Raw genomic sequence first — 72,089 nt, 5'->3', positions numbered from 1 at the left:
TTTTGAGGTTTTCTTTTTGTTTTTTCTTTATGTAAACAAGTTACAACTTTGTAAATATTGATAGAAGATGTTATATATTAAAAATACAAATTCTAGGACTTACATTAGGAAATAAATGAGCCTGCTTGTAATTTAAATTGAACCAATGAAGCTGCCCCCTTTCAAGTGAAAATAAAATAATATCACTTTGTAAATAATATAAAGAAAAATGAAAAAAAGAATGGTTATATCTTCTTAGTCCTCTCCATAAAATTATCAGACATTTTTGCTTAAAGTAGAACTATAGGCAACACATTTTGGAGGGTTATAGCCTCTGTCAATTTTTTTTTTTTACCATCCCTGTCCCATTTCTGAGATTTATCTTCACTTCCTGCCCCATAGTCAAACAGGAAGTGAGAGGAAATCTATGCAAATTAAGGGAATTCACTGCCCCTCCCCCCAAGCCCTCAGCACTAGTGTCCCCACTTAAACATTTTAGGGCAGGTCTTAAACAGAAAGGGGTGTGGCCTTGACAGGAAGGATGGGTCATATTTAAATTAGGGGGTACACGAGTTTAATCAGGCCTAGGGCAGCACAAAACCTAAATACACTACTGGATCCACCCCCATACATTTAGATCTTCTGTGTGCCCTTAAATGATCTTCCAACTTTGCCACCATAAATCACCAGACACTGTGTAAAATGCACACTCACCATCAATTCAGCGACCTTTAACAAGCACATTGGGATAAATCCTCCATATTGATCACACCATACATCAGTAGATCTTCAAATGCCCCCTACTTCGTCAATATTTAAGACACAACAACATCAAACCAGAGAAGTATTCATAGTGTAGCATAGTGTAGTATTTATTGAACCAGGTGTACATAAAAGCAGAATATTGCACTCACTTGTTATTGTGCCCAGACTTGGCACCAATGTAAACAGCCTTTCTGTTAGCACCGCCATACCGCTTGATAACTGGCATTCGTTCCAACAGCCGTAAGTTTGAGCCGGACGTGACATCACACCGGAACAGGATGTGACGACATCCATGGAGCCTCGACTAGTTTCGCTGATCACGGCTTCAGAAAGCTTCAGGAAGTGCAATATTCTGCTTTTATATACACCTCATTAAATAAATATTACACTATGAGTACTACTCTGTTTTGATATTGTGGTGTCTTTGGAGTAAATATTGAAGTCAGGGGCTTTTGAATATCTACTGATGTATGGTGTAATCGATATGGAGGATTTATCCCAATGCGCTTGTTGATCTTAAGTAACATAAAGGTCGCTGAAGTGATGGTGAGTGTGCATTTTACACATTGGGGCTGATTTGCGAAACTATTGCGCCTTGTTTAATGGCGCATCGGCCGTTTCGGTATTTACTAAATGAATGCGCCGGTAACACAGCGCTATTCCCTATTTACTATTATGCTCAATGCGCACGGGAGGAGGCTCACAGTGCGCCACTATGGACACGGCGCACGGCATCTACACATCGAAATTAAAAGAAGCTGGAAGTGAGAATATTATGGGGTGATGTGGGATGATGTGAGGAAGTGTAGTGACAACTGCCCGTGTAACATATATGGCCTAAATAGAAAGTAAAGCGGGCGGCATTTGCAGCCATTCCGGTGCGCCTCTTCACTAAGCCAGCAAAATCTTGATAAATATCAAGTAGCGTAGCTGAATTTGCGTAGGTTGAAGAGGCGCACCTGTAAACCTGCCTTTATTTTACGCTGATCACGAAGGGAAACTCTGCGCCAAATTTTAAATATAAAACCGGCATGGGTCCCCCTTCAGGAGCATACCAGGCCCTTAGGTCTGGTATGGATTTTAAGGGGAACACCTATGCCGAAAAAACAATGTGGGGGTTCCCCCAAAATCCATACCAAACCCTTATCTGAACAGGCAGCCCAGCCGGTCAGGAATGGGAGTGGGGACGAGCGAGAGCCCCCCCCACCGTTCCAGGCCGCATGCCCTCAACATGGGGGGGTGGATGCTTTGGGGCAGGGGGGGCACTGCGCCCCCCCACCCCAAAGCACCTTGTCCCCATGTTGATGGGGACAAGGGCCTCATCCCCACAACCCTTGCCCGGTGGTTGTGGGGGTCTGCGGGTGGGGGGCTTATAGGAATCTGGAAGACTCCTTTAACAAAGGGGACCCCCAAATCCTGCCCCCCCTGTGTGAAATGGTAATGGGGTACAGATGTACCCCTACCATTTCACAAAAAAAGTGTCATAATGGGGACATGGTGCTTTGAGGGGTCACAGACCCCCAAAGCATCCTCCCCATGTTGAGAGCATGTGGCCTGGTGCGGTTCAGGAGGGGGGATGTTCTCTCGTCCCTCCTCTTTTCCAGCGGCCTGCCAGGTTGCGTGCTCAGATAAAGGGTCTGGTATGGATTTTTGGGGGGAATTCCACGCCATTTTTTTTTCATTTGAGGTGGAGTTCCCCTTAAAATACATACCTGACCTGAAGGGCCTGGTATGTATATTTGTGGGGAATCCTACGTCTTTTTGTTTTTATTTGACACGGGTTCCCCTTAATATCCATACCAGACCTGAAGGGCCTGGTAATTGAATTTGGGGGGACCCCCACACATTTTTATTTTTTTTATCAATGACTTTTCTCTGTATTGCCGGGAGCCCACAATTCATTATAGCCGCGAGTGGTTTTAAATGATTTTTTCCTTCAGAAATGTCCCGTTCTAAGCACGGGAAACAAGCTCTAATTTACAGGCATACTATATACCCCCCATGGTACGAAATTTAAAGGAATATTTCACTTTTATTGTTTTACTTTAAGCATTATTAAATTCACTTTTCATTTTATTTTATTTATTTTTTCATTTCATTTTTTTGCATTGATACATGTCCCATGGGGCAGGACCCGGGTCCCCAAACACTTTTTATGACAAAAACTTGCATATTAAACTTTAAAATGAACCCTTTTGATTTCTCCCATAGACTTCTAAAGGGTGTTCCGCGGCTTCTATCGTTTACATATTTATTATTGCATTGTGTCCGTCTGCTGCGTCAGTTCACACGCTCAATTAATGATTTATCCGGCGCACCAATTAATGCATGAACCGGCGCAGCGCATTGTTCATAGTAAATCAGCCCCATTGTCTGGTGAGTTATGGTGACAATGTTGGAAGATAATTTAAAAGGGCACACAGAAGATCAAAAATTATTACAGACAGCATCATTCTGCAAAATACCAGGGTCCAAGATATTGTGGAATTCGTCAGCAACATTTGACTTTGAGGTTTGTGACTGTTTTTTTTAATTCTTCAAGGAGGCAATCAAAATATTCTTCAATATGAGGCTCTTGCTGAGGACAGTGTGTTCGACGGGTGGTGGAACTTGACTGGACCCACTTATCAACTTTTGACTGTAAATAGAATGAGAATACGCAAAATGTTTATCTACAAATAAGGCACAAACACCAACACACCAGCTGCCATTTTTTAAAAGGCAAACATGATAGCAATAGAATTTTGAGGACCACAATTCCTGGAAATGTTTTTTTCAAAGCATACGTACGTTTGGGACTTTTTTTTCCTCTGAGAAAAAGGTGCAGGAACTCACCCCCCTCCCCTAGGTCACGCCTGTCTCTGCCCCCTACCCACCCCCAGGGCCACCCCTACACACTTAGCACCGCCCCCTTTAGAGAACAGGGAACCAAATATGTTTTGGGGGGATATATATGGTATTTTTGTATCGCATTTGGTATTAACCACTTCAATACTGGGCACTTTCGCCCCCTTCCTTCCCAGACCAATATTCAGCTTTCAGTGCTTTTGCAATTTCAATGACAATTGCGCAATCATACTACGCTGTACCCAAATACATTTTTTATCATTTTGTTCACACCAATAGAGCTTTCTTTTGGTGGTATTTATTCATGACGTGTTTTTTATTTCTTGCATATAAGCGGAAAAAGAGCAGAAATTTGGAAAAAAAAACAATATTTTCTTCTTTCTATTTTAAAAGAAATCCAATAAAATCGAATTTTGTCATAAATTGAAGCCAAAATGAATTCTGCTACATGTCTTTGGTAAAAAAAATTCTGTTAAGTGTATAATAATTGGTTTGTGTGATCACGGACAGATGTACACAGATGATCATGTACAGATGTGCGCAGGTGATCACGGACATATGTGTGCAGATGCCCAGGATGCATTAGGAGAAAAAAAACGAGGGTTTACAAGGTATAGCTTAAAGGTATAGCTTTATAGTAAAATCATACGGCTGTATGTTGTGAGATGTCAGTAATTCACTTATGTTTGATAGGTTAGAGAACGTTCACTTTAAACCCAATAGTTCTATCTGCTATATGTTTTGTAAATACAAATTCAGTGGACATATAATACAAATTTTAAAGCTGTATTTAACACAAATCAAACATTATATTGCAGCTTACCAATGCTTAAATGTGATGGCTGCCTTCGTTTTATTTTTTAGGCTTTTTTCTTCTATTTTCATTTGGTGCTCCAGTCAGTAAGTCTGTTGTTTTTCAAAAGAGCAGGCTCTCTTCCAGATTTGGTAGTGCAGAAAAATAAAGTGCAGCGCTAGATATAAAATACACATTTGACGAAACGATCGTCGGGACGCCACGCACACACGCACTGCGCATGCGTGATGTGATACGGACGGATCTGTATGTTTTTTCTTCCTTCCAGGAACATTGCTGTATTTGCATTTTTATTTGAGATTTCATGCATTCGGAAGCCCCCCCCTTTTTTTAATAAAATAAACGTTTTAAAAGACTTTCTGCACTATCGGAGTTCTTTTTTTCTTTTTAATCATCGCTCCATGCTGCTTACGCTATCGAGCCACCATCTGATGCATGTGGATCTTCTGGGAGAGGAACACTACAGCAGCGCCTGCCAGCGGACTCCTGACTCCTCTATTATTATTATTATTTAGGTAATTATATAGCGCTGTCAATTTACACAGCGCTTCACATATACAATGTACATTCACATCTATAAGCTTGGTTTGACCCCCCCTGAATAACGGCGGTCACAGGCTTTCTGGTAAGCCTCCATCTACATGTGGTGATGGGTATCACAGCTGTCATGCACTTTTACCTTACGTTCTACACTGCACTGGGAGTGTTTCTCTGGATTTCATCAAATTAAGGACTCTCATTTGTTGTTTTTTATTTTGTTTCACAGTATTATTATAAATTTCTATATGGTTTCTGCATGCCATTTTTATAGCAGTATTACACATTTTTCAGCACTATCGCATAGAATCGCATGGTATCACTTAACTATGTGTTTTTTACACTTGATTGATGTTGTTTTTTACAGCGAGATCACTGTTGTTGTATAGTGATATTCAATAACAAGTCTTTACCTAAGTGCCGAATTTTATTATTCTCACTTGTTTGCATAGAATGATACTTATGCACAAACTTAATGTATATTATATCTAGTGCTGCACTTTATTTTTCTGCACTACCACTTTGTGCCCAATATCTGGGTTATGGTGTTCAGCTGCTGATTACCTAATTTCATTATTATCACGTTCGTAGTTTAATTATACATTTTTGACATCACTATATTTAATTTAAAATACAGAGCACAGATATTTACTTTTTACCTATCTCTTCCAGATTTATCAGTATATAGGGACGAGGCAATCCATTTAATATTGTCAGGGGTGCTTACAATGATCAGCTTTTTATTTATTCATGCAAAATGTTTTCTGTTACTACTTAAAAATGTGAGCTGGAGTTTGGCTTCAATTTGTAAGTGTATACCCTAGTACATCTAACACTCCCCTCCCCCCAGACTGACAATGCTGATGTGCAAAGGTGCCCCCTGTGCTCATTCATTCAGAGTGGGGGGCACTCTAATACAGGAGGTGTGTTACTGGGCAGTTCGCCAGGTAAAAAAAGAGGGGGAAAATGCATAAAAAAAAAAAAACTAATGCAGCCACTACATCTAATGATCTGTAAGCTGGAACATTTAAAACAATGTTTTATTGTATTCCATTGCAATACTGCTGCTGCTGCTGTTGTATCCCATCTGAAATGTCACCTTACACACACATTACATCTCTGCATGCAAGGTTCATACTGTGATCATTGCACAGCCACATGATGTACATGTAAGCCATGTAAAGCTGTTAGAAGGTTTCCTAACAGAACAGCATATTTTTTAACTGTAAGTCAAGCCTTGATGTGAGACAATTTGATTTAACACACCTAATATTTTACATCATGCCACTAATGTAATCTGACTTTGCAGAGTGATTCATACATCAATGCATTCCCTGTGCAAAGTGATCATATTTACCACTTCAGATCCATAATGTAGTTGCTAGCACTTCAAAATGGTGTACAAAATCAATCTGCGATCCTTGTTGAGTTAGCACACCATTACCATGTCTCGGAGCGCTGGGAGAAGGAGACTGTCTATACGAAGACTGCTTTTCCCTCACATAATAGTGCCTGGACTATTAGTATAAAACTGCTTAGGTATCTCTCAGTAAGCTCTTTTATTCTGCGTAATGAATATTCTTTGCACAATTGTATACATCAGTTTCAGAATGTTTCAACTCCAATTAAAATGGTACTTTGTATTGAAAACATTCTTCTATCATAAACTAATGAATAATTTAATGAGCATCATTTTATTGCATTTATAGTTGTTAAATAAAGAAGAGTGATCCAAATATGAAAAGTAAAATTTGACATAGATTGGACCGCTCTTTTATATTCCATCTTCAGCTGTTTGTCTGTCTGTTCCCGGCAATGGGTACAGAAGTATGCATAGAAAAAAGCTACCTTCAGCCAGGGGCGGCCGCTCCATATGGGACGCAGGGGCGTCGCCCTCCTAATCCATATGCCCAATCCCTAATCCACATGCAGGGTGCCGCACACATGGATTCCAATGTTTTTTTTTTTGCAGCACTTGATTGGAGCCTGAGACTCTAATTGGTTTAAAAAAATGGTGGGCTTGGGGCGCAGAGCACTGTGCCCCTATCCTACCCAGTTGTGTGACAATAGCAAATTAATATTGTCTTCCTGCTTCCCCTCCCAGACAATCAGGGAGCGGGAGGCGCGTGGTTGGCCGAGAGGAGAAGCGATCATATTGGCCGGGCAGGGAGGAGGATGTACAGGAAGATCCGGGACACTGAAGATGGCCGCCCAGAGCGATCTCTCTCTGCATTTGGGGGGAGGGGTGTTGGGTGGTTTGTTTGTCCTGCTGCATCCCCTTCAGCTGGAGCACCAGCTGCCACTGCCTACAGCAAATAACATGACCAGGAAGTTCAAAACAAGATACTGAAAGATATTAGATGACACATGATGGCTCTTCTTTTGTCAATCAATCCCATACTAATAAAACTCCTAGTCGAGCCTGATGCCCATTCATTATTTTAACGTATTTAAAATGAAGTAGGGTTGTGTGCCAAATAAAAATCTGGTTAGATTGGAATAGTTTAGTGGAAGGGGGTGGGGGTCTTTTTTTTTTTTTTACTTATACAAGCACAGCAGCATGTTTGGGGAATGTGACTACTTACATATTACTGATATTTGCATAATGTGTTAATTATTTGTGTACATGTCACTGGCAGGGAAGGGGTTAACAGTAGGGGGCTATCAAATCGTTAACTGTGTGATTCTAACAGGCATGCGCATCAGCCACCTAGTGGTCAAAGGCGAACCGGCGTACAGCTACGACAGTTCGCCCAGGGGAGCATAACTGCAGTGGCTGGTTGGGAAGGGGTTAAACTAAAACAACAACTAATACTTTTCAAGTGGTTACATCAAAAGTTTTTTTTTTTTTTCAGCTTTTGTTATAAAGATTTTACATTGTACAAAAATGGATGAAAGATGACCATTGTAGGCACCCCCTGGGGTGAGCAGGTGTTCAACTTATCTTGTGGGTTTTTAATAGACATGAGATGGCCAGTTTATCTGCTAGAGACGCTACATTGCTTCCATCCACCAGGTAGAGCTGACAAGCAGGAGGAGCTCAAGAGACTTGATCGCGGTCAGCATTGAGAGGAAGATGAAGATTGGGAATTTTTTTTTACTATGGCAGTCTATGGACCATTGAACTACAATTCCTAATGCAAGCTGGTATAAGTGGAGGGAGAGTTGTTCTTCCTCAGGCTGAATGAGGAACTTTTTTCTTGGCTGAGAGGAGACTGAGTTGTGCACATTGCTGTTCCTGTGTGCACATCAACCTGCCACAAGCCTGTGAGTGTGTACTGAGGGCCAGAGTCACTACAGGCAGATCCAGAAGTGAGCTGACATCTGAACAGTTGGACCCCTGTTGCTGTATCGCTGTGACTGGTGAGAGGATGCTGTTGTCATTGCCCTGTTGCTGATAGCAGAGATTGAGCGCATTGGGATTGGCCATCTAACTAGCAGCATTATTTACTGCATGCAGAATTTACTGTGCACCACCGTAAAGACTGGGCCCCAATGAGGAACAAGGACTAAAGACTGCTCACAAGAACTTTTCCTATTGTCCATAGTAAGACTGGTACCTCTTTAGGGAGTCTAAATCATTTTAGCTCTTAGATTGTAAGTTCTAACTAGCAGAGCCCCTTGATTCTTCCTGTATTTAATGTATTTGAACTGTACTATCTGTACAGTTGTGGTAAAGCCTGCACAACTGTTGGCGCTTTATAAATCCTTTATAATAATAATAGCTGTCATTCATATAGAGTGCACTCTAAAGTGGTTATAGCCTACTGTTTACAGAGGAGTTATCAAAGTATTGAGTATCATTGCTATTACTGTTTGCTGCCATTTCTTAGTGCTGATTTTGTGGATTACCAGGGTTACTCTAATTTAGCTGCTCCATTCTATGCTGCTATAGTCTAGTGAACATATTGTCTAGTGAACTGTGATTGACCTAATTCTTTATCTACTCATTTATGTGCATGCTGCCATTTACTGCAACCTGTGACAATATATTGGGTTCATCCACCACAAACCAGTCTAATGTTTGCTTTTTGGTACTGAACCTTGGTTATGGGCAGGATTTCTATATTTGTGCTCCCAGTAGCAGTGCAGTATCCATTTGCTTAACCACTTAAGCCCCAAACCATTTTGCTGGTCAAAGACCAGGTCACTTTTTGCAATTCGGCACTGCGTCGCTTTAACTGACAATTGCGTGGTCGTGCGACGTGGCTCCCAAACAAAATTGACGTCCTTTTTTCCCCACACATAGAGTTTTCTTTTGGTTGTATTTGATCACCTCTGTGTTTTTTTTTTTTTTGCGCTATAAACAAAAATAGAGCGACAATTTAAAAAAAAACTTTTTGCTATAATAAATATCCCCAAGAAATATATAAAAAACATATTTTCCTCAGTTTAGGCCGATACGTATTCTTCTACATATTTTTAGTAAAAAAAAAAAAAAATTGCAATAAGCGTTTATTGATCGGTTTGCGCAAAAGTTATAGCATCTACAAAATAGGGGATAGTTTATGACATTTTTATTAATTTTTTTTTTTACTAGTAATGGCGGCAATCAGTGATTTTTATCGAGACTGCGACATTATGGCAGACACATCGGACACTTTTGACACATTTTTTGGGAGCAATGTCATTTTTACAGTGATCAGTGCTATACAAATGCACTGCTTACTGTGAAAATGACACTGGCAGTGAAGGGGTTAACCACTAGGTGGCGCTGTAGGGGTTAAGTGTGCCCTAGGGAGTGCTTCTAACTGTAGGGTGGATGGGCTGTGTGCGACACGACAGTGATCACCGCTTCCGATTACAGGAAGCTGTGCTCACTGTCCTGTCACTAGGAAGACTGGGGAAATGCTTGTTTACATAAGCATTTCCCCCTTCTTCCTCACTGTGAAACGATCGCCGGCGGCGCGCGCACATGCACAATGCCGGCTTCTTAAAGGGGGCGTATACGTCCTTTTGCCTGCCCGTGCCATGTTGCAGACGTATATCTGCGTGCAGCGGGCGGCAAGCGGTTAAATTGGTGTGCCAGTGGTGCCGAGATTGTTCTAAGTGTCAAGGCAAAAAAACAGAGAGCATAATGTTCCAAGTGGCTCCTGAAGAGGAAGCACTAAACAACCATTGTAGCTGAACAATCTCATGTCTGAACATGAAGCTATACACTGCACAACGATCAGCATGTAAGCAGTTGCTTGTGGGGTATCATTGAATGTATTTTTTGCTGTTGCAATAATTGCACTAGTAGTTATGCAGAGAGTTCAGGATGATCAGGATGGGATGGGGTTAACTGTGTCTCAGAGTCTTTCCCAGGTTTTCTGGGTCGTTCCCCCTGGACTAGAAACTTACCATCACAGGATGTTTGCTGAATGGATTTTGCTTCCCTGGAAGGTTTGAACCTGGCAACTTGCATTAGTTAGTAAGGGCTGGATTCTGTTTCAAGCGCTGCGCACAGCGGAACTGTGCTGATTAATGCTTAGTAAAATTTTATTAACAGTTTGATGCCTGGTCTGAAGTCATTGAAAGGGGTGCATGAAGGTATATTGCATATAAGAAAAATAGGGCCTGTAAAGCGCATACGGGGTACCAAAAGGGGTTAACTTGGCAGGAGAGTCAGAGCAGGAAAGTAGTTGCCACTGATAACCATGGATAAGCAAGGAGTGGTACCAGGCTCAGGTGACAGGTCCTCCGGTAGCAAGGAGGGGGATTGGTATATCGCTTCCCTCCCTAGTGGTTGGTTCTGCCAGAGTATCTGGGACCGAACCCATGGTACGGAGACCTCATGTACCTGGCCGCAAGGTACAGAAGAGTGGAAGGAGTTAAGCAAGTGCAGGCATGAGGTCCACGTTCGGTGCATTGCAGGACCTCATTCTGTCACTGGGAGTGAGGTGGCAGAGTTATGCTGGACTGGTGGAGAGGGTGCTGCCTCAGCAGTGTCCCTCCTAAATGCAACATACATTGAGTAAGGTGTGTAGTGACTTTTGATGAGTGCGTACAGAAGAAGAAAGGAGAGGTACCCATATGTGTGCATGGGCAAGGAGGCCCCGTCCACAAGCAAGTGGACAGCCTTGCCTGATGTCACATGTACTTTTATAAGCAGAAGATGTTGAAGGTCTCCTATTTTGCCACATTAATTACAGAGATTTTCTTAGGGCCCTTTCACACGGGGGGGATCAGTAATGATCCGCCCCGTGAACCTCCGCTTGCTCAGCGGGGATCGCTCCGTTGATCCCAGCTGAGCCGGCGGTTGACAGGGCGGTCCCCGCACACTGTGAAGGGACCGCCTTGTCTTTTCTCCGCTCTTGCCTATGGGGGGATCGGATGAACACGGACCGTCTGTCCGCGTTCACCCGATCCGATCCACCAGACGGAAGGAAAAATAGGGTTTTCCTCCGTCTGCAGAATCGGAGGAATGCGGAAGCGGGTGAGATCAGGTGTCAGCGGATGTTCAAAGCGTTTTCCCTTTGATCTACACACTGAGAAGATGCACATATCTGCTAATTGTCTAATCATTTAATATTTACAAAATAATGTTCAATGAGGGTTTGTTCCTTCCAGATTCAACTGCCAGATTATTGTTTTTTCCATCACAGGCTAAATGAACGCACACATTTTTCAACTTTTCAATAGAGTCTGCTCCCACCAATGCACTGTGTTGTTATGTGTTGTGTTTTCTATTTTATTCAAATACATGTGTTCTGCTGAAAAAAAGCCCATAAAAAAATAACTGGCATGAAACTATTTTTATATAGCTCCCAGTGAAGGGAGTACAGTAAAACCTTGGTTTGAGAGTAACTTGGTTTGAGAGCGTTTTGCAGGACAAGCAAAATGTATAAAAAAGAAGAGAGGAGCCTCTAAGTGTAGCAATATGGTTACATTTAATAAAGGTACAACATTTAGCAACTTATTGCTACACATAGAGGTGCCTCTCTTCTCATTTATACCCTGTAAAAAAATGCTTTGATATACAAGTGCTTTGGATTACAAGCAAGTTTCTGGAACGAATTATGCTTGCAAACCAAGGTATTATTGTATTCAGCAAGACTGGAGTGCTTTGCATGAGGCCCCGTACACACGACCAGTTTCCTCGGCAGAATTCAGCTTCCGACCGAGTTTCTGGCTGAATTCTGCCGAGAAACCCGGCCGTGTGTACAATTTCGCCGAGGAAGCCGACGAGGAGCTCGACGAGGAAATAGAGAACATGTTCTCTATTTCCTCGTTGTTCTATGGGAGCTCTCGGCCCTCCGAGCTCCTCGACGGCTTCAGGGCTGAACTGGCCGAGGAACTCGATGTGTTTGGCACGTCGAGTTCCTCGGCCGTGCGTACGGGGCCTCACCCTGGCCTCCTTTTGAATGGCACTTAAAGTGGAGGGTTACCTGGAAATGACACTGTTTAAGATTAGATTCATGCTCATTTTATCTAGGGGAATCGGGTAGTTTTTTTTAAATCTAAGCCGTACTTACCGTTTTAGAGATACATCCTCTCCGCCGCTTCCGGGTATGGGCTGCGGGACTGGGCGTTCCTTCTTGATTGACAGTCTTCCGTCAGGCTTCCGACGGTCGCATCTATCGCGTCACGATTTTCCGAAAGTAGCCGAACGTCGGTGCGCAGGCGCCGTATAGAGCCGCACCGACGTTCGGCTTCTTTCGGCTACTCGTGACGCGATGGATGCGACCGTCGGAAGCCTGTCAGAAGACTGTCAATCAAGAAGGAACGCCCAGTCCCGAAGACCATACCCGTACTGCTTCGTTTTTAAAAAAACTACCCGATTCCCCTAGACAAAATGAGCATGAATCTAATCTTACAAATTTTTTTTAGGGTGAACTCCCGCTTTAAGGCACATACATAATGCACCACAACTGACCTGCATTTTAGAGTATCACAAGGCAGAGTTGTGAATCATCTGTATGTTGTGGTACACTGAAAAAAAAATGTTGATCTGTTAAAACAATGGGCTGCCCTAATGCATGTGAAAATAATAAGTTCCCTAAGTGGGAACATAGGGCCACAAAACAGCTCAAAGTATTAATGTAAGAAGGTAACCGTAGTAGCCAAACAAATAGCATTTGCAGGATATGCCAGGTATGGTAGCTTCCATGTTTCTTTCTTTATTTTAAAAGTGGCAAATAATCTGCTTTACAAATTACTCTGAGCAGCATATGTACTGTGCCAATCAACATTTGGGTGATGTGCCGGACTGTGCATTGTTTTTCCACCTTTTATAATATGTCACTTTTGTGTACATTACTCTGTAAAATAAAAAAAAAGGTTTTACTGTTTTATGATACACTAAGGTACATCATAAGGGATAGTAAATTTATGGCCACAATAAACAGAGCTTATTATAGCCACTAAAATAACCTTCCCTAACAACTATTGAGATAAAACTTAAAGAGAACACAGTCATTTACAAAAGACGCCAGCCCTGTAAAAGAAGAGTTTTAAGTTTTTTACGTTTTTTTTAATGTCATTAAAAACTATCGTGTGTGGGCTCCAGAGCATTTTTCACGACATAAAAAATGGCCATTAAAAATTTAGGGCCAAATCCACAAAAGAGATACGCAGGCGGAACTGCTGTTCCGCCTGCGTATCTCTGTGCCTAACTTTGGGAGCGATCCTCAAAAGGATTTTTCCCAAGTTAGGCAGAAGATCCGACATCCGTAATTTAGTTACGCTGTTGAATCTTCGGATGCAGTACCGCATCCGCCGCTGGGGGCATTTCGAGTCGAAATCCCTCCTTGCGTATGCAAATTAGTACTTACGGAGATCCACAAAGCTTTAGGCATTGTGTGATTTGCGTAAGTTACGAATTTGCTTGCGCAAAACTAAGGTTGGTTTTATATGGACTAACTTTAGTAGACCATGCAAAACCATACCTTTTTTTCGATCGCCGCGTTTTTTTTTAAAATTTGATTTTTTTTTTTCGTCGCGTAACTTTTTTTTTTCCCGTCGCAACTTTACGAACCCGTCGCTATCCACAAAGCCCGACGTAAACTACGTATGCGCGATGCACGTTGGGAAAAATGACGTCACACGCATGCGCAGTCCGTCCGGCGCGGGAGCGCGCCCTAATTTAAATGGGAATCGCCCATTTTAATTAGGGATCGCTTAAGATGCAAGTAGATCAGCTACACTGGCGCAATTTTAGAGGTAAGTGCTCTGTGGATCGCTACCTAAAATACTAAAATTGCGCCAGTGTAACTTTTCTGCCTAAAACTAAGATCCGCAATTTCTTTGTGGATTTGGCCCTTAGAACATACTCAAAATTTTCACGTCGTTTTTAAACGTTGTCGTTTTTAACGTCGTAAATGGTTGTGTGTGTAGGCTTTAACGACGTGAAAAAAACACACATGTTCAGAAGCAAGTTATGAGACGGGAGCGCTTGTTCTGGTAAAACTAGCGTTCGTAATGGAGATAGCACATTCGTCACGCTGTAACAGACTGAAAAGCACGAAGACTGAAAAGCGCGAATCGTCTCTCACCAAACTTTTACTAACACAAAATCAGCAAAAGCTGCCCCAAGGGTGGCGCCATCCGAATGGAACTTCCCCTTTATAGTGCCGTTGTACGTGTTGTACGTCACTGCGCTTTGCTAGAGAATTTGTTTTCCATGATCATGTGTAGGCAAGGCCGGCTTAACAATAATCGCGTTGAAAAAAACTTTTTTTTTTCTAGACCATTAAAAATGGTCGTGTGTACGCGGCATTATTCTCCATTCTGGTGGCCCTTTTATTGAACAGCAAGGTCCATAAAGACATTAATGAGCGAGTTTGGGGTGGTGGAACTTGACTGGCTTGCACTTGAGTCCTGACCTCAACCTGATAGAATACCTTTGGGATGAATTAAAGCAGAGACTGCGAGCCAAGCCTTCTCTTCCACATCAGTGCCTGACCTTACAGATGCGCTTCTGAAAAAATGGTCAATGAGTCTAATAGACACACTCCTAATCCATGCGGACAGCCTTCCTAGAAGAGTTGAAGCTGTTATAGCTGCAAAGTCTGTGCCAACTAAATATTGAACCCTACAGACTAAAGCCTTGTACACTCGGTTGGATTTTCCGCAGACAAAGCGTAGGACTTTTGTCCGAAGGGCGTTGGCCCGGGAATTTGTCGTGCATACAATTGTTGGTCAACAAACACAATACTACGTGTTTTTTTGGCTTTTTAGTGCCACTCTTTGGGCACCTTCTGCTAAAGTCATGTTTGGTGAGCATTGATTCCGAACATGTGTGTTTGTACTTTGGACTTTTGTCTGTTACTCGGAAAATCAGACAACAGACAATTGTCCACGGAAAATTTTAAAGCCTGCCATCCAACATTTGTCTGCGGAAAATCCTACAACAATTGTCTGATGGAGCGTACAAACGGTCGGATTTTCCGCCAACAGCCTGCCATCACATAATTCACGTTGGAAAATCCAATTGTGTGTACGAGGCTTAAGACTGGAATGCCATTAAAGTTCATGTGCGTGTAAAGGCAGGCATCCCAATACTTTTGGTAATATAGTGTATATTTACAACCCATATATATAGATATATAGAAACATTTTTACAACATATGCACATATTGATAAGATTATTTACAGCAAGCTAATCTTTTTCATGTATATCTAAGCATATTGTAACAACCATAAATTCCTTTTAAAGTGTCCTAGGGAGTCCAGATTATCTGGCGCATGTTGATAAAATAGCAGCGTATTATGCACATGTTTTTGTAAAATGTATGAAAAGTTCCCGTCCACCATTCTTTGTGTCCTTGGTATCTACCAACACAATGTACATTTAATATAACGCAGTCATGCTGGAAGCAGATGTCTGAATTTGCAGTTGCAGCACTGAAGTGTTGAGCTGACATTTCGGAGTTGCCTGTCCCGCTGGGTTACCTGCATCAGGGAGTCTTTGTATTGTGCACAATATTAAGCGCCAGGATCATATTAGCTGCAAGAGTCTTTAACAAGCGAATAAAAAGGGCTACATTCTTTTGCGTTGGGCATGCGCCAAAATAAATAAGAAATTGATGAAACTCTGTGGGTATGTTTTCTTCTTATCCATTGTATTAGATGTACAATGTCTGCTCCTGGAGAAGGAAATCACTTCAACAAACTCTATTGAAATAACACCTTTACAATTGCTATTGTGCTTTTAAACAGAAATCGTTCAATTCCTTAAGATTCTGAGTGAGCAAATAAGCATTTATGATGACTGTAGAGTGTTAACAGCCTCTCCATGGGGAGTGAAATGAAATACCGATGGATGGGAATGCTAACATGCCTACAAGTTTATGTCCCTCCTAAAGCCTCATACACATGATCGCATTTTCTGCGTACAAAGTGTAGGACTTTTGTATGAAGGTGTTGGTCAGGAACTTGTCTTGCATACAAACGGCCAAAAAATTGTCGGCCAACAAACACGAAATTACATGTTTTTTCAGCTCTTTAGCGCCGCCCTTTGGGCAACTTCTGCTAATGTTGTGTTATGGTAAACATTGCTTCTGAGCATGCGTGTTTGTAAATTGGAGTTATATCCGGCGGACTTGTGTACACACGATAGGAAAATCCGACAACACACAATTGTTGGCAGGCAATTTTAAAGCACGCTATCCCACATTTGTCCGTGGAAACAATTGTCAGATGGAGCGTACAAACGGTCGGATTTTCCGCCAACAGCCTGTCATCGCACACAGAGGCGGCTCTCTAATTAGGCAAATTAGGCGGTCGCCTTAGGCCTCGCCCCCACAAGGGCCCCGCAGCCGCCTAATTTGCTCATACCGCAACCTCGATGATTCGCCGGGACCATCCTGCTATGATCGATCGAGTCCCGGCAAATCAGAGTCCAGCAATGCCCGCGGCTTGTGCAGGGTGTCTCCGTTCCCGCACGTGGCCCCGCGAGCTCCACTCCTCTGTGCGTTCCACGACCCGCCCAGCATCTCTCTCTCTCTCTCTCCAGCTGCCTGAGACACACACAGTGCAGTGAGTGCACTGCGGAACGGAGCAAACTGAACCCGCCCCTCCTCCTCCTCCTGTGCTCTAATGTTTTCATGTGCACAAAGGTCAGAGGAGGAGGGAAGGAGGCACACCGCCTGTACCGAAAGGCGAGCGCGCTGGTCTGAGTACTGTAATCTAAAAGTGAGTCTTACAGAGGAGGGGAGGAGATGAGGGGAGGGGGGCATGAAGAAGAGGGTGAGGAATGGGGAAAAGCACAGTAAAGTACACTTGGAGTGATTTGGGGGAGAGGATATCCATCCACCCCCCATCCAATCCCAGCTCCATCTATCCGACATACCATCCCAGCACTATCCACACCACCCCAATACCATCACAGCTCCATTCACCCCCCATCACATCCTAGCTCCATCCACCCCACCCCAATACCATCACAGCTTCATTCACCCCCATCACATCCTAGCTCCATCCACCCCACCCCACCCCAATACCATTACAGCTCCATTCACCCCCATCACATCCTAGCTCCATTCACCCCACCCCAATACAATCACAGCTCCATTCACCCCCATCACATCCCAGCTCCATCCACCCCACCCCACCCCAATACCATTACAGCTCCATTCACCCCCATCACATCCCAGCTCCATCCACCCCACCCCAATACCATCCCAGCTCCATCCACCCCCCATCAAATCCTGGCTCCATCCACCTCCCCCCAATCCCATCCCAGCTCCATCCATCCCCCATACCATCCCAGCTCCATCCACCCCCATTCAATCCCGGCTCCATCCACCTCACCCCAATCCCATCCCAGCTTCATCCACCCCCCCCCATACCATCCCAGTTCCATACACCCCCCATCCAATCCCGGCTCCATCCACCTCACCCCAATCCCATCCCAGCTCCATCCATCCCCCCATACCATCCCAGCTCCATCCACCCCACCCCAACCCCATCACGGCTCAATCCATTCCACCGATCCCATCCCAGCTCCATCCATCCCAAACTCATCCTGGCTCCATCCATCCCCTCATCCCATCACAGCTCCATCCACCCAGCCATCCCATCCCAGCTCCATCCACCCCACCCCAATACCATCCCAGCTCCATCCACCCCACCCCAATCCCATCCTGTCTCAATCCATTCCCCCGATCCAATCCCAGCTCCATCCATTTCCCCCGATCCCATCCCAACTTCATCCACCTCACCTCAATACCATCCCAGCTCCATTCCCCCCTCATCCAATCCCGGCTCCATCTACCTGACCCCAATCCCATCCTGGCTCCATCCACCCCCCATCCCATCCTGGCTCCATCCACCTCCCATCCCATCCCAGCTCCATCCACCCCAATACCATCCCAGCTCCATCCACCCCCCATTCCATCCTGGCTCCATCCACCCCACCCCAATACCATCCCAGCTCCATCCAACCCCATCCCATCTCCATCCACCTCACCCCAATCCCAACCTTGATGGTACAGTGGCTGCTATTGAGGGCACAGTGGCTGCATTTGATGGGCACAGTGGCTGCATTTGATGGGCACAGTGGCTGCATTTGATGGGCACAGTGGCTGCATTTGATAGGCACAGTGGCTGCATTTGATAGGCACAGTGGCTGCTATTGATGGCACAGTGGCACTGGCTGCTATTGATGGCACAATGGCTGCAATTGATGTTTTTTTTAAGAATTTTTCAGTTTGTTTGCACCCCATCCCCCCCAAGAATTGTGAGCACCAGCCACCACTGATCTCTTGTATCATGTCTGCAGCTGCTGACAAACTTTAGTATCATCTCTGCAGTCTCTGATCATCTCTTGTACTATGTTTGCAGTCTCTGATCATCTCCTGTATCATGTCTGCAGTGTCTGATCATCTCCTGTATCATGTCTGCAGTCTCTGATCATCTCCTGTATTATGTCTGCAGTCTCTGATCATCTCCTGTATCATGTCTGCAGTCTCTGATCCTCTCTTGTGTCATGCCTTCAGTCTCTGATCTTCTCTTGTATCATGTCTGCAGTCTCTAATCATCTCTTGTATCACGTCTGCAGTCTCTGACCATCTCTTGTATCATGCCTGCAGTCTCTGACCATCTCTTGTATCATGCCTGCAGTCTCTGACCATCTCTTTTACCATGTCTGCAGTCTCTGATCATCTCCTGTATTATGTCTGCAGTCTCTGACCATCTCTTGTACCATGTCTGCAGTCTCTGATCATCTCCTGTATCATGTCTGCAGTCTTGGATCATCTCTTGTACTTATGTCTGCAGTCTCTGATCATCTCCTGTATTATGTCTGCAGTCTCTGACCATCTACTGTATCATGTCTGCCACTCACTCTCTCTGCAGAAGGTGCTCCAGAGCCCCCTCTACATTAGAGTTCCCATTTTAAATGCAAGTTGGAACTCTGTGACGTAAAGGGGAATGCAGTGAACTCTAATATAAAGGAAATCTTTGGTCACCAAAGCTCCCCCACCCTTACATTAGAGTTCCCCTTTACACCAAAGTCTGCAGGTTCCCCCTTAAATTATTATCCGCAGCATTCCCCTTTATATCAGAGTTCCCTTGCACTGTAAGGGGTTATCCTGCAGACTCTGATATATGGGGCAACTCTGTGCGGGCTGGGTTAAATTAATATGACCTTCATGTAAATGGAGAAATATGCATGTAATATATAATATAATATATATAATATATATATTTGATTAAAGAAGAATTGGTTAGAGAAAATTCTATAAACTGTGAATTCATAGAATTTAAAACTCTTAATATATGCACCTTATACAGTTCATTTTCATTGCTTGAATTATTTTTCTCATTATGGGCGTGAATGGGGCTTCATATCTCAGATTTTCCTAAGGCCTCACAAAACCTAGAGCCGCCTCTGATCGCACAATTCCCATCGGATAATCCGATTGTGTGTATGAGGCTTTAATGGCTAATCACGGCATCAATAATTCTAGATTGTGGCCTATTCCATCAATGCTTCTGTTTGATTTGACAATCCCAAATATTATTATGTCATTATTCAACAACAGGTTTTTTTTTTTGGACATCATTATATAATCAAAGAACCACAGTGCAAATTCATGATTTAAATATACCGTATTTATCGGCGTATACCGCGCACTTTTTTGCCCTGAAAATCAGGGCAAAATCGTGGGTGCGCGATATACGCCGATACCCGCTTTCCCGCGCAGAGTTTGAACACTGCGCCAGCATATACCGAGCGCAGTACACTCGTGTATAGTCGGGCAGGCTCGGCTCCTCTCGCGCTCATGTCCTGGACGTACAGGACGTGAGCGCGAGAGTAGCTGAGCCTGCCCGACTATACATGAGTGTACTGCGCTCGGTATATGCCGGCGCAGTATTCAAACTCTGCGCGGGAAAGCGGGGATTGAGCGGGGAGGACACCGCAAAAGGACGCCGGACCCGACGAAGAGGACACCCGAAGCCGCAGACGGACGCCGGACCCGACGAGGCCGCCGATGGACGCCGCGCAAGACACCAAAAATGTAAGTACTAAAATGTTTTTTTTTACAGGAATGTCGGGTTCACTTTAGGGGTGCGTGCAATACGCCAGAGCGCGCAATACCCCGATAAATACGGTAATTGGTAGCAATGTATACTATGAATGAAGTCATTGCAAATACTGCAGGGCTGTCCAACTTGAGGAATGGCGTTTATTAAATATATATAATAAGGAGATAGGAGAAAAATAAATGACAGAGATACCGTATTTTCCAGCGTATAAGACGACTTTTTGGATGCAAAAAAATGCATCCAAAGTCGGGGGTCGTCTTATACGCCGGGTACGGTCTCCGTGCAGCTGCGATCGTCATAATTTCAAAGCTGCGCGCCGTCTTCTCAGCGCGTCCTCGCTGTCCTGTGATAGGCGGAACAGAAATCTTCCCAGCAGCGCCTCTGTTCTGTTTTCCGCCTATCACGGATGCCTTCTCATCCTCGGACGAGATGAGAAGGCATCCGTGATTGGCAGAACATAGAACAGAGGCGCTACTGGGAAAATTTGTGTTCTGCCAATCACAGGACACGCTGAGAAGACGGCGCGCGGCTTTGAAATCATGGACGCTCGCAGCAGACGGAGACTGTCACCGGCCTGCAAAACGTGAGTGATGGCACAGTGGGGGGGGGGAAGTGGGGGCATGCAATGTGATGGCACTGTGGGGGCATGCAATGTGATGGCACTGTGGGGGAAAGTAATGTGATGGCACTGTGGGGGAAAGTAATGTGATGGCACTGTGGTGGCATTTAATGTGATGGCACTGTGGTGGCATTTAATGTGATGGCACTGTGGGGGCATGTAATGTGATGGCACTGTGGGGGCATGTAATGTGATGGCACTGTAGGGGCAAGTAATGGCACAGTGGGGGCATGTAATGGCAAAGTGGGGGCATGTAATGGCACAGTGGGGGCATGTAATGGCACAGTGGGGGAATGTAATGGCACAGTGGGGGCATGTAATGGCACAGTGGGGCTTGGAAAAAAGGGGGTAGTCTTATACAGTGAGTATATCCCAAAACCAAAATTTTTCCTTGAAAATTAGGGGGTCGTCTTATACGCCGAGTCGTCTTATACGCCGGAAAATACGGTATATGATGTGAAGCTGGTAATAATAAACAAGAGAACCCATTGGGAGTGATGAGCCCCCTGCGTAATTGAAAATTCCATTGCAATGATCAACACATCCCAATAATTGGTTGTATAGGAAGCTACCTTATTCTAATCAGAAAGAATTGTTCTGTGTTTAACGTGATCAAATAAAGATGAATTTTAATTCTAAATGGGATGTGCTGATTGTTAATGGAATCTTCTGTCTGTTTACTGTGCACTTCAGAGAAGATGCTGGAGAATTTATGGTGGGTAGAGCTGACTGTTTGTCTGGCCCCTGCATGATCCCCTGTTTATCTGACATCCATTATTCAGTGCATGTCAGAGGATTTCCCATTACTGCTTACAAGGCGAATATTGTGCAGCACTTGTTCATGTCTATTCATCTCTGCAGAGGTGAGCTGCAAACTGGACAAAATACATCAGATATCTTGTGAGATGTCATTTTCTGGATGCAGTCATGGGTCATATTAGTGTACTTATTTTTTAGCTTCCGTTTCCACAGCACATTTATTATAGATTATAGCTCTTGATTTAAACTCTGCTTCTCCAAGATTTTTACTGCGAGGGCCGATTCACACCACAATTTCTGCATTCTATGATTTTCTGCATGCATGTGTAGCGGTGCACTGTTTTAAAAGATCCATCCTGCTGCCTGACCCCCATTCATCCATCTTGAGACAGTGAACAGTCATTTGCGTTGCTTTGTTGTTTTTTATTTTTGGGACACAACTTGGATAGGATAGGGATGATATGAGATGTGAGATGCCCATAGCACTTAGCACATTGATAGAACTTGAATTGAAAGATACAGTCCTGATAATAAGGTACAGCTACCATTCACCGTCTATTAGGGGTGCAACGGATCAAAAAACTCACGGTTCGGATCGTTCCTCAGATCGGATCATTTTTCGGATCACTTCCATATATAGTCCACACTGTAATATCCACATCATCTCCCCCACTGTAATATCCAAATCATCTCCCTCACTGTAATGTCCACGTCTCCCCCACTGTAATATCCACATCATAACCCCCACTGTAATATCTACGTCATAACCCCCACTGTAATATCTACTTCATAACCCCCACTGTAATATCTACTTCATAACCCCCACTGTAATATCCACATCTCCCCCCACTGTAATATCCACATCTCCCTCCATTGTAATATCCACATCATAACCAGGGCCGGATTTGCTCTCCCTGCTGCCCCAAGGCCAGGTTCCACAATGCACCCCCTCCCAAATCAACGGAGAATGGCAACTGGTTAGTTCAAATATTTTTTGTTTCTTTCTTTTTTAATTTTTTATCACTTTTTTTTATTTTGTAGCTTGTCATTTACTTTTTTTTATTTTTGTATATTTTCTTATTATAATATTATTTTTCTTATTCTTCACTTTTTAATTAATTTTTTATTTTTATAATTTAATTATTATTTCTTATTTTTATTTTTTTATCAATTTTTTTCACTTCACTTAATTGCTATCACACAGGAGAAAGCAATTCCCTGTGTGATGGCAATTGGAGGTGACAGGTTCTCTTTATTGACCCTGTCACCTCCAAAACAGGAGTCCTAGCACTGTGCTAGAACTCCTGTCACAGCTGAGATGGGAAGAGCACAGCTCACCCCTCTCACTGTGTACATCGGCGGCAGGGACAGTCACAGGAGACAAACTCGGTGGCCTGGGGGAGGACAGATTTCCGAAGACAGAGCCAGTAGAGAGAGGTATGTGGGGGGGGGGGGGAGGGGAGGACAGATGGACGCACACATTTTACAAGTGATTGTGGCGACATCGCCGAAAACACTTGTTAACGAGCGAGCGGATTCCAGAAAGCAACTTACCGCCCTTAACTAGCCGTCGGGGGATTCCATGCCACTGCCGCCCCTCTGCACCCTGCCGCCCCGAGGCCCGGCCTTGTGGGAAATCCGGGCCTGGTCATAACCCCCACTGTAATGTCCACGTCTCCCCCACTATAATGTCCACGTCATAACCACCACTGTAATATCCACGTCATAACTCCCACTGTCATGTTCACGTCTCCCCCACTGTAATGTCCATGTCATAACCTCCACTGTAATATCCACGTCATAATTCCCGCTGTAATGTCTACGTCATAACCCCCACTGTAATGTCCACATCATAACCCCCACTGTAATGTCCACGTCATAACCCCCACTGAAATGTCCACGTCATAACCCCCACTGTAATGTCTACGTCTCCCCCACTGTAATGTCCACATCATAACCACCACTGTAATATCCACATCTCCCCCACTGTAATATCCACATCTCCCCCCACTGTAATATCCACATCTTTGCCCACTGTAATATCCACATCTTCCCCCGCTGTAATATCCACATCTCCCCCCACTGTAATATCCACATCTCCCCCCACTGTACCTGCCACTCCAGCACGAGACCAAGCCCCTTTTTCAGAACATACTGACTGAAAGCAGGGGAGGCGTCTCTGAGCCTGAGCACAAGTGGTCAAACCCACAGCTACTCTAAACACTCCAGTCCCAGCCCCAAATCAAAACAAGCAGGCCTAGCATAGAGCACAGGCCTGCCCAAATGTACCTGCATTGATACCTTAACCACTTAAGACCCGGACCAAAATGCAGCTAAAGGACCCGGCCAGGTTTTGCGATTCGGCACTGCGTCGCTTTAACAGACAATTGCGCGGTCATGCGACATGGCTCCCAAACAAAATTGGCGTCCTTTTTCCCCCCACAAATAGAGCTTTCTTTTGGTCGTATTTGATCACCTCTGCGGTTTTTATTTTTTGCGCTATAAACAAAAATAGAGCGACAATTTTGAAAAAAAATCAATATTTGTAACTTTTTGCTACAATAAATATCCCCCAAAAATATATAAAAAAAACGTATTCTTCTACCTATTTTTGGTAAAAAAAATCGCAATAAGCGTTTATCGGTTGGTTTGCGCAAAATTTATAGTGTTTACAAAATAGGGGATAGTTTTATTGCATTTTTATAAAAAAACATTTTTTACTACTACAGCGATTTTTTTTCGTGCCTGCGACATTATGGCGGACACTTCGAACAATTTTGACACATTTTTGGGACCATTGTCATTTTCACAGCAAAAAATACATTTGAAAAGTATCGTTTACTGTGAAAATGACAGTTGCAGTTTGGGAGTTAACCACAGTGGGCGCTGATGGGGTTATGTGTGACCTCATGTGTGTTTACAACTGTAGGGGGGTGTGGCTGTGGGTGTGACGTCATTGATTGTGTATCCCTATAAAAGGGATCACACGATCAATGCCGCCGTCACAGTGAAGAACGGGGAAGCTGTGTTTACACACAGCTCTCCCCGTTCTTCAGCTCCGGGGACCGATCGCGGGACTCCATCGGCGATAGGGTCCGCGGTCCCGGAGCTTCGGACCGGGTCGCGGGTGCGCGCCCGCGACCCACTGCTGGGTACTAGCACAGGACATACCTGTACGTGCATGTGCCCAGCCGTGCCATTCTGCCGACGTAAATGTGCAGGAGGCGGTCCTTAAGTGGTTAACATACAAAAACCTCATTCTAGCACCTACCAAAAGGTAGTGGGTGCTACACATGTTTTTTATGCGTTTTGAGGCACCCCCCCCCTTTCCTCTTTTTTTAATCACAATTGAGGACATGTCCATTGTAGTGCATTTTTGATACATTTTGTCATGTTCCAGATGCATTTAGGGTTGCCACCTAAATCCAAACACAGGTTCTGTAGCTGATTTAAGTGGTAAGTAAACTCACTTGGTTCCTTATCTGCATTAGCCACAGAGCCCATGTAATTCATATGTGTTTGGGTTTAAAGGGATGAGGTTGCAACCCTAGATGCATTCCATAGAGAAAAACATGTTCTACTTTTGTTGACTGTGCTGGCATATACAGCACTGGTTTGAACTAGGGCCATTGGAATACACGTTAAAAGGCTGTTTTTGATGCAGATTAAAAATGCACTGGACTGCAGCTGATTTGAACTAGCCCTGATGTCTGCCCAGTGCCCCTGCTGAAAATCTTTACATTTGCACCTGCTGCTTATACATGCCACAATCACAATTTATTGAGTGCAAAATGCATCTGCCAATCTGTTTGTAGGCTGTGTTGCACATTCCCAGGTACGACAGAAGTTACACAATTAAGTTCTGGGAGGAAAAAAGTTTTAGGTAAAGTATAATCCACTCTGCAAGAGTTGAAGAGGGGGCAGAAAGGGGTTAGTGTTCTTATCCTTTAGTGCTGGTTCACACTGTTGCGCTGTGAATTTGTTCAGTTTTTTCAGTCCATTCTGAGGTGCGAATTTACTGCAAATTGACCACGTTTTTACCGCAATTTGAATGCAAATTTCAGGAGTGGGACATAGCTGCGATTAATGTTCTAGCCAATGAAATCATAATGTAAAAAAAAAAAAGTATTAACGTCCGGGTTCTTGTGGAGAATAGTGTGGTGGAATTCGCACATATGTGAACCATCAAATTCGATTCCAGAACGATTTACATTCATGTCTATGGAGACTAAATCCGCAATGCAACGCTCTAAATTCGCACAAGACCCTTTTTTTTTCATCGCATCGCATTCGGAGAGGAATTGCAACGCATAGATGTGAACCACCAGCATTGAAAACAATTACTTTTTGGATGACATGTGAATCTAGTTTGTGTTTAACGCAACGCATTCGGTATCAACTCACACAACTGTGAACCGGCACTGAGGCCTCGTACACACGACAGGTTAAAGCAGGAGTTCACCCGAAAAACAATTTTTAACATTAGATTGAGGCTCATTTTGTCAATCGGGTAGTTTTTTTAAAATCAAAGCAGTACTTACCGTTTTAGAGAGCGATCCTCTCCGCCGCTTCCGGGTATGGTCTTCGGGACTGGGCGTTCCTATTTGATTGACAGGCTTCCGACGGTCGCATACATCGCATCACGAGTAGCTGAAAGAAGCCGAACGTCGGTGCGGCTCTATACGGCGCCTGCGCACCGACGTTCGGCTACTTTCGGAAAATCATGACGCGATGTATGTGACCGTCGGAAGCCTGTCAATCAAGTAGGAACGCCCAGTCCCGCAGCCCATACCCAGAAGCGGCGGAGAAGATGCATCTCAAAAAAGGTAAGTACTGCTTCGATTGTAAAAAAAACTACCCGATTCCCCTGGACAAAACGAGCCTCAATCTAATGTTAAAAAAAAAAGGTTTTTGGGTGAACCTCCACTTTAAACAGAGGACAATGGTCTGATGGACCGTTTTCATCGGTCAAAACCGATCGTGTGGGGGCGCCATCGGTTATTTAACCATCGGTTAAAAAAAAGCCAACTTGCTTTAAATTTAACCGATGGATTCCTAACCGATAGGTCAAAACCGATCGTTAGTAGGCACAACAAAAAAGAAAAAGGGAGTTTGGGACTTTAAATGAAGCAGCTGACCGATTGGGGTTAGGTAAAGTAAACATATTTTATTTGCATGGGTGCATAACAATATCACATGTATAAAGGTGACATGTGCACCTGCATGTAGTGTCACATATTTGTGGGTAGCATAAATACCGCACATGATGAGAAAGAACATTAAAACATCAACATGGTAACAAATAATTGGCACAAAAAAATGCAATAAAATTGTCAAACAATATGTATAATAACATTCACATATAGACTGGGCAGCACAGAGCAAACTATTGTGGAATGGATATAAAGATTATATGGGTCAAAAAATGATTGGATATATCTGGATGGAATCCTAATTAGCGCAAAGCTACATCCTTAATGCCCGACGCGTTTCGTGTGAAAACACTCTTCAGGGGCGGATGACATAGGATATCTGTAATAGCAGAATAGTATGCAGTCAGATAGTTGACTAAGTATAATCAAAAAAAGAGAAAGGACAAAAATGCCAATTCTCTGTACTCACGAACATATATGAACAGGGGTATACGTGGGGACTCGGGATCTGCGATGCACCATGTGTGTCCTCCCCTTCCCCCTTCCTTGCCCATTGTGGGCGGGAGGACCCGGGTGATTGGGCGGGTGATCTTGGCGCATCGACGCTATGCTATGCTCCTCCCATTGACGTCACTGGTGGCCGCCATTATGGGAGTGAGACTTTTCCATCCCATCCGACTTAGTGGGGCTGGCTGGCACCAGTTCTGGGTGTGTTCCTCACGGCCGAGTCTGGAGCCCCGCCCCACACACTGTCAGTTGGTGATTGCCTGGTGGATGTGCTGGGCGCATATAAGGTGTCTCCCCATACACAGAGCTTTTGCATTTGCATTTCGTAATTAACCCCCAGTGACTCTATTGCTATTTTAGCAATAGAAAAGTAATGTAAAAAAAGTAAAGTGAAAATTAGTCTCTGCAAAGCAAACAATTAATACTTACCTGTCCTCCTTTCCTCACTTCCCTGGGTTAAAGAAAGAAGCTTTTGCAACAATCTTTTGCACTCAACACTTCTGGGTGTGTCAAATGATGTTTCCCACTGTGTTAGGTGGTTTTCCCCCTATGTAGCTACAGGACACAGCAGTTATTTAAAGAGGAACAGCAGGCTGTTCACATAATTTGTAATAAAAACATCTTTGCTATTCTGAAGCTTCCCTCCAACCACTTTGCATATTATTTTATATATACTGTGATTCTGTTCTTGCCAAATACACTGCAGAAATCTCCCTTCACTAAGCCTGGCTGTGTCCATTTTAACTGTGGGCAGCTGAAGCTGCTGCCTGTTCACTTCCTGGATTTACACAGACACACCTCCAGCTCTGCAGCTCCCATTGGCCCTCTTATGACTCACCCGCTCCCTTCTTGGCAAGCTCTCACAAGAGTGAGAGAGCTGTGCACGATGTCATAAGCCTAGGCTTTTTACCAGACAAGAAACAGGAAGTAAGCTGTATAAGGTATTTACTGGCAGAAAAAAAAATGTACTATCCAAAGTTAAAACAAGGGCAGAAGATTTAATAGATGGAAAGAAGGGGAACACAGTGAGTAGAAACTGCTGCACATCTACATAAAAGGGGACAATTGGTAATCGTGAAAGAAGGATAAGTGGCAATCAAGGGGGTCATTTATCAAAAACACACCAAAATGGCTGGAACTCCGCTTTAAAATGTTCCTAAACCCACAACAGTAAAATCCGTCTGTATATGCAGTAAAGCATGCTTGTTATACTCACTGTGGAACCTAAGGTGTTAATCATCTTGTGTAAAAAAGGCTGTTTGATCCTGTCTTATCTTAACCTCCCCTTCTTCCACTGTCCCTACTCTATCTGCTGATAGAACAGAGCCTTGGAGGCAAGCTGCACATGTTTGATGTGTATTGCTAGAGAGTTTTTTTTTTCTTAGGAGAGTGCATGTGATCAGCACAGGGCCAATCAGCACTGTCCAAACAGAGTGTCAGGGGTCCTGCAGTCTCATATGACAATCAGGAGAGAATGAAAATTCCTGTTACAAGCTTTAACCAGACACCGATAGAAGTCACAAGACTGCTATATACTACTGATGAAAAAAGGTATTTAGCAGTTTATATTTACTAAAACTATTGCATTTCCATGTGGAAAAGCTATACTGGATGCAGGGTCCTGGGCTTAGTAACACTCTAAAGCAGTGATGGCGAACCTTGGCACCCCAGATGTTTTGGAACTAAATTTCCCATGATGCTCGACTACACTGCAGAGTGCATGAGCAGCATGGGAAATGTAGTTCCAAAACATCTGGGGTGCCAAGGTTCGCCATCACTGCTCTAAAGTGACACTAAACAACATCCTTGTTCTCCAAAAATAATCCATACACATGCACTACGCTGCTGCACATTACTGTAAATGGGCCCTGACTGGGCTGTGAAAACATAGTAACAAACCAAATAATGGCCATGCAGCATTTTTTATGTTTTTATGTTTTATTGCGCTGCAACACATGTATATCAGAGCTATTTTGCCTTAGTGCATTCGGATGCCATTGAAAATGAATGGCACCACAACACACTAATGTATGCAATGTACTGCAGAGCAAAAGTGTGTTACAGCTCTAATGGCATCCATTGACAGTTTGAACTATGTATGGGCAGGCTGAATGTACACAAGATGATCGACCGATCAACTTGGGTAAATCCAGCCTGTCGGATTTTACATCTAATGCAGCTATTATAGCTGCTAGGAGTAGTCACTGTGTTCTCCCAGCGGGGACGGCTCCCCCTGGCCCACCCTGCTGGGAGAACACAATGGCCCGGATTCTCAAAGCACTTACGCCGACGTATCTTTATATGCGCCGCGTAAGTGCACAGATGCGCCGTCGTATCTATGCGCCTGATTCCTAATGCTAGATACGCCTGAAATGTGGCTCCATCCGACCGACGTAAGTTTCCTACGTCGTCGGAGCCTGTGCGCATATTTACGCTGGCCGCAAGGGGCGCTTCCATTGATTTACGCGTTGAATATGCAAATGACCGAGATACGCCGATTCACAAACGTACTTGCGCCCGTCGCAGTAGTATACGCCGTTTACGTAAGGGGTACGTCTGGCGTAAAGTTATTCCACCTATAGGAGGCGCATCCCATGCAAAGGTATGGACGACGGAACAGCCGTCATATTTTACATCGTTTACGTAAGTCGTAAGTGAATGGGGCTGGGCGTAGGTTACGTTCACGTCGTAGGCATTGAGCCGTCGTATCTTAGGGAGTAAATTTGACGTGATCGTGAGCATGCGCGCGCATGCGCCGTTCGTTCGGCCCATCATTTGCATGGGGTCAAGCTTCATTTAAATGGATCACGCCCACTTCCTTCCTACTTTGAATTAGGCGGGTTTACGCCGGAAAAATTTACGTTACGCCAGCACAACGTTGGGAGCGAGTGCTTTGCGAATACTGTTCTTGCCTCTCAATGTTACGTCGCCGTAGTGCATATGAGATGCGCTACGCCAGCACAAATGTACGCCGCTCTACGTGAATCCGTGAATCCGGGCCAATGACTCTACGGGAGGGATTTGAATCAATCAATTGATTTTCTTTCCTGCAACCATCTACTTCCAGCTTTTAAAAGGACAATGCTGTGGAAATTTCATGAACAGTCTGTTTTAGGCTAAAATTATATGAACGTTTTTCCACTTTTTCTTGATCTGAAAATCACAGCATGAAAAACTTCATGCTGTTTAAGTCAGTGGGAAGCACTCTTTACATAAAAGCATTTTCTAAATGTGAACTCTTGAATAGCTGTCCGAAGCAGGGTATACTGGATCTTTGTGGTAACCTAGTAGTGTCTCTGGCATGAGGAAAATAAACTGCTACATATGACACATACATAACCTGTTAGTTATGGTGTGACAGGCAGGACCTGTCAGCAGTGTACAGACTCCTGCTGGATATGCAGCTGTTTGGTAATTAAGAATCAGGCATAGTTAAACTCAGCAGGAGTCCAAGTAAGACAGAAAGCAGACTGGTGGCACAGCACTGCTGACATGCTGTTAAAGGAGAATGTTGCCTTCCAGTTGTACATGTCTGGTCTAATGAGGTCACCCTCGCATGGAATGGCTGACATATTTGAGGAATAGCCAGACTATGGGATTGATTTACTAAAGGAAAATACACTTTGCACTACAAGTGCAGTCGCTGTAGATCTGAGGGGAAGCACGGAAATGAGGGGAAGCTCTGCTAATTTTATCATCCAATCATGTACAAGCAAAAATTCTGTTTTTTATTTTCCTTGCATGTCCCCCTCAGATCTACAGCGACTGCACTTCCAAGTGCACTTGTAGTGCAAAGTGGATTTGCCTTTAGTAAATAACCCCCATTGTATATGTCCCCTTCTGGTACCTCTAAGCTCTAAAACATGGGTCTTCAAACTACTGCCTCCAGTTGTTCAGGAACTACAATTCCCATCATGCCTAGTCATGTCTGTGAATGTCATTGTGTTGCAATGCCTCATGGGATGTGTAGTTCTACAACAGCTGGAGGGCCGTAGTTTGAGGATCCCTGCTCTAAAATAAATTGATATCTTAGAAATTGACCTCTGTTTATCCACTTAAGGTAAAAATGTAAAGAAAATAAATCAGCGCAAGATGCAAAAACCCAAATTAAAGCAGCTGAACACCAGGGTCAAATTTCAAATCCCTCAGATAAAATATACAAAAGCAGGTGCAGCGCTAGGGAAACAGTCCATATGTAAATGTAATTTTTTTTTTCCAAAAGCTGCGATAAAGGCATTTGCAAAGTCCCACTCTAACTGACTGAACCCTAACCCCTCCCAAGAGTTCTTCACACGAACGTCTATGTGGATCTGGAGGAGCAGGGAGGAAAAGGGAAACCGGGAGAAAAGTTCAAAATTCAGTGGGGAACTTCCTTCAGATGAGCGCCTAGGCCAGGCAAAATAGGTTCCTTTAAGCTAGTGCATTGTTGGTTCACGTACCTTTTCCTTCGATTTCCCTTCTAAATGTTTTTTTACTTTGTCTGAATAGCTCACTTCCTGTTTCTCCTCAGTAAGCTTGCCCCCATGTTCTGGCTGGCGGATAGTCAGCCACAACAGCTTACTGAGGAGGAACAGGAAGTGAGAAATTCAGACAAAGAAAACAAAGAAAACATTTTTTTAGACGGGAAATTGAAGGCAAAGGTTAGTGAATCAACAATGTACTAGCTTAAAGGAACCAATTTAGAAAATAAAAAACAAACCATTACAACCCCTTTAAGTGAATCTCTAGCCCAACTCCGAAGCCAGGCTTTTTTTTTTCATCCAATGAGATGCAGTCCATCTCATAACAGCTCTGCAGCCACTTTTTCCCCCCTTTTTCTTGAGCTGCAGGGTGGCAATGACCAACCTGCTGTTATTTGAATGAAAAAAAAAAAACACAGAGTTCAAAGTTCAGAGTTTGAATAGAGATGTTCAGAGGACGCCTAGCTTAAGGTGACCAGATTTTTAAAATGAAATCCGGGGACATATTTTTTTACTAGTAATGGCGGCAATCAGCCCGTCACCGCCTCCACCCACCTGACAGCCTGTCAAGTCTCACTCTCTGGGCCCCGGCTACTACTGGGTGGGGAGCAGAGGAAGATCACTCCACCAGTGTAGGCAAGGAGATAAAACAGGCATCTGGCTGGGACTTGAGCCAAGGCAGAAGAACATGCGAGGGGAACTAAATGGGCACCCGAAACTGAAGAAATATTCCCTCCACTCCGACCAGCACATGATCATCAGAAAGGGGCACAGATAATGGAAAAAATACACCCCCCTAATCTAGTAGGAGCAGCGGAGTGTGGGGGGGGGGTGTAATTCAGATTTTTTTTATTTATTCTGCACTGACTGTCTTTGAAATTGCCTCAGCCCCTGTTCAAATCCAATCTGGGGACAAAACTGGGGACACACTTGGTCTGGGGACAGTGTCCTCAATCTGGGGACTGTCCCCTGAAACCGGGGATGTCTGGTCACCCTAGCCTAGCTCATCTTTAAGCTTAGGTGTTTATTGAAAGTACTGCCCTCCTGAACCTTGTTTACACCCATCTGAAGTTCTTGTAGTCTCTCAAAAATGTTTCCCTCAGATATTTTACAATTTTTGTTGCCTGCCTCTGAACCTGTTCTATCGATACAACATTTTTTTATGTGAGGTCTCCAGAACAGGACACAATATTATACATGAGCTCTACATATGGGAATTATTTTCTACCTCTTGCTGATGATCCCCCTAGCAATGCACCTGAGAATTCTATATGCTTTCCCAACTGGTAGGTCAACATTTTCTGAAATAAGGACCCCCAACTCTTTTTTCCTCTGTCGTTCTTGCCAAAACTTTACCCTCAATATTATACTCTATCAGAGGATTCTTTTTCTCTAGGTGCATTAATTTGCACTTTGATACATTGAACTGCAGTTTCCACTATTTTGATCGATCTTAAAGCAATGCCAAATCGTGTTTCATTTTACAGACACATCCAGGAATATCAACCCTCACCCTTATGTTATCTGCAAATAGACATACAAGACAGAGATTGGTTAAAAGGATCAGTTAATGGTTCAACAGCTATACCTCAAAGTTCTCTTAGAACTCTGAAATGAATACCATCAGCAAAACCATTGCTTTATGAACCATTGCTCTATCAAGCTCAACCCCTTTATGCCGACGTAACGGTAATACGTGGCCTTCGGCCTAAAGTGGTTGTACTAGGGTGAAACATGCAGCTGCAGGCATCACACTGGTACCGTTTTTTAGAGCAGACGTTCGGCTTTCTTGTGATAACAACCGATGTGGCTAAGCAGATACTCAATTGCTATTACCGGGAGGCCCGAGCGGGCACGTCCACCGGCTGGCTGTAGACCTGAACGAAGCCGGATCTAGTAACCCGGCAGCGATGTCATGATATCACTTCCTGTTTACTGGAGCCTTAAAGGCACGACATTTAAAAAAATGTCAACATTTAAAACTGCCAAACTTGGCGTTTTGAATGCTTTTAAGTGCAAAGGAGGGATTTGGGGTCTTGTAGAATACCTGTCACTGCCTATTACTGTCACAAGGGATGTTTTCATCCCTTGCAACATCGCATCACTGCGATCATTTGAGCAAAAGCAATAATTCTAGCCAGGGCTTTTTTTCAACGGGAACGCGGGGGAACGCAGTTCCGGCACCTTCTGGACTGACTGCATGTAATGTCAAGGGGTGCTGGGGTGTGCTGCAGGGTATTGATGCTCACTGCTGACAGATCTTCTCTAGCTGGAGGGCATCTATTTTTGCATGGGGTCTATTGTTGCTGAGGAGGCCTGGTGTTGCTGGTGGGGGACCTATTGTTGCTGGGGGGTCAGTTGTTTCTGAAGGAAATCTACTGTTGGGAGAGGGGTCTATTGTTGATGGCTGCCAGAGAGTCTATTAATGCTGGCTGTGCGGAGATCTGTTGATGGGGAATTTTGTTGTGGGTGGTACATTGTTAGGGGGATCTATTGTTGCTGGCTGAAGGGGAAACCAAATTCCATACAATTGACTTAGCACAACAAAATTGTACTTGGTTCTGTATTGTCTAAAAGGGGTGGTACTGGGAGGTGGGTAAGGGATGGAACCAAGGGACGTTGCTCAGAGGTGGGTAGGAGCAGAGAAAAACTCGGAAAAGGGGAGTTCCTGCACCTATTGTCTGAGAAAAAAAGCCCTGATTCTAGCACAAGACCTCCTTTGTAACTCTAAACTGGTAACCTGTAGAAATGTTTAAAGCGTCGCCTATAGAGATTTATAAGTACCGTAGTTTGTGGCCATTCTACGAGTTTGCGCAGTTTTAAAGCATGACATGTTAAGTGTCCATTTATTACGTAACATTATTTTTCACATTATACAAAAAAATTGGGCTAACTTTACTGTTTTTTTTTATTTTTATTCATAAAAGTGTATTTCTTCCAAACAAATTGCATTTGAAAGACCGCTGAGCAAATAGAGTGTGACATAAAATACTGCAATAATCGCCATTTTATTCTCTAGGGTCTCTGCTACAAAAATATATAAAATGTTTGGGGGTTGTAAATAATTTTCTAGCAAAAAAATACAGATTTTAACTTGTAAGCAGCAAGTGTCCGAAAAAAGGCTTAGGCATGAAGGGGTTAAAGCAAGCCAGTTAAAATACTACCTCTGCATCTAGCAACCCTGAAATTGAACCTTCAGCCCCCATTCACACTAAATGCGGCTTTGAAACCACGCTACTTCAACAGCAATGCATGAGGCACCATTTACAAGGTAAATCGGGAGGTGAGAAGGCGACACAATGCAGAGCTCTCTGCAGAAGGTCCTGCACGTGTGCATAAACCCTAGTGTCATTTACTTCTGAGAAGACAGAGGTACCGGTAATTGTTTACATGGTTGGCTGCATCCAGGTCTTCCTCAACAAAGTATTCATTTTGTGATTATCTTTGCTTAGGCCGCGTACACACGATAGAATCGCCAGAGGAGAACGGTCTGAAGGACCGTTTTCATCAGTCCAAACCGATCGTGTGTAGGCCCCATAGGTTATTTAACCTTTGGTCCAAAAAATTAGAACTTGCTTTAAAATTTAACCGATGGACTGGTAACCGATAGGTCAAAACCAATCGTTAGTATGCAAAAGCATTGGTTAAAACCTGTGCATGCTCAGAATCAAGTCGAGGCATGCTTGGAAGCATTGAACTTCGTTTTTTGCAGCACGTCGTTGTGTTTTACGTCACCGCGTTCTGACACGATCATTTTTTTAACTGATGGTGTGTACACACAACGGACCATCAGTCAGCTTTATCGGTTAACTTAAGACAACTGTCCTTTAGTCCTTTTTCAACTGTCCTTTAGTCCGTAGCTTCAGAGGGATGATTGGGTGTGTTGTATTGCCCTCCAAAATTACCCTAACACCTCCATCGGCAACCACCATTGTCCTTAATTTTATTGAAGAACTGTGTGCTACTGTACTCTCCCCTAGATCCTCCTCCTGTCATAATGATTGCGAGCAGACCTAGGTTCTTCTTGTGAGCAAGCACATGGAGCACTTACTGGTAATATGAAGAAGCACACCGAGCACTGACCGCCACTGACTGACAATGATTACTGGTTCAAAATGTAGGGGGAACACTGACCACCAATAAAAATGGGGCACACTGACCACAAATGAAAAGGGGCACACTGAGCTCTGACCACCATTGTAATACCGTGTACACACGATCGGTCCATCCGATGAAAACGGTCTGATGGATTTTTCCATCGGTTAATCGATGAAGCTGACTGATGGTCAGTCGTGCCTACACACCATCAGCTAAAAAAACGATCGTATCGGTACGCAGTGACGTAAAACACAACGACGTGCTAAAAAAACGAAGTTCAATGCTTCCAAGCATGCATCGACTGGATTCTGAGCATGCATGGATTTTTAAAACGATGGATAAATAACCGATGGGGCCTACACACGATCGGTTTGGTCTGATGAAAACGGTCCATCAGACCGTTCTCATCGGTTTGACCGATCGTGTGTACGCGGCATAAGGAAACACACCACCAATGAAGATGGGCGCATTGACCACCAGTGCAAGGAAACACACCAAACACCAATGTAAGGGGTACGTTGAGCAACTAATGTTGTAGTCCTGACCTTTACACTCTAAATGCTATGCAGTGTTGACCATTAGGTTATGCTGGCCAGTTAGTTAGTAAACTACTACAGTATACTTATATTACCCTTCTAAGGCCTCGTACACACGACCGAGAAACTCGTCGTAAAAGAAACATCGTTTTCCCCGACGAGTTCCTTGTCAGGCTTGTCGAGAATCTTGTCAAGCTTTCTTAGCGTACACACTGTCAAGACAAAATCTCGTCGTTCTCAAACGCAGTGACATACAACACGTACGACGGCACTATAAAGGGGAGGTTCTAATCCATTGGCGCCACCCTTGGGGCTGCTTTTGCTAATCTCGTGTTGCCGCATGTTAGTAAAAGTTTGGTGAGTGACGATTCGCGCTTTTCATTCTTCGTGCTTTCAGATAATTTTCTGCGGTTCAGTTTGTGCTTGTGGGTTTGTATCTTGTCTTTCAGGGCGTGTGGTCAGGTCGCATTTGTTTTACAGTGCGTTCCTGTCCGCTCGTTTCTGGTTTTCAGGTCGTTCTTCATAGGACTTGCTGTTCTTCAGTGCTGCCTTCTAATTATTTTATTTCTATTCTTTACCAGAATAAATGGTCATTTTGTTTTACAGTTCATACTTGCCTATGTGTTTTTAATCAACCCAAAAATTTAGTTTGTGAGTAGGCAGGTTAACTTTAAAAAAAATTCAAAAGGTCTAATTATAAAGGGACAGATCAGATAAGATCAAACAATAATGTTACAATGGTGGTAACTTGACACAACACAATTAAAAAATAAATCATGGAGATGACTAGAAATTAAATAATAATTAAAAATCAAGATCTGTATTTACAAAAAAAAAAAAAATCTGGCTGTATAAATTATTTCAAAAATATTCATGAGATCAGCATGAAAAATGTTACAAAAAGTTAGTCAGAACTCTGCGTGAATATCAGCAGCAAAAGAAGATAATTTTTGTTCATTTTTGTACCATTCTAATGCCGCGTACACACCGTCGTTTTTCGGCATGAAAAAAAACGTTGTTTTTAAAAAAGTCCTTTAAAATGATCGTGTGTGGGCTTCACATCGTTTTTCGGCTTCTGAAAAACAAAAAAAACAAAAATTCGAACATGCTGCATTTTTTAATGTCGTTTTTTAAAATGTTGTTTTTCGGGTTGTAAAAAATGATCGTGTGTGGGCTAAAACAACGTTTTAAACCCGCGCATGCCCAGAAGCGAGTTATGAGACGGCAACGCTCGTTCTGGTAAAACTACCATTCATAATGGAGTAAGCACATTCATCACGCTGTAAAAGACAAAAAAGCGCGAATCGTCTTTTACTAACAAGGAATCAGCTAAAAGCAGCCCAAAGGCGAATAGAACTTCCCCTTCAGAGTACGTGTTGTACGTCACCACGCTTTGTTCATCATTTTTCAAAAAACAATGGTGTGTGGGCAACATCGTTTTTAATGATGAAGTTGGAAAAACGTCATTTTTTTTAATGCCGAAAAACGACTGTGTGTACACGGCATAAAGATGATTTAAATGCGCAGCATTTAAACGATGCAATAATTTTTGCAGCGTGACGAAATGTGCTATCTCCATTAGGAACGCTACTTTTACCGAAGCTGCGCTCCCGTCTCATACTTTATTCTGAGCATGCGCGGGTTTCTAAGCATACACACGAACGTGTTTCTCATCGTAAACCAGCCCATCGAGAAACACAACAAGGAAATTGAAAACACGACGAGGAAATTGAGACTCCCGACGAGAAAAAAGAGAACTTGTTCTCCTTTTTTCTCGTCGAGATCCACAACAGTTTTCTCAACTAAAAACATACACACAACCGTTTTCCTCTGCAAAAAAGCTATGCCACCAAGTTTCTTGATGAAGGAAAACGGTCGTGTGTACGAGGCCTGACACCAATGATTGTTACCGTTGGCTAGGAGTTTTTTGCTGGCTGGGGGCATTGCTTGCCCTGACATTTCCTGGGGGTATTGCTGGTAGTTAATGCTGTGGGTTATCATCACTGACCCCTGAAACTTGCTGGGAATTACTGCTGGGTGTTATTATTGCTGACCCTGACATGTGCAGGGGTTAATTGCTAGGGGTTATCATTTCTGGCACTGACAACTTTACTGAACAGTATTATTGCTGTCATGAATATGAACAATGGGGCTTTTACTCTCTCAATCTCTTCAGTGTACCCCCAGGCCCTAGAAAAACCCACTTTATTAATCACACCCTTGCTCACAAGCCCACAGCAGGAGGTGCAATATTTTTTTCAATCCCTTTAATGTGGGAAGCAGTTGGTCTATGTAGTGCACCACATTTTTCTTCCTAATGCCTGTTCTTATACACTTCTACACTTTCTGTTTCCCTTTATCTCATATAAGCTAATTTTATTCCTATACTATGATTTTTTCCCCCATACTATGAATTCTATAAGAAAACAATTTTCATTTAAAATAAGTATTCAAAAGCACAACTGTATAGCCAACAACAATTATTTAAAGGAATTAGAATAATTTAGGTCAAATGGTCAACTCTATCGTTATTGTTCTGAGATATAAAAGGCGTAAAGAGTGTCTGAGCAGTGTGAGATCTGAAAAGGAAAATTGTATACTAATCCTGATAAAAATAATATTTGCAGACTTATACATAATTCTACTTAGTGTGCAAAATATATTTATATGTTATAAGAAATGTGTTTAAAAAATATATAATTTTCCAAGCCAGGTAAAAAGGATTGTAGAGATCTTGGGCCAGATCCACAGCCAGCGCCGCAAATTAAGTTACTCAAAACGTATGTCATTTAAGTTACGGCGCCCTAAGTTGGTGTCGTAATTGCCGTATCCACAGCGCATTTGCGCACAAAATTGCGCTTGCGTAACTTAAATTCCGAGGCGTAAGGCGGGGTTATTGCAAGTGGGAAGGAAGTGGGCGTGCTTCATTGTAATGAGCCGTGACCCCATGCAAATGAAGGGCCGGCCGTACTGCGCATGCGCGCACGAATCTGCTTCTCACTGGGCATGTGCAGAACTTTGCTCGGCGCAATCAGTGAGATAGGTAAAAGGCCAAGTGTACTTAGTTTGAGGATCGCCCTGTGTATAAATAGCCCCAGTCGAACACACTTCCCTTGCAAAAGTATTTCCCTGTGTTACCCTTCCTAGAGCAAGTTGCTTCTGCTCTGAATGTTTGTCGGTGTTTGTTGGTGAGTTGTGTATCACCAGAAGTTTTGGAGGAGTATTAGATAGTAGTTGGTATTTGTTTCTGCTTAGTGTATTTTCTGTTTGTTTTTTTCTGAGTGTATTTTTTTTTTTTGATTGTATATTGTGTTTGTTTTTTTCTGATTGTATTTTGTGTTTGTTTTTTGCGTGTTTGTTTTTGAATTTGTAGTAGCTGTCTGCTTGTGTGTTTTGCTTTTTGTGTGTTTCTTCTGTGAGTGTTTTTGTTTGTTTGTTGTGTGTGTATTTTTGTTTGTTTGTCCTGTGAGTTTCTTCTTGTTGCTGAGTGGTGTCTGTGGTGTCTGTGATGGCACCCAAGCGCAGGAAGCTCAATTTTAATCAGGTTGAGAAGCAAATCCTTGCTAGGTCCATCGTCCTATATGGGCGCTATTTACATGGGCCTGATAGCCGGAACACCCCCCCGGCCCAAAGGAAGAAGATTCTAAAGAAGATAACGGATCAGATCAATGCAGCGGGGGGGAGGAGACGAGGACCCCCGCTGGCATCCAAAAAAAATCAATGATCTAAAGAGCGTGGTCCGTAATAAGGTGGCAAAGATCAATGCCCATACCACGGGCACTGGAGGAGGCCCAGCCTGCCCCATCCGTCTGAGTGAGGAGGAATGGGCAGTGGCCCGGTGTTTCCAGCCAGAGCAGGTGGTGGGCCTGCGGGGATATCAGACAGGTGTTCCTGTGGGGCCAGGTAAGTTTTTGGTTTTTCTATCTGGTGATTAGCATGTGTGGGTGGGGGAAGGGAAGAGGTGCCAAGTGTGTGGATCCTCAAACCTGTGATTGTTTTGTGTCCTCCACAGATGACCAGGAGATTGCAGGCCCATCAGACCAGGAGGTTGCTGGCCCATCAGGCCAGGCTGCTGCACCACCCCAAGGACAAGAGGCTGCTGAGGATTCCCCAGGGGAGGGGAGTGGCCAAACCTCCCCTCATGAGGAGGATGAGGGGGAGGAGGATGAGGGGGAGGAGGATGAGGGGGTGGAGGAAGAAGATCTTCAAATTGGCCGGGAAGTCCTTTTGGCCTCTGATATGATGACCTTTGAGGATACCCTTGAGGCTACCCCTGAGGCTACCCCAGAACCTACCCCAGAGGCTGGCAGCAGTCAGGCCACCATCAGGGGTAGCCCCTCCCACTCCTCCCCCAACAGGCCGCAACCCACAAGGGTCACTCTCCCCCCTCCTCCCAGGCCACAAGCCTCACCTTGGAGGGCAGGCCAGCAGGAGGACAGACACCAGGGGAGGCTCCTCCTTACCGTGCTCACCCACCCCCCCATGAAGATACTCCCTCCCCTGCTAACATCCCCCCCATGAAGATACTCCCTCCCCTGCTAACACCCCCCCCATGAAGATTCTCCAGTTGGCCGTGGCCGTGGCCGTGCCCGTGGGCAGCCCAGATGGAGCAATCGCCGCAGAAATTAATTTGCAGGGGTACTTTTGATTTTTTTTTTTTTTTTTTATATTTTTATGATTTTGTTTTGTATACTGTACTTATGATTTGGTTTATGTGTGTGAATGATGGATGAATGTGGGGGGTGGCATTCCTGATTAAATAAGGGTGTCACCCTCAGTTTTGGTGGAGAAGGGATCCCCAGGACCAGGGAGAAGTGATCCCAGGTTCCTGAATGGTGTATGAATGCACAGTAACAGAATTGGAGCCGTGGCGTGGCGTTACTGCTCCCAAGTACCAATGGGGGGGTACTTGGATCTAATCCAATTAGATGTGCATGTGATATGTCTGTGCTAGGGACCACAGTGGTGTGCATTCATGCATTCTCATTGTGACATAATTAATGTGTGTGTTTACTGTGCAAAGATGCATTCTGCGAGGCGTCTTCTGACTGCTGTTCCCTCAGAAGAGGGGGTACCCTCGGTCACTGAAGTCACTAGTCTAGCTATGCGCATGGATGCCCCTGGCATGTTGGCATACAGATTGTAGTCCAGCAAGTGTGTGTGCTCAGCTCTTCCTTAATGGTGTTGCTTTAGCTGACCTTTACACGGCGTGTGTAAAATTAGGGCTGCTTTTATAAAGTGTAACTTTACACATTGAAACTAACAGAAGCGCACAGGGCGTAATCTACGGCGCACACACTTAATTTTGTGGATCGCCCTATCTCCCTCATTTGCATCTTTGCCTATCAAAACAGCGGCGTTTCTAGCGTAATTTACGCACAGAAAAGCGCCTGTGTAATTATTTTAGGTAGGATGGAAAAACAGGATTTTAAGGCGTATCTCGTTTTGAGGATCAGGCGCAAATATACGCGCCATGTAAATTTCAATTACGCCGCGTATCTCGAGTTAAGTCGGCGCATTTGCTTTGTGGATCTGGCCCCTTGAACCTACAATTGTTTTGGAAGTCATAATTATTAAAACTTATGGGTTTCCTAAACACTATGTTTTAATGGTTTTCCAGATAAGCTGTATAAATCCAGTGCACATCTTCTAACTAGAGATGGGATCTGGTGTGTTCAAAACCCCACGTGGCCGATTCCGCCAGGAAGCCAACACTGCACACGGCTGATCACAGGCAGTGAGACATTCCCCGATCTGTGCAGCTGCAAACCAGGAAATGTATCACTACGTATGATTAGCCGTGTGCAGTGTAGGCTTCCTGGCAGAATCGAGCATGTGGGATTTCGAACACGCCTGAGCCCATCTCTACTTCTAACCCTAGCATATACTGCCTTTGTTAGGTACTCCATGAGTTTGTGGGGCCTCCTATCCATGATGGAAGGACTTCATATTGTTTGTATTCTAAAGAAAGGGTTAAGGCAAAACTGGTGGTTTTGGGTTAATTTAAAAAAATGTTTTTACTATATACTGTATATATTTATTGTAAGAGGTACATGCTTAACTGCAAGGGTTGCCCCTAACTGATTCCTTTAACCAAACAGGCAGCTCTTGCACCTATTTTAGACTGGGTTCACACCTATGTGAATTGGATGTCGGTTTCCCTGCATCCAATTCACATGGCAGGAGATTTTGACCTGCTCTCTATGGAGTCGGTTCACATATCTCCGTTGCGGCTGCGGAGCGGCTTGCACAGGAACGCTATGCGTCTTTGGCTCAGTTTCGGGGCTGAATTAAAAAACGTGGCCCTGATTCGTCCCTGAAACAGAAAAAACAGGGACGCCTGGACCCCTTCTGCGGGCCTCATCCGCCAGAAGTGTGAACCCAGCCTTAATGTTTTGTGCTCCTGCCCAATCACAGAAGCTATTTTATTATGTGAACTCATTGAATGTGAATGGGTAGCAGGTATAATATAGAGAAGTCTAGGAGAACATTGTCATGCACCTATTTGGACTTAAAGGGGTTGTAAAGGTTTGTTTTTTATTTTCTAAATAGGTTCCTTTAAGCTAGTGCATTGTTGGTTCACTTACCGTTTCCTTTAATTTCTCTTCTAAATGTTTTTTTTCTTTGTCTGAATTTCTCACTTCCTGTTCCTTCTCAGTAAGCTTGCCCCCATCACCCCAGCCGTGAACACAGTTTCTCCCTGCAGGGATGTAGTCCTAAGGTGGGGGCGCACACGCTGACTAACCCCCAGCCAGAACGGCTCGGATGATGGGGGCAAGCTTACCGAGGAGGAACAAGAAGTGAGAAATTCAGACAAAGAAAAAAAAATTTAGACGGGAAATTAAAGGAAATGGTAAGTGAACCAACAATGCACTAGCTTAAAGGAACCTATTTAGAAAATAAAAAACAAACCTTTACAACCCTTTTAACTCACAGGGGTTGATTTACTAAAACGGGGGAGTGCAAAATCTGGTGCAGCCCTGCATGGTAGCCAATCAGCTTCTAACTTCAAAAACAACATAAAATGTCTGGCGCCAAATGAAAGTAATAACTGTAGCAATGGGAGAGACGCTAAAAAAAGTCCTGCCAGACCCCAATCAGCAGCTATATGGGAGAACACATCAGGAGAGATGTGATAACAACATATGCAAACGAAACAACCATATGGAAAGCTCTGTAATAAGGGGTCAAGTCTATTGTGGACAAGGATTACAAGGCAATCATATAATTCAAGAGTCAATTTATTATTGCCATAAAAATATTTTGTTAAAAGCAAACCAATCCTTTTTTGTCCAAGAAGGGTGGTGGCCAGGGGCGGACTGACCATTGGGACTTTCAGGCACTGCCCGAGGGCCCCATGCCACTAGGGGGCCCCATCAGGGTTGCCAGGCTCAATAAAACCAGGGACAGTATGTAAAAAACTGTGTTTTTTTTACATCTGTCCCTGCTATGTCTTAAACCGACATGCTTTTGATGTGAAAATCCTGAGATTTTAGCTGCCCTGCCTCTGCACTGCCTCCTGGCGTGGTGGCCATCTGTAAGCCCAGGGGCCCCATAATCTTCTATTGCCCGGGGGGCCCCATGAGTTGTCATGTGCTGCTTGTATTAGCTCAGACAGGTAACCCTTTTGTAAAAATGTATTGGTAAGGGACACACTCTGTAGCTCATATTCACTATCATTGGTACAATTTCTTCTCAGCCTTTGGAATTGGCCACTAGGGATGTGTTTTGTCCAAGAAGGGTGGTGGCAACTAGTGTAATGTAAGTAGGAGTTTCCACTAGTTGGTTTACAGTAATTTTTTGTACAGATTGACCCACCCTCATGATATAGGGTCAGATCTAAGAAAACTAGTTCCATGGGGTCTATCACATGTGTGAAACTCAGGTCTAAGTTGTTTGTATTGCAGTGTAAAACAAATGACTCAAAAGATTCCACACTCTCACTCCAAATTAACAGTATGTCATCTATATAGCGCCCAAAAAACACTATATATCTGGCAAAGGGATTGTGGGCCCATATATATTTATCTTCCCAATAGCCAATGACAATGTTGGCATACGAGGGGCCAAAATTGGCGCCCAACGCTGTTCCGTGTTTTTGTATATAAAACTTCTCACGAAATACAAAATAGTTGTGCTTCAAGCAAAATTCCGTGTAGTCTATTAGGAATTTGGCTTGTCTGGAATTCATGTCTGGGTCCTTGGAAAAAGAGTGTTGGAGAGCTTCTAAACCTACTCTATGGGGAATTGAAGTGTATAAAGATACCACATCCAAAGAAGCCCACAAATAGTCAGTCTCCCACTTGTATTTTTGTAGGGTCTCAATCACATGTCCCAAGTCCCTAATAAATGAAGGGAGTCCTAAGACTATGGGCTGGAGAAAAAAATCAATATAATGGGATAACCCAGATGTAAAACTATTAGTGCTGGCTACAATGGGCCTGCCAGGGCATATAGCAGATTTGTGGACCTTTGGAAAGTGGTTAAAGTAGGGGTTGCTCCGATGGGCGCCAATTTCGCACCCTCGTATGCCAACATTGTCATGGGCTATTGGGAAGATAAATATTTATGGGCCCACAATCCCTTTGCCAGATATATAGTGTTTTTTGGGCGCTATATAGATGACATACTGCTAATTTGGAGTGGGAGTGTGGAATCTTTTGAGTCATTTGTTTTACACTGCAATACAAACAACTTAGACCTGAGTTTCACACATGTGATAGACCCCATGGAACTAGTTTTCTTAGATCTGACCCTATATCATGAGGGTGGGTCAATCTGTACAAAAAATTACTGTAAACCAACTAGTGGAAACTCCTTCTTGCATTACACTAGTTGCCACCACCCTTCTTGGACAAAACACATCCCTAGTGGCCAATTCCAAAGGCTGAGAAGAAATTGTACCAATGATAGTGAATATGAGCTACAGAGTGTGTCCCTTACTAATACATTTTTACAAAAGGGTTACCCGGCTGAGCTAATACAAGCAGCACATGATAAGTTTAAAGCATATATACCATCTGCCAAACCCCCCAAAAAAATCGGATGTTAACACTATCAGGTTTATAACTGAATATAACAGCAAATATAGAGCTATTCAAAGTATTGTTAAGAAACATTGGCATATTTTGCATATGGATTCTAGATTGGCATCTGTTCTACCTCCGGTTCCACAGGTCACTTTCAAAAGAAGTCAGACCTTGAAAAACATTATAGCTCCCAGCAAGCTAAAAAATTCCAGTAAAGAAAAAATCATGGATATTAGGTCCTATTTTGATAAAAGAACCGGTATATTCCAGTGCAAAAAGCGAGGTTGCTTGACTTGCCAATTTGTCCAACATGGCCAATCCTCCTTTTCCTATAGGTCTGGCCATACTTATGACATTAGGCAATTTATTATGTGTTCTACCGAATACGTTATTTATGTATTAACCGCTTGCCGACCAGCCAGTTTTACGGCTACAGGTCGGCTCGGCTGCGCGAGATCACGTAATATTACATCATCTCGCGAATCATCCAATAGGGGCGTGTGTGCGCGCCCCCCACTCTCCCCATGTCCCGACGTGCGTGCCCGGCGGGCGCGATCACCCCTGGGCACCCGCGTTTGCTCGTTACAGAGCGAGAACCACACACAGCTCCCGATCCTGTCAGGGGGAGAAATGCCTGATCGTCTGTTCATACAATGTATGAACAGCGATTAGTCATTTCCCCAAGTCAGTCCCACCCCCCTTCAGTTAGAACACACACACACACACACACAGGGAACATAATTAACCCCTTCCTCGCCCCCTAGTATTAACCCCTTCCCGGCCAGTGGCATTTTTATAATAATTTTTATAATAATCAATGCATTTTTATAGCACTGATCACTAAAAAAATGACAATGGTCCCAAAAATGTGTCAAAAGTGTCCAAAGTGTCCGCCATAAGGTCGCAGTACTGATAAAAATCGTTGATCACCGCCATTACTAGTAAAAAAAAAATTAATAAAAATGCCTTAAAACTATGCCCTATTTTGTAGATGCTATAACTTTTGCGCAGACCAATCAATAAACACTTTTTTACGAAAAATATGTAGAAGAATACGTATCAGCCTAAACCAGTGTTTCTCAATTCCAGTCCTCAGGCCCCCCCAACAGGTCAGGTTTTCAGGATTTCCCTCAGCTGAAAAGGCTGTGGTGATTACTAAGGCAGTGAAACTGATCAAATCACCTGTGCAAAATAATGGAAATCCTGAAAACCTTACCTGTTGGGGGGGCCTGAGGACTGGAATTGAGAAACACTGGCCTAAACTGAGGAAAAAAATTGTTTTTTTATATATTTTTGGGGATATTTATTACAGCAAAAAGTAAAAAATATTAATTTCTTTTCAAAATTGTCGCTCTATTTTTGTTTTTAGCGCAAAAAATAAAACCCGCAGAGGTGATCAAATACCACCAAAAGAAAGCTCTATTTGTGGAAAAAAAAGGACGCCAATTTTGTTTGGGAGCCACGTCGCACGACCGCGCAATTGTCAGTTAAAGCGACGCAGTGCCGAATCGCAAAAAGTGGCCCGGCCATTGACCAGCAATATGGTCCGGGGCTAAAGTGGTTAATATGCCCTTGTAATTTGCTCTGTGTGGGCCATATGATGCGTACCCTACGGAAACGGGTAGGTGAACATCGGCGGTTCATACAGAAAGTCTTTCGTGAACATAGTGTTCCAAGACACTTTAAGAGTCATCACGCTAAGAACATCCAGTGTCTGATGCCGCGTACACACGATCGGTCCTTCCGATGAAACCGGTCTGATGGATTTTTCCATCTGTTAACCGATGAAGCTGACTGATGGTCGTGCCTACTCACCATCAGTTAAAAAACGATTGTGTCAGAACGCGGTGACGTAAAACACAACGACGTGCTGAAAAAAACAAAGTTCAATGCTTCCAAGCATGCGTCGACTTGATTCTGAGCATGCATGGATTTTTAACCGATGGACGTGCCTACAAACGATCGGTTAAATTTAAAACAAGATTGAATTTTTTTAACCGATGGATAAATAACCAATGGGGCCTACACACGATCGGTTTGGTCTGATGAAAACGGTCCATCAGACGGTTCTCATCGGTTTGACTGATCGTGTGTATGCGGCATAAAGGTTGTAGCCATTGAATACATCCCTTACTGACAACGAGAGGTTCTCCTTGTTGTGTAAACGAGAATCATTCTGGATTTACAAATTGGCTTCCCTATCCCCCAATGAGTTAAACGAGGGACTTGAAATTAATAGTATTATTTAGATTTAATTTTTTAGTGTTGGACAATGTCCATGTCTTGTACATTTTCTATATTAATAACACTTTTTTATTAGCATTTTCTTTGTTAAGATTTATTTTTTCAGTTTATTTGGGGATTGTCCGTTATGCACTCCCTATTCTTTCTCCTTCATTTTATATTCTTTTATATACATTTTATTTTATTTTTCTGATCATTATTATTATTATTATTGTTATTGTTACTATTATTATTTTCATCTTTTTATATTGGTATAGTTGCACCAATTATTACAATAATTATGTATGTTTCATTTTCTCTAATGTGGAGTCTGTGTTACATTTCTGGTACCATTAAAAACGAGGGTTCGCTGCACTAGAGAAAACCTGATCGGGTTCACTTTAAGAATAATTTTCACCCCCATGCAGTGCTCCCTATATAAATCTTGTTGGCTTACACAGTCACATGACCTGATGAAGGGCCACGCCCCAATATGCGTTGTCATGACTATAGCCGAAAACATCTTCAACATCCTATCGTCCTGCCACCCTCCGCTTGTCCTGCACCTTTGAGCTGTCAGCCCAGCCTCCAGCCTAGCCTCGATTTCGGTTTGTTTGAGCCTATTGCCATCCTTTGGCTCAAAGCCTCGTTTGGACTACACTTCCTGGTGTCGTCTGACATCACGCCCGGGAAGCCATGGTTCGCATCCGAGCACGCTCTCAATGCCGGTCGGGCGATTCACCGGCTGATTTACCGGGCATCCATGAGTCCCACTTGGCTTCCTCTCCATCACCCATCTGGACAAGTTCTCCCCTCGCTTCCATCGCGGGCAGAGTACAGAGGATCCTTGAGGTTTTCATCTACTGCAGCATACCCTCTTGTCATTTGGTGTGCTGCACGCTGGTGGCATTGCACCATCTATGCAAAGCAAGCTGAGTGGCATTGCACCATCTATGCAACGGAGGATTGTTTTGTTTTTAACAAAATATTTATATGGCAATAATAAATTGACTCTTGAATTATATAATTGCCTTGTAATCCTTGTCCACAATAGAGTTGACCCCTGTTTACAGCGCTTTCCATATGGTTGTTTCGTTTGCATAGCTTCTAACTTCAGCCTGTTCATTTAAGCTTTGACAAAAAATAATAATCGGGAAAATGATTGAGCTGCACCAGATTTAGCACTCTCCAGTTTTCAGTAAATCAACCCCATAGTGTGCCTTCGCTTTTAACAAAGTGATTGAATTCCTGGAATTCAGCTTTAATTGTTAAGACACTAGGCAGAGAATACTGTAACATAGAAGCCAAAGATAGCTGACAGCAATAATAAAAGACTCAGAAGACTAAAGGCATGGACAAATTACAGGATTATTGAGTGAAATCTCTTAGGTTTAATGTACACGGGACATTTTACAACCTCCCCTGAACGATTTAACTTGACAGATTGTAATCGATGTTTAAAAATGTCAGTTTTGCTGTGTTTACGTGCCGCGTTTGCGCTTAGAAGCGTTTTCTTTCAAATGATCAAAAATTAAAAACACCTGTAAACGAAAAGTGGCTAAAGGCAAGTTACCACATTTACACGCGTTTACAAGCGTTTGGCGTTTCAAATGCCTCTGAACATCCCTCCTGAACGCATTTTTTTTGCTTTCTCAAAAGTGCTTCTAAACTCCACTGCCTAGAAACGACTACAAACGACTCTGTCTACATGTACTGATAAGATAACTTAGAGGAGAGTTCAGGGGCAGCTGAAAAAAACACCCAACTGCTCCTAAACGCCCGTTCACCAGCAGCAGTGTACATGAGACCTAACACTTGGCTATGAATAGGCACAGGTATAAATACATAGGGATCTACTGGTAAATAAATAATGAGAGAAGATGGCAAAAACCTATGATAGGCAGAGAGCAAACAGAGGGACAGACAAAAGTTTATATATATAAATAAAAGGAGCAGTCAGGGCAACAGTACAGAATTTCACAGGTTCCCGTTTTGAACCCAAACAAGATTATATACAGTGGAACCTCGGATTGCGAGTAACGCGGTTAAGGAGCGTTTCACAATACGAGCACTGTATTTTTAAAAATTGTAACTCGGTTTGCGAGTGTTGTCTCACAAAACAAGCACTATTTATGCCAAAGCGATGTGAAGTACCGCGTTTGGTCTGAAGTGTGTGTGTGTGGGGGGGGGGGGGCCGGAGTCGAGCAGAGCCGAACGGCGCCAATTGCAGCCAATTGGCGCCGTTCGGAAATGCACGGAAAGGCCCGAGGATATGAAAAACCTATTGTAATAGCTCATCTGACCTTGGCAAATCTCGGGAATAGAGTCTTGCCGAGATTTGCTGAGGTCAGCCGAGGTGTCCTCTGGCCTTTCCGCCTGTTTCCGAGGATCTCCGGTGTCCCCCCGCCTCTGGCCGCATGCGGTATGCATGCTATTGAAGTCAATGCCGAACTAATTATTTTCATTTCCATTGACTTCAATGGGGAAACTCGCTTTGATATGCGAGTACTTTGGATTACGAGCATTCTCCTGGAACGGATTATGCTCATAATCTGAGGTTCCACTGTATTTACTAACAAATTAATTTCTCTGTTAGCTTGCCAGAACCAAATGTTCATCCCTGTTACAGCAAGTAACCTTTCAAATATATTTTTCCTCCTATTACAATCAGTTGTTTAAAAAAAATCTATATCGAGTATGCTTATTTTTAAAATGGTAATTGCTCTAATAAAAAAAAAAAAATACTATAAAAAATGTGTTTGCTTTCAGGGAACTATACTCGGTTTGTTTTTTCACAACTTGGTTAATTTAATTAAAGTATATGTAAACTTTAACAATACATCTTCCTATTTGCTTCCTTGTGGTCTCTTAAAAATGAACTGAAAGCATTTTATTACATCTGTTCGAGAAGTGAAAAAATAAAAATAAATCATTGTTCATCCAACCAGAAATCTTGTGAGTTGTTAATTTCGTGTTCTCTCTAAATTTTGAACTGTTATCAGTTAGCATTGTTCCCTGCTGTCTCCATGGCCTACAAAGCACCTCCCCCTGTAGATGTAGTGCCTGGTTACCTCTAAGAACCAGTGCTAATTAAAATTTAGAGGAGGTCAGAGAGTTAGATAGCTCTGACCAGGCTAATTCGTTTAAATTTTGGTCTCTGTCTCAGCTTGGCTGTGCTGTGGGCTCATTCTGTCGCTTCTGGGGTGCTGATCTTACCCCAGGATGACAGGTGGCAGCAGTGGAGTCGAGGTTTCGGTGCTTTTCCCCAGCAGTCAATCAGGAGGAATTTCCTCGCTGTGCATGCTGGGGAAGGGTATTTATGGGACAGACGCCATTGGTCTGGGTCTTCTTCCAGTGTGGCGCCCACCTTTAGGGTGACCACATCATGGCGCCCCGGCGAAATGGCCTTCCAGGCCTTCCAGGCCCCGGCGTTGGCCCGGAACGTTTGAGCTGTGGCTGGGCCCCAGTGATCGACTGAGTCCCCAATTTTGAGAAGATCCCAAGCGTTGTTCCTTTGAGAGGAAGCTGTTCAGTGGGGAGTCTGGCTTGAGGAGAGTCAAGAGAGGCTGGCAATCCAATAGGGTCTCGACCATCCACCGGAGATCAAGGTAACTGGGTACTGAGAGGCTGTACGTTGGTCACCTATCAGTCGGTAACCTAACTGTAAACTACCTGAAGGAGATCCAGGTGTGAGTTCTACTGAGGAGGATTATCTCTGTTATCTCAATCCTAAAAAGAGTCTGTGGCAGAGACTTTTCCCTTAAGTTCCGAGTAATACTCTGGCTGCCAGGTCAGTGAGAGAGGCCTGTCCAGGTACACTATACCCACACAGGCTGTTGTGGTGAAAGAAACGTTACATGTGAAAGCAGGACTGTTTCCTTACTACTACGCCTAATTCTGCTATTTCTCCTTCTGCTAAATCTCTACTCTTCACCACATGTTTTATTGTTTTTTACCCGGCTGGGCAATAAAGAGCACAGAAAAAGACACTTGTCGTGGACATTCCGTTACTACTACTTTCACCATACACCCCTAGACGGCAGAGGAGCCAGGAGGTAACATGCCACCCAAAACAAGCCATGGCATGAGTGAATAACTCAGTTTGTGTAGGCCCATTTTATTTTAAATTAAATGTTAATATTTGGATGATGCACTTATGTTATGAATTACATTCACTAGAATGTAAATATCTTGGTAGCTAACGTTATAGTACTAACACAATAATTACATTTTGTATATATTTTCTAAAGAATGTTGGGAGAAATCTCTTAGTTTTTGCCTATGGAGAAAATGAACACTGCACTGATAGAAGAATAGTTATCAATATTAGACAATTAGGAATGTATGTTAGAACAGATGAAAGCAGACGTGGCAGCTGTTCTATTCTGCACTAAAACAACCATGTAAAAGATATTGATTTAGATGTTATGCATCCTCAAATGTTCATTAATAAAATGTCTCATAATAACTGAGGCAGGGTGACAATGTCTTTGAGCAAGTATGTATACATCTAACATAGCTCCCAACTGTCACTGATTTCGAGGGACTGTCCCTGATTTGGAGCAATGTCCCTCCGTCCCTCTTTCCCCCTCATTGTCCCTCATTTTGGTCTATATAGTTGTATATAAACTGCACTTTTTATCTTTCAAAAAGTGTTTCCCAGTTTTAAACCTTTCATCCAATTTCTAAATTGCTGCATTTGTAAATTTTAAAAGCCAATATAAAGGAATAATAGTGGTAAAAAAATGCACTTGTACTTTAACTTTTTTTGGTTAATTCTTCTTTAAGGGAGGGTGTCAGGGGCGTGTCCTATGCCTACATACATTTGCTAGTAGGTGTCCCTCATCTCAAAATGTTGGGAGGTATGATCTAATAGCAACCTCTGCTGCAAAAAAACATGAAAGCTGCTGTTGCCGAGACGTTGGCTAAGGCTACATTCACACTTGTGCTGAGTGTTTTCAGGTGTTTTTTCAAGTATTTTTTTCAGGCATTTTTGAGCGTTTTTTTGAGTAGATTTGTAAATATTATAGACATTTTTCAAGCGTTTTTAATTTAGGCATTTTTGCTATGGCCAATAGAAACCTGCGTAAGGTATGGAATGATGCTAGAAAACGGGAGGGGAGCTGCTGTTTGAGCTGAAATGCCTGAAATAATGCTAATTTCTCATTGAAATCCATGGGGAGAGAAAACACTATATTCTGCCTGAAAAGTAGCTCATGTACTTTTTTGAGTGACAGGTGTTTTGCTACAGGTGACAAAATGCTCAAATGGGAACAGGGGCTGTTTAAATTAATTGTATTTTGCTTGCTGAGTTGCTTCTGAGCGTTGAGCTTAAAATTGTTCAAGTGTGAACAGGGTCAAAAGCCCTGTACACACAGGCCAGAATCGCGTCAGGAAAAAAACGTTGTTTTTCCTGACGAGATTCTTGGTAAGAATCTCTTGCCGCCCGAGTGTACAGACACTCCTTTTCAAAAGAACCGCGGTTCTTTTGAAAGGCAAGAACGTGGTGACGTCATCGCGTATGACGAGCATGCGCTTGTCACATTCGATGCCGTCGCCGCCATCTTGCTGCACCCTACCTATGCCTAGGAAGCTACCGCGCATGCGTCAAAGTCATTTCGAGCATGCACGGGTTTCCATGGCGACAGGTAAGTATACACACTCTCTGGTTTCTCGGCAGAAAAACACTGCCGAGAATCACGACGAGATAATAGGGAGCAGGTTCTCTATTTTTCTCGTCAAGATTTTAGGCAGTTTTCTTGACGAGAAACCTGAAAGCATCGTACATACGCTCGGTTTACTCGGCAAGAAAGCTCTGCCAGCAGTTTTCTTGCTGGTTCTTGCCGAGTAAACCGAGTGTACGAGGCTTCAGAGTTCTTTTGGTGACTCATGCAGATAACAAAGGGATCAGAGGTCAGAGAAGAATCAGACTTGGTGATTTGGTTTAAGGCTTGTACACACTATAGAAGGATTTGCTTTGTTCACTTTTCATGTCTGAGATTACAACCACTTTAATCCTGATCTCTGAACTCTCTTGAGTTACATAATCCCAACCCCTGAACTCTGCATTACTTAATCCTGACCCCCTGAATTCATGCATTACATATTCCTGACCCCATAGCATCTGTGTATTACATATTTTGCAGCTGCGCCGTTTGGGAATGCTCGGAAAGACTCGGAAAGAAACAGAAATACTTCCTTTACGAGGTTTGCCGAGGCTCTATGGTGCCCCCCCACCTCTGGCAGCATGCAGGATTGCATGCCATTGAAGTCCATGCGGAACAAATTATTTTCGATTCCATTGACTTCAATGGGGAAACTCACTTTGATATGCAAGTACTTTGGATAACGAGCATTCTCCTGGAACGAATTATGCTCATAATCCGAGGTTCCACTGTATTGAAAAATGTAAAATACACCTGGAATATGCAAACTGCAACCTGCATAGGTGTGAACCAGGACTTAAAACCAATTCAACAGTGGGGATACACGTAGGCTTATTTAACCACTTGAGATCCGCGCTATGGTCGAAAGACGTCCACAGCGCGGCTCTCAAGTGCCGGGTGGACGTCCATGGACGTCCTGCTGTTGTTGTTCCCTGTGCGCGCCGCTGGGGGCGCGCAGCGGGGAAAAAACGTGCCCGGCGCATCGCTCGGGAGCCGATGCGAGTGCCTGGCGGCCACGATGTCCGCCAGACACTCGCGATCGACGGTAACACAGCAGGACGTGGAGCTCTGTGTGTAAACACAGAGCTCCACGTGCTGTGAGGGAGAGAGGAGACCGATCTGTGTCCCTTGTACATAGGGACACAGCATCGGTCACCTCCCCCAGTCACCCCCCTCCCCCCACACAGTAAGAACACAATGAGGGAATACATTTAACCCCTTCCTCACCCCCTAGTGTTAACCCCTTCACTGCCAGTCACATTTATACAGTAATTAGTGCATTTTTATAGCACTGATTGCTGTATAAATGTGAAGGGTCCCAAAATTGTGTCAAAAGTGTCCGATACGTCCGTCGCAATATCGCAGCCCTGACAAAAAAAATCGCAAATCGCCGCCATTACTAGTAAAAAAAAAACCCCATAAATCTATCCCCCATTTCGTAGGCACTATAACTTTTGCGCAAACCAGTCGCTTATTGCGATTTTTTTTTACAAAAATACATCGAAAAATACGTATCGGCCTTAACTGAGAAAAAAAATATTTTTTTTAAAAAAAAATTGGGATATTTATTATAGCAACAAGTAAAAAAATATATATATTTTTTTAAATTGTCGCTCTTTTTTTGTTTATAGCGCAAAAAATAAAAACCGCAGAGGTGATCAAATACCACCAAAAAAAAAGCTCTATTTGTGGGGAAAAAAGGACGCCAATTTTGTTCGGGAGCCACGTCGCACGACCGCGCAATTGTCAGTTAAAGCGACGCAGTGCCGGAAGCTGAAATTTCGCCTGGGAACGAAGGGGGTTTATGTGCCCAGTAAGCAAGTGGTTAATAAAAAAAATAGCCTGTGCAAAGTAACTTTTAGGCCCTGTTCGCACCTATGCATTTTTTGGAGCGTTTTCAATTTTGCAGAAACACACTACAGTCCATTTAACATGGTTTTCTATGGGTCATGTTCATATCTGTGCATTATTTGGAAAGGGCCAGGGACTTTTTTTCTGGTTTTTGGTTCCATAGACTTCAATAGATGAAGAATGTGTATTGAAAAATGCAAACTGCACCTGGAATATGCAAACTGCAACCTGCATAGGTGTGAACCAGGCCTAACCACAATTTTTATTACAAGAACTGTAATCTGGTTGAATTACATCCCCTTTCCTATACTGTATAAACCCAAAGAGCTGGCGATTCTCAGAATGTATTTTTCTTCATTGTTGACTGTTTTATTCAATCGTAGTCTATTGGGCAACACCATGTAATGTTACTTGCGTGCTTAAATTCACTTATTTAATTCAAGCCAGGTTAATTCAAGCAAGGTTGATCACTGTGTTCCAGATGAAACTAATAATTTTGAAAAGGAATCCATTACAACTGTTTAAAACAACACACATTCCTTAGATGATAACTACAAGGAAAACATTATTTAAGCCACAAGAGACACATTTAGAGATGATGGAATGTATTCTTTTAAAACATATACTTCAGCTGAATGTGAACATTTTGCATTTGAACTGACTCTGGGGATGAAGCTTATCCACCGAGTAACTCTAATTTTCATGCTGACATTCATCTTGTACATCTTGGCTGCCCTACTAAATTTATCCATATCCTTGATGGTATCTGAGCCCTTAAATGGCCCTACATAAAAGACTAGAAAAATGAAAGCCAGTGTGTTTTGTGGCCCAGACTCTGCCCTCTGTATGTCTGTCACCCACATGAGGGTTGTAGTTAATCCTAGATATAATATAAGAAGCCTGCCAGAGCTAGTAGCAAGGATTTTTTTCATAAAAGTATTAATTGCACTGACTTTATTACAGCTGTGCTGTTTTTAGGACTATATATGAAGTTCATGTTTTGGTGTTACTAGATGTTTGAGGTACTCCACCGGTGGTTCCAAATATATAATGCAGATCTTTACAATTTATAGTGGGCAGCACAGTGGCTTAGTGGTTTGCACCACTGCCTTTGCAGCACTGGGGTCCCCCATTTGAATCCTGGTCAGGACACCATATGCATGGAGTTTGCATGTTCTCCCCATGCTTGCATGGGTTTCCTTAGGGAGCTGTTGTTTCCTCTCACACTTCAAAGACAAGATCTCTGAATAAATAATAAATAAAAAGAAGAGGGATTCTCTAAACCTGAGATCGAAGTGGAGAAATTGGTAACAGGTGACATGTGAGTAACATTGTCAGCATCTATACCTCAAACTTGACTGCACAAAAACAGCTGCAAAAAACACACTAATTGTAGCAAGCTTGTGTATTTGTAATAATTTTAAATAAAGAAATATAATAAAATCATCATCATTTTCTTTGAGTTGTTCTGTTCCTGGACAGTAATATTTAAACCAAATCAAGCTGTAAAAATCTTTGGTAGCCATTGACACCTAATAGGACTGGTGTGTTTGACAATCTAGCAAAGAGGGCGTGGGTAATTTAGCACAATTTACTGGGCATCTGTGATCTTTAAAAGGTTAAGAACGTCTGCAGATACGTTTTCATATGTGTGAATTCCATTTTCTTATGTGGCAAGCCTGTGAATGCCCCATCCAGTAGGTGCAAGTTGTTTGTTGGGAATGCTTTATTATTTTAAATGATAAAATTATATATATGTATGCATGTATGTATGTGTGTATATATATATATATATATATATATATATATATATATATATATATATATATATATATAATTTTTAAATAATTGGAAAATGATAAAGGTCCTTTCTCCCACAGTAATGAAATAGACTAATGCATTAAATACCCAAAGAGATATTTTAGTTATAAGTGGATACTGATGGGCTGAGCCAGTCCATATCTCCTTATATGGTTGGGATATTCCAACTAAGTGCTCATTCACACAGCACCGAATGCTAAAATAATCACTTTGAGCATGCAGGCTGATATCAGTCCAGGGGTAGTACGATGCAGTGCATTGAATGTTTTCTTTTAATTTCCTTTATTTTAAACTCTATTTGTCACATCTCCGTACAGCAGCAAGCTGGGTTGTGGTGACACGCAGTACCTTTCAGTTAATTTTACGGCAGCTCACTGCACCACAACTTTTGGCATTGTTAACTGGGCACAAATATGTGCCCTAGCAGGGACTTGTATTTGTCCAGTGCAGAAAAATGCAGTTCACAGCATTTTGTATTAGGGAGCCCTGCAAGATCTCTTTGCCATAATACCAACTTTGTTTGTCTGTAGACAGGTGCAGTCTGTATTCCGCACTGTAGGTGGTGCTCAACCGAAGCAGCAATGCAGAAGGGGAAGGAAGTCGTAAAGGAACTTGATATCTCCATGACTTCCTGCGGTCACCAGGGGGATAGCTGTCCAATTGGACACTGGTGCCCCATGTGACCTCAGCGGCCATCTTTGGTTGGGGCAGGGCCTATTTTAGAATCTGGCTCCCTGGTTTGGTGCACCTTGTGCGAGTGGCTAGTGTAGAGACAGGTTCTCCATCTGACAGGGATATCGCATAGTGGCAGGGAAAGGGCCTCAAGTGCTGATATCTCGCCACTAGTGTCTTCAATAGAGATAAGACATAGCCAGGTGGTTTAAATCTCAAGCATCTGCCAAAATCAAAGATCATCTCTGGGTGGTCTGACTCTATAACTGACTAATAGTCAAAAGACAAAAATGAACGTCTATTGGTGTGTGTGTATTTGATTGTGGTTGGTACTGTACATTGGATTTTAAGCAGCACTGGGGCAGAGACGGATGTAAATGGCTCAGTCTTCCCCACAAAGCAGTACAGAAAATATTGGCACCATATAAATGAATAATAATAATAAATCACCTGCTGCTTTGTGTTGTGTTTACTCTCATCTACTCCCTCGTGTATCACAGATCCTGCTATTTCCAGCCAACTCTTTGATGCTTATTTCACCCTCGCAATCATCCTTGGGCTGGGCACCACAGCCTGGCCTCAGCTTCACAGCATGAATGATTTTATGAAGCTAACAAAATGATTTACAGCCCTGTTTGCAGGATGAGTCTGTGCTGCTATGATGTCATCCTCCATAATGAATCCACTGTGTCTGCTCTTAGCCACACACAGTCTTTCCCACCCTGGAGTTCATTCTGTTAGTTATTGTCTGTTCATAAAATTATGTTGTAAAATTGGTATCACGTATTAAAACAACAATATTTTTTATTCTATTTTTTTTTTTTTTTATGGTTGAACTAGATTGACTTATGTCTTTTTTTCAACCTAACTATGTAACAAAACACAAACTTGACTAATATATACATTTCAAATATTTTTATAGTGTAGATTAATTATGCTTTAAAATATTAATTGTTAAAAAAATAAAAAATAAAATGTTTTACATTTTTGGCTGACCATAGAGCTTTAAACCAATATTTATAATGCAACTCAGAGACTTTGATGATAAATGCTTTGACGTTTATTTACTAACCCCTGGTGCTTCCTGGTATCAGTACTAGGATCCCTTTAGGACCCAGCACAGCTCACCTGACACAGCCTTTGCCTGGGAAACAACAGTGATTGGCCAGCTCACTTTTAAATCACCTGTATCATCGTCCAATCAGTGCTTGTGATAGAGTTACCTTTGTGTGCCACTGTTTGAATCAGCCTGACATTCTGCTCTGTGTATTTCGTGTATGACCCGGCTCGTTTGACCCTGCTTGCTCGCTTCTGATTCGGTACCGTTTGAACTCTGATCTACCTGTGTATGACCCAGCTTGCCTAGACTACGCTTTGCCTGATTCTACTATAGTACATCCGTCTGCAGTGGTGAACTACAAGCACCAGCCAACATCCATCTGCAGCGGTGAACTATAAGCACCAGCTAACATCCACCTTCATCTGCAGCGGTGAACTACAAGGTCCAGCCAACTTTTACCCTCATCTGCAGCGGTGAACTACAAGTCCCAGCTGACCTGCTCATCTCAGACCTGCTCATGGTATGTGCTCTTGTTCTTGAACTGTTTGCATAGTTAGCACACCTGAACTGTTATCTGCTCCTAGCCTGACACCTGGCCCTTTGAAAGGTTTCTGATTCAGGGAGGCGGGGCAGGGTTTATGATCATGTAACGGCCGTGATTGGCTGTTACAGTGGTCACATGATTGGAAAGCTCCCGATCTCAAGTAGTGATCAGGAGCTTTCTGTTAGTCACCGGGTAACTGTGTGGGGAGCATGCAGGGCGCGCGTTCTTGGAACATGTTTATTTACGAGCTAAATGGATAGAAGACAATCCACAACTCCATACATGCTTTTCAATAAGTCCAAATTTATTGTAACTCTATAAAAGATAAAAATGTACTGCAGAAGTTAACACATTTTAGCCAAAATGGCCTTTTTTACAACACCGCGGTGAACAAGGCCATTATGGCTGAAACATAATTATCTTTTATGAAGTTACAATAAATTTAGACTTATTGAAGAGCATGTATGGAGTTGCGGATTGTCTCCTATCTATTTACTTCATTAGCAGCTGAGTGACTGCACATCCTGCACCGACAGCTCAGGAGGATCTTTACATAATTATTATTATACAGGATTTATATAGCGCTAACAGTTTGCGCAGCGCTTAACAAAATGAAGGCAAACATTACAGTTAAATTACAATTTGGTACAAGAGGAATCAGAGGACCTGCTTGTTAGAGCTTACAATCTAGGGTAGTAACCGGGGGAGAGGGCAAATGTACTATGTCAAGTACTATGAGTTTTAGCTGGAAGAAACGCTCACCTGTTATCACAAGTGTCTTCACAACTATGATATTGTAAATGAGGAGGAGGCATGTGTGTCAAAATTGTCTTACTAAGTAATGAATCCTGAGTGCAGTGGGACAATTTCTAACTTCTACTGGACTGCACGGACGCTATATAACTGATCTAACTAAAACAAGGAGAAAAGACTATGTAAAAGGAGGTTGTTAGTAAAATGCACATTTGACATTATACCTATTTATGTGAATTCAACTGGGCTTTAAGAGCTGGATTATCTGGTCTAAAAGAAAATAATTCCACAAGAAAAGACAATTAAGAAAAGTGGTCACACAAACCAAGGTTGTACCCAACTAGGCAAAGTCAGTGTCAAACAGAAAGACAGAAACGTAGATGAGAGTTACCCAAGCTTGTTGCTGGAGGTAACCAAAGCTAATGCCGCGTACACAGGATCAATTTTTACAACCCGAAAAACGACATTGTTTAAAACGTTGTTAAAAACTAGAGCATGTTCGAATTTTTTTTTTGTCGTTTTTCAGAACCCGAAAAATGCTCTGAAGTGCACACACAATCATTTTAAATTACATTTTTAAAAAACAATGTTTTTTACAACCCGAAAAATTATCGTGTGTACGTGGCATTAGTGTTAAAGCCAAGGACTGGGGTAAAAGCATGAACAGGAGGAGCACAACAAAGGTCAGAAGGCGAAATAGTGAGATCAGAACAACCAGGCAGCAAGAGCAACAGAGCTTAACAAGAGTAGAAGTTGCCAGAAAGAAGGTTTAGGGAGATCAGGAGTAGGAATGTAGCAGATTTTAGCCAATCTGAAGACAGAAAGAAACACATATTAAGGCAAGCTAGCAGATAGGGCCACATATACCATAGACAAGAATGAGAGTAAGCCATGAAAAGATTGACAATGAGCAGTGTGATGACAGGAAAATAACAAAATGGAAAAAAGTAATGAGTATAAATCACACGGACACTCTAGGGACAAGAAGCTGAATTTGAAACCAGGTCATGGAGTTTAATGCCCTATTAAAGAAGTATGGACCAATCAAGAGGAATACAATTGATTAAGCCTCCTCACGTTCAGAGCTTATTTGAAAATGAAAAAAGAGAAATCAAATATGCTTAAAGTAAGAGAAAGGCACCTGGAGTTCAGAAAATCTAAAGAGAATTGCAGTAATGGTACCAACCATACAGCAGGACCCAGGAAGGACAGGGATACATGAGCATCCAGCAGACAAATCCACCATAGGTAGGTTCCTGACAACAAAGGGGAAGTGATACCAACTTTACCACTATACCACCCACTATACCACTTAGTTGTCTTTAGTAGAATGGTTCAGTTAGTCTTGTTCGTGGAAACATGCTTCCTCACAAAAAAATGATTTTACTTAGGGAGTGAATAATGAGACAAGCTAAACATTTAAAGAATATCTAAACCTCAGAACAAAATATAATATATTGCAGCTTACCAATAGTTAAATGTTTTGGCTGCATTTGTTTTCTATTTTCAGGCTTTTTTCTTTACTCTTCACCTGGTGATCCTGTCAGTAAAACACTGTAAATTTTTATTTATGGTACTGTATCAATGGAGAAACATTGTAGGACATAACTAAAACATCCTCCCCCTCTTCTCTTCTCCCTAACAAAGAGGGAAGGGGTTGTGTAGCCACTAGTGATAGCTGTGAACAATATAGTGGATTGTAAACAGGGAAAGAAAACATAGAAACATAAAAACATAGACAAGTGACAGCAGAAGGCGACCCAGTGGTCTATCAAGTCTGCCCCATTGATTCAGAATTTTTTTTATTGCAATATTTTATACATTAAATAATACAAACAGTTCACCTATAAAAAAAACATAATAAAATAAGGTACTGATAAAAAATAAGGGCATTGATAACACGTACTTGCCATGCAGGGCCAAGCCTGCCCATTTTTTTACCGTTTTCTTTTCTCAAATGTTATACATCTAGTATAGATGTATGTTTGTTTCTAAGCATGTGTAAAATTAACTTAATGTAATCAGGGCCGGCGCTAGGCATAGGCAAGTCAAGCGGCTGCCTAGAGCGCCAGGGTAGGGGGAGCGGCAAAACCGGATCCCCAGCCACTCGCTGGGGATTCGGATTATTAAAATACCTCCAGGACCGTCATTTTTTAAAAACGTGCCTTTTGGCGCCAGCCGCCAGGATAGGGGGCGGTTGCGCCTGTGGAGACAGACATCACCTTCGCCACTCTATCCCAGCCTGCAGTGCCTGTGCCGTAGCATGGTAGCAGCGGCAGTGAGAAGATGAGGGGATAGAGAGAGCCAGATCTCCATGCTACACCGGGATGACAAGGAAGAGCAGCCGACCGGAAGTGCTGCATGATGATAAGATGGTGGAACCAGCCAGGGAGGGTGAGATGGTGAGGGAAGCTTGCCGCCGCCGCCGCGATGTCCGACCCCCCCCCCATGTGAGAAGACTCAGAGTAGGCAGATGGGCAGCAGCGCCGCTCAACTTCAGTAAAACTTTCAACACCGCTGGCTCAGGTACATCGTGGAAGCACACACAGGCATGACACTCAGTGCTGCACCTGTCCCTGTCACAAGAAAAAAAAAATGTACTCTGCTGTCACGTTTATAGTGCATTGCACTGTGTACATAGGGGGGAACTAGTTTGTGGGGGGGGGGACAGATCCATATGTGTGTGGGGGGGGGGGACAGATCTATATGTGTGTGGGGGGGGGAGACAGATCCATATGTGTGTGGGGGGGGGGGGACAGATCCATATGTGTGTGGGGGGACGGACAGATCTATATGTGTGTGGGGGAGAACAGATCCATATGTGTGTGGGGGAGAACAGATCCATATGTGTGGGGGGGGGGGGACAGATCTATATGTGTGTGTGTGGGGGGGGGACAGATCTATATGTGTGTGGGGGGGACAGATCTATATGTGTGTGGGGGGGACAGATCTATATGTGTGGGGGGGACAGATCTATATGTGTGTGTGGGGGGGGGGGCAGATCCATATGTGTGTGGGGGGGACAGAGTGGGAACTGGTGTGGGGGGGCAGATGTGTGTGTGTGTGGACAGAGTGGGAACTGGTGTGGGGGGGGCAGATGTGTGTGTGTGTGTGTGGGGGGGGACAGAGTGGGAACTGGTGTGGGGGGACAGGCAGGTGTGTGGGGAGGTACAGAGTGTGAACTTGGGGGAGGGGGTCAGAGTGGGAACTGGTGAGGGGGGCAGATGTGCAGGGGGTACAGAGTGGGAACCGGTGTGGGGGAGGGGGCAGATGTGCAGGGGGTACAGAGTGGGAACTGGTGAGGGGGGCAGATGTGCAGGGGGTACAGAGTGGGAACCGGTGTGGGGGAGGGGGCAGATGTGCAGGGGGTCAGAGTGGGAACTGGTGAGGGGGGCAGATGTGCAGGGGGTACAGAGTGGGAACCGGTGTGGGGGAGGGGGCAGATGTGCAGGGGGTACAGAGTGGGAACTGGTGTGGGGGGGGCAGATGTGTTGGGGAAACATATGTGCAGGGAGGTACAGAGTAGGAACTGTTGTGTGTGTGTGTGTGTGTGTGTGGGGTGGGGGGGGGACAGATGTGCAGGGGAGTATGGAGGGAGAACAGATAAGTGTGTGTTGGGGGGGGGGGGTTACAGAGAGAAACTGATTGTGGGGAGGAGGAACAGATGTGCAGGGGGTTGCATATAGAAGCTGATGTATGTGTGTGTGTGTGTGTTGGGGGGGGGGTTAAGGGGAACAAAGGTGGGGGGTGCCGAGGGGAACAGGCGTTCGGGATGATACAGTGATGGGGTGATCTGAGACCTAAAAATACAGGAATTGGGGTGATTTGAGGTGTGGAGATTCAAATCCAGTTTTGCAAAAAAAATAAATGCAGATCTTTTTGCAGGTCAAAAAATGTGCATTTATTATTGTTTTTACTAGGAACCTAGCATTGTCAGTGTATCTGTCGCTTGTACAGACTGGCAGTTACACATTTAGCCTCTCTGTACACTGCTCTAGCCTGTGGACCACAGCTGGCGTGAGGAAGAGCCGGTGCCATCCTCTAGTTTGTCTTTTGGCTGGGTCCAGAGGCACATGTGCAGGCCTGTGGACCACAGCTGAAGAAATAGGCGAAGAGGCACCACAAAAATCTCAGAGAGGGGCGGAGCGAATGGCGGCTGGGGGGGCGACAAAATGAGGCTTCGCCTAGGGTGTCAAAAATCCTTGCACCGGCCCTGAATGTAATACACTACTAGCACATGAAGTTATTGGTTCTCAAGATTTATGTCAGAATCGACATTTTTTTTACTATATAACAGATATAGTGTCATATACGGTGTTATAAATAACACTGTATATAAAAATCTGTTATATATAACAGATGTAACAAAACAAGTTTGATGGTAGATTTAAAGGAGAAGTATAGCCAAAGTATTTTGGTCATACTTTTACTATGGATCACAGAAGTGCAGTTCTTTCTGCACGTCTGTGACCTGATTTCAGACGACAGTGGGCTAAAGCCTGTGGTCAGCTGACTTTACTCAGTTGGTCCAGACATGGGAAAGATCCCCTCCATCCATGCCTGGAGCAGCACCTGGCTCAGCAACTCAGTGAGCGCTGGAGAGGAGAGCCACTGACTGACAGTCACGGCTCTCTGCTCAGAGCAGGAGGGGGAGAACTGAGGGATCTGTGGTTTTTGATCGCTCAGTTTTCACTGCAGAGCTGGCAGAGGACAGATGCAGCACCAGATCATTGCTGCAGCCACCTAGCTGAATATAATTGTTTTTTGTTTTTAAGCCCAAATATCTCCTTGAACAGCTAAAAATGACCAAATAAGAGAAGGTAAGTTGATTCATTGGATAGGGGGTGAGCTATTTGTGAGATGACATGCATTATGGCCCTTAACCAGCTCCACCATCTACGGGCCAGATTCAGGTACATTTGCGTATCTTTGCCCGGGCGTAACGTATCCGATTTACATTACGCCTCCGCAACTTAGGCGGGCAAGTGCTGTATTCTCAAAGCACTTGCTCCGTAAGTTGCGGCGGCGTAGCGTAAATCGGCTGGCGTAAGCCCGCCTAATTCAAATTTGGATCAGGGGGGCGTGTTTTATGTAAATCTACTGTGACCCAACGTGATTGCCGTTTTTTCAGAACGGCGCATGCGCCGTCCGTGGAATTTCCCAGTGTGCATTGCTCCTAAGTACGCCGCAAGGACGTCATTGGTTTCGACGTGAACGTAAATGACGTCCAGCCCCATTCACGGATGACTTACGCAAATGACATAACTTTTTCAAATTTCGACACGGGAACGACGGCCATACTTAACATTGTTGCGCCGCACTTATGCCACCATATTGCAGGGGCAACATTACGCCGTGAAAAGCTAACATAAACGGCATAAATTTACTGCGTCAGCAGCACGTACGTTCGGGAATTCGTGTATCTAGCTAATTTACATATTTCGATGCGTAAATCAGCTTACACGTCCCTAGCGGCCAGCGGAAAACTGCAGTTACGATCTGACGGCGTAAGAGACTTACGCCTGTCGGATCTAATGGATATCTATGCGTAACTGATTCTAAGAATCAGGCGCATAGATCCGACGGCTCGGATTAGGACTTACAACGGCGTACATGGCGCTGCGCCGTCATAAGTCCTCTGACAATCCGGGCCGTACCTTTGTCTTAGACTAGGAGAAAGACTGCAATAAATAATATATTATTGGCTATGAGGTTGGAGACTATTGCAAGATGGTCAAAGTCATCTCAGCTTCTACAATGAGCATTGCAAATCCAAATGAAGCCATAAAACACAGCTTGGTAGTTATGAAACATTTCAGTTTTGGTTAGTACTAATTATTATTTGTGTCTTAAATTCTGGAATTAAGTAGGGTCATATTCAGACTAATCAATTCTACAAACATTTCTTGCTTGGGAGGTTATAAAGTCTATAATTACACTAGGGAACAAATGTGAGCATTCCAGTGGGGAAGGCAACCTCTTAAATACAGTTATCACTTGCAAATAAATAACATATTCACAGCCCACCAAGAACTTCATGAAATATTAATCCATCAAGTCCTTCTGTGGGAACAAATGACTATATCATTTTTATTTTACACCCAGCCAAGTTTCAAGGTAAAGTCTATGTATTTTTGACACACACTCTATTTAATAATTTGTAGAATATATTTAATTCTAAATGAAAAAGGCAATATTTGTAGAGCAGGAGGTACATTTTCACAGTTAAATCTCTTCAGTATTTCTTGTGTATTTTATACACTTTTCATTCTAATTACATGAAGTATTCACTGACTACCAGGCAGGTACTTTCTATAAGAGCATATTTAAGCATTCCCTAAAGCCTTGAAATATGTTAAGACGCTCTAAAGAAGAGATATAGATTGCTTTAGAAATTTTCACTCTAACTATGAAAGCAAGCTGTTCTAATCTTGAAAAGTAAGACAGGCTGTAAGTATAAAGAAAAGAACTTCACAGCTTTCACATTTTCTTGTTTAAAGAAAATAAGGGGGAAAAAGAAATGTATTTATGTATTTAAACAATAGTTGCCAACATATTTTACAATAACAAAAGTGATTATACATAAAATAACATGTGATAATTTATTGCCTTTACCAGATTTTTTTTTAAAAATTTTGAATGGGGACATCATTTCCATTAAATTACAACTTAGAGCTATTAACCACATCAATACTGGGCACTTTCGCCCCTTCCTTCCCAGACCAATTTTCAGCTTTCATCGCTCTTGCACTTTCAATGAAAATTGTGCCGTCATGCAATGCTGTACCCAAATGACATTTTTATAATTTTGTTCACACAAATAGAGCTTTCTTTTGGTTGTATTTATTCATTTTTTTGAGATATAAGCGAAAAAAGAGAGGAAATTTGAAAAAAACACTATATTTTCTTCTTTCTATTTTAAAAGAAATCCAATAAAATCGAATTTTGTCATAAATTTAAGCCAAAATTTATTCTGCTACATATTTTTAGTAAGAAAAATCCTGTTAAGTGTATAGTAATTGGTTCATGTGATCACGGACAGATGTACACAGATGATCATGTACAGATGTGTGCAGGTGATCACGGACATATGTGTGCAGATGATCATTGAGACATGTGATTCTACTGTTACATATGTGGGGGATGGGGGTTTTTACTGTGTGAGGACATGTGTGGGGACACTATTTTGGGGACATTGTGTGGGGACACTGGGCTGGTGATGACCAGCCGGCTGCAGCGATCTCCTCTCCTGACGACAACTTCTGTGTCAGGAGAGGAGAGCCAATCGCCTAGCAACCAGCTTTCTATTTACATCACATGACGCTGTGATTGGACACAGCCGTCATGTGATCAGGAGGGCCAATCACAGAGCCCTCCTGCTGATCAGAGATGCGTCCTGTCCGGGTGACACGAGCACATCGGGATCGCGCCACTGCGCGGGCACGCGCGTGCTTGATCCCTCTCATTCTGAGGGACATTCCTGAACATCCACTCAGAAGGAGGAAGTGCCTACCTGGCCGTATATGTACAGTGGCCGGGTGGGAAGTGGTTAAAATCCAACTGGAGGTGATCTTTTCACTTTAAAATATAATCTACAATTTTTGTATTTTAGATTAGTGTAGAGTATTTTCCACTAGAGTAGGAAAGATGAAACTGCCAATATTATTCTCCTCTGCCATCCCAATATACACACATTTAATTAATTATAAAACCAGCCTGTGGTTGAACAGTGAATGTTCAGCAAGTCAGCTGGGCCCCTTATTTCTGTCAGCATGTTTCTTGTCAGCAAATATGTACAAATAATGTACATTTAGCATAACCGATTGGCTCCTATGGCTGACTCCAGTGCTCCTTCAAAGATATGAATGGGGATTACAAGAGGGTGACACCAAGTTAAATTCAGACACTTACACAATCTGCATTTAAAAAAAAAAAAAATCACAATTTATTTTTTAATGGATACATAACTATATTAAAGTGGTTGTAAACCCTTATATATACTTACTGAAGTCACTAGCCTCAGATTATACACAGTGATAAAACATATCCTCCAACATAAGTTCTACTTATTTATCTACAGTCTCTCTTCTCTCCAGTCCTTCAAAGTATACAATTTACACAGCATTTCTGAGCTTCGGGAGGAAAGGGGTGGGGATCTGATGCCACACACTGCAAAGCAGTGTTAACAAGTTTGTTTGCAATGAAAAAAAAGATTCCCCCAGGATGAAGACATAAGGGTAAAAAAATATCTAATGTTAAGCTTTAATGTATATATCCTTTTATTTGTTTCTTGCTTGAGTGAGGTAATTAAAAGCTGGTGGCCTGCGGAGGGGAGTCCAGAGGTTATCGATGCACAAAGTGTTAACTGTGAATACACAGAGTGAAACAGCAGCAGTAGCACCGGCAGCCAACCCATCCCTTAAGGGAGGATAATTAATATCATGTGGGGAATTATTGCTCTATGTTAACTCAATAACTCAAATCCTGTGGTTCTCAATATGAGGTCAGATAGCTTATTAACTTGCATCTAATTATTTGTGTAATTAATTTATAGATGGCTCATCAATTTGCACCAAGGCATGATTTAAACAGCTGTTGGTCCTCTAGTTCTCCGTGTTGTCTGTTTCTTTGCCTGGAATCATAAAACCATAACACAAATTAAAAATAAAAATGTGATTTTAAGACTGTGGTCTTCCAGACTGTTAAACACAGCTGCTGATGATCAATGGCCAGGTCTCCTTCAAATACTATTTTGGCAGAATAGATACATTCTCAAATGTACAAAATCCATTGCTATATACTCTCCAGCATTAAAGTGTTACTAAACCCAGGACCATGTATTCACTACATCCGATCTCCCACAGTACACAGAACATGGAAATGCAATAGTTTTAGTAAATATAAGCCCTCCACAGCTTTGCGGGGCCCTAAGCGGCTTGCATAGTGAGCCTATAGGGCGGATCGGCTTTGCTTCTATCAGTGTCCAGCCAAGCACTGGTTAAAGCTTGTAGGAGGAGTTTTCTGAATGTCTTATGAGACTGCAAGACCCCTGACCCTCTGTCTGGACAGTGCTAATTGGCCCTGTGCTGATCACAGGCACCCTCCCATGAAACAAAATAAACTTTTCTAGCAGTACATACCAAACTGAGCATGTGCAGCTTGACTCCATAGATTCTGTGTTATCAGGAAATTATTAGGAGTCAGTGGAAGAAGGGGAGGATCAGAGAAGGCAGGACCAAACAGCCTAACAGCCTAACAACTGTTAGGTGCCACAGTGAGTCTAATGGGCCGTACACACGACCGAACATGTCTGCTGAAACTGGTCCGCGGACCAGTTTCAGCAGACATGTTTGGTCGTGTGTAGGCCCGAGCGGGCAGGATTGCAGCATACATTTGCCCGCCGGGCCTTTTTCCAGCGTGTAAATATTTCTGGACTTGTTTTAAAACAGACCTACCGTACATGTCCGAGCGCCCGCCATCCCTCGCATGCGTCGAATGACTTCGACGCATGCGTGGAAGCATTGAACTGGCAGGGCCGCCCACGTCGCCGCGTCATCGTCGCGGCGACGGCGCAGACACGCCCCGCGTATTGTTTACGTGCGGATTTCTGTATGATGGTGAGTACAGCCACCATACAGAAATCCCCGGGCAGACATGTACGGTGAAAACGGTCCGGCGGACCGGTTTCATCGTACATGTTTGGTCATCTGTACGCGGCCTAACAAGCATGCTTTACTGCATGCTTTTTCTTGATTTTACTGTTGTGGGTTTAGTAACACTTTAAGGCTCTCATAGACTGGAGTGAGGACTGGCACTATATCTGCTCTCCCACAGTACACAGAACATGGAAATTATTTTTGTAAATATAAACTGCTAAATACCTTTTCTCATTAGCAGTCTTATGACTTCTATCAGTGTCTGGTAAAGCTTTTAGGAGAAGTTTTCATTCTACTCTGATTGTCCTATGAGGCTGCAGAACCCCTGACCCTCTGTCTGGACAGTGCCAATTGGCCCTGTGTTGATCACATGCACTCCCCCCAAGAAAAAAGAAAAACTTTCTAGCAATACACACCAAACTGAGCATGTGATTAGCTTTAGGAGCTGTGTATGCACTGCTCCTAAAGTGCCCCTTCCCATTGAAATCAATGGGCAACGCCTGAAAAGCTCCTGCAAAGCGCATCGGCAGTGGCGCTTTGTGGGCGCTTTTAACACTTTTAACACTTAAAAGCGCCCCGCTAGTGCCTGAAAAATGCTAGTTTTAGCGGCACTTTACTAGCATTTTTTTGGGTGCTGGCAATGTGGGGGAGCTGCTGAGTGAGATGCACAAGGGTCCTGTGCGTCTTTGGTTCCATTTCAGGTCTAAATTCAGCCAAAAATTCCCCACTAATGCCGCCTACATACGATCGGAAATTCAGACAAAAAAAAAAACGTGGATTTTTTTCTGCTGGAATTTTGGCTCAAACTTGTGTTGCATACACACGGTCACACAAATGTTGTTGGAAATTCCGAACGTCAAGAACGCGATGACGTACAACACTACAAAAAGCCGCGAAAAATTAAGTTCAATGATTCTGAGCATGTGTCGAATTGATTCTGAGCCTGCGTGTTTTTTTGTGCGTCGAAATTGCATACAGATGATCGGAATTTCCGACAAAGAACCAACTCTCAAATTTTTGGTGTCGAAAATTCCGTCAGAAAAATCCAGATGGGGCCTACACGCGGTCGGAATTTCACGGTCAGAAATTATGACCGTGTGTATGCGGCATTAGTGTGAACCCAGCCTTAAGCGAATACTGTCAGCTTACCTATGATTATAGTCTTAGTTGTGTGTATTACACAATTTTATCGGATCTATACAGTACTGTTTTCTGCTACTGATTAAAATAATCTCATGGATTTGGCAAAAATCATCAAATGCAGCCACTGTGCCCATCAAACGCAGCCACTGTGCCCATCACACGCAAAATCATATTTTATTTTTCCAATTAAGAAGGGTTCGGTGAATGCGCATATGAAACTGGTGGGGGTTCAGTACCTCCAACAAGGTTAAGAACCACTGCTATAGACTGATTGCGCATATAGATTCTTTATTTAACCTCTTTGTGCCGGCTCCTGCAGGCCCTTTAAGGAATTTAGTCTTAGTTGTGTGTATTACACAATTTCATGGGATCTATACTGTACTGTTTTCTGCTACTGGTTAAAATAATCGCATGGATTTGGCAAAAATCAACAAACAGTGGTTCCATTTTTCCATTCACACCTGTTTGGCAGTAGGTAGGCCTCAAAATAATAGCACCCAAGTTCCTAAGTAAGTGATTCTGATTTAATTTACAGAGTGTCCTCTTCAAAGCGACGTGCTTAACACCAGTCACTGGCTTCCTTTAATATGTTGTTGTTTTTTTATTCGTCTTTTTGATGGAGTGAATCTGGCTGACTAGAGCTCACTATTTATAGATTTGTATGTTTTCTAAAAGCAGTCAGAATACCTCAGAGAGACACGTTGGAGGAATCTTCAAACATGACACCAGCTGTTTGTAATTTAGCTCAGGAATAAAAAAAAAACATTGTTTAGTTTGCTGCCTGCAGTATTATGACTCCTTCAAGTATCCTTCTGAGCGGTGACACATCGAATGTCAGTTACTAAACAACAGGCTGCTTTCTTTAATTGTTACTTGAGTAAAGCACCACCTTTCAGGGGAAACCCACTGTGCGATCTGTCACTGTACACTGTAGTCTCGCTCTGCGTTCTGTAAACATGCGGAACCCCCCCCAACTAAAACTTTTTTTTTTTTACAGAGGAAGGCTGGGAGCGAGAGCTGTAGTTTCTGCGTTATACAGTGCCCAATTACTATAATTTACATTGCAGGCTAATAATAACTGACACATGAGATAAACAGAAGAATAAATGACACAGTGGCCTAG

The sequence above is a fragment of the Rana temporaria genome, chromosome 1 (genome assembly GCF_905171775.1).
Source record: "Rana temporaria chromosome 1, aRanTem1.1, whole genome shotgun sequence".
In the NCBI taxonomy this organism is placed as follows: Eukaryota; Metazoa; Chordata; class Amphibia; order Anura; family Ranidae; genus Rana; species Rana temporaria.
The sequence above is the reverse complement of the archived record's forward strand: the minus strand, read 5'-3'. Positions refer to the sequence as shown.